The sequence below is a fragment of the Melitaea cinxia genome, chromosome 6 (genome assembly GCF_905220565.1).
Source record: "Melitaea cinxia chromosome 6, ilMelCinx1.1, whole genome shotgun sequence".
In the NCBI taxonomy this organism is placed as follows: Eukaryota; Metazoa; Arthropoda; class Insecta; order Lepidoptera; family Nymphalidae; genus Melitaea; species Melitaea cinxia.
In genome coordinates, this window is record NC_059399.1 from 10,467,082 (window position 1) to 10,522,858 (window position 55,777).

Below are 55,777 nucleotides of genomic sequence, written 5' to 3' on the forward strand. Positions count from 1 at the left end.
TACTTATCTATACCGTTACTGTTAATTGCTACTGTTAACGTTATAGGTAACGAAATTATTACGCTCGTACAATGTAAGAAAGAGACAGATTAGATTTGTAATTTTCTTTATTGGTTTTTGAATTATTACAGAATACGCCGTTTGTTTAGTGTACACATATGTGATCTATTTTTAAAACAATAATGGAATATGAAATAAGCCGTTCGTTGTGTATTATTATTTTTAATAGACTTGAAAAAAAAAGAAGAAATTCTCAATTCGATTGAATTCTTTGTAATGTGTGTTACGTCTTAATTTATTTTTATTGGGTTGACCGATTTCGATAATTCTTTTTTTATTCAAAAGGTGGTGCTTATCATTATAGTCCCATTTGAATTTGATCAAGTACTTTTCGAGTTATATCTAATAATGCGTATTTTACTATGTTTTCGTCTATAAACGTTATTTTACTCGTCGATGTAATTGAAGTTGGTTTTTTCTTTCGTTTGCGAGTAAACACAATTTTATTTATTTTATTATCTTTGAATCAGTTGTTTTTATTACCAACTGAATTCTAGTACTACAATAATTTATTGATGAAAAAACGATACAAGTAGTTTTTCTCATTAGGTGTTCTATCCTATATTCGGTCCCGTCAAATACGTTTGCAATTATATGGGGAAGGGGATTATCGCAATCACGGAAATAGAATAGCACCCGCTGAGAGCGTCCTTTAAACTAATATGTATTTATTTAAATAAATAGAGACACCTATACTTTCGAAATAAAAATATTCTAGGAGGATGGGTGGGCTGTGGTTGTTACAGAGTAATGTCTGTTAGGGGATCATTGAACGTGTGACTTAGCGTGACAAAGGGGGAGGGAGAGGTCCCAAATGATACAAATTTGCGTGTTATATTTTATTTTAAAATTAATAAAATTAATTAACTAACAAGAAGGTACCGCGTACTTGATGTCACTGATTTTGTTGTATATTTCGCTATCGACGCTAGCGTCCTTTTTCAGCTTTGCACGTGTAACTAGCTACCTAGTATAATAATAATATTTATCTCAGCAACAACGGGGGACGCGAAGCGAAGGTCGAGCGGGTGGTGTCGCGTCGTCGGTATCTGAACCCGTCATCTATTCAGATAAATAAAATTGGTGTCTGTTTGTAATATTAAAATAACCTCTTTTTACTGAATGGGCGTATACAGGGTACAATTACTAAAATAATATTTTTTGCAATTTTTGCCTGTCTGTCTATTTGTTCCGGCTAATCTCTGAAACGGCTGGGCAGATATAAGGAGTAACTTAGGCTACTTATATTTTAGAAATTTATTTATTTTGTGTTTCTGCGAACTGAACAATAATTTTTTATAAGTTCCACGCGGACGAAGTCGCGGGTACTGCTAATTGAATAATATTTTCGCTTGCTTTTTTTAGTCTATTTAAATTAATTGAGCGCTAACTTTTTAGCTACTTACCTATTTGTTCAAACGTATATACACACAAACGTATATACACACAAACGTATATACACACAAACGTATATAATAAATATGTATAATGTATAACAATAAAGTATCAAATTTTACATAATATGTTTAAATTATTGACGTATTTTAGTCAATTATCTAATTAATTAACGTATTTAGTAAATATCATAAATATTTAATCAATTAACAAAATTAATTAAGGTTTTTGTAATTAATACTGTATCCGTATAGCTTTAGAATTAGTGCAATATAAATTTAGAAGTTAATTACACATGCATTATTTAGAAGTTAAGTATGAATAGCTTTCTTAAAAGTCAACACGGACTGTTTTTGTAGACCAATGAAAGAAGAATAATTCTACCATACATTATTTGTTACATCTCAAAGTGTTTAAGCAGTGTTTTCGATAAAACTTTTTTTTTTATACAACTAGGTCGGCAAACAAGCACTAGCTACATATTTACCACATATGTACTAATCTTCGAATAAGCGCACGGCTCACCCGATGGTGACCCTGTTGGATATATTTATTTGGAAAAAGTATTAAAATATCTTAAGAAATCATCATACCACCTTTTAAGACAATAAGTCTTTATAACTCTGTAAAACTGAAAAGATCAAATATTCTCTAAAATTTCAGACTTTCGGACTTATAATTTTTAAGCTCTTATTAAGACATGAAGATTTTTTTTCAACAAATATTGAGACCAGGTAATCGATTTCCGTAGATTACAGCCCTGCAACACTAGCAGCATCACAAGCGTTTTGTCTACCATATGTTGTCTATTGCTTAATTTATGCATTTAAAAGTTCGCAAAATAGAACAAATCCAGTCAAGGTCAGATAGTATAAAACTTGCGTAAACATTAAAAATCAATATGTGAATTAGATAGTAGGTATAATTAAAAATTGTTATGCAAACTAAACGTTATAAACTTTTTCTTAAATAATAGATCTAATAATTCCAATAATTGCTTTTAAAAGTTCAATGTTTATTTTTTGTATAAACTTATAAAGTCTGATCGTCTCTTTTTAACCGACTTCCAAAAAAGGAGGAGGTTCTCAATTCGACTGTATTTTTTTTTTTTTTTTTTTTTTTTTTTTTATGTATGTTACATCAGAACTTTTGCCCGTGTGGACCGATTTCGACAAATTTTATTTTAATCGAAAGGTGGTGTGTGCCAATTGGTCCCATTTAAATTTATTTGAGATCTAACAACTACTTTTCGAGTTATATCTAATAATGTGTTTTTACTTGACGCTTTTTTCGTCGACCTACGTTGTATTATACCGCATAACTTTCTACTGGATATACCGATTTTGATAATTCTTTTTTTGTTGGAAAGGGGATATCCCTAGTTTGGTACCGTGGAAAAACTAGGAAAAAAGGAAACTAGGATCTGATGATGGGATCCCAGAGGAATCGAGGGAAACTCTCGAAAATCCGTAATAACTTTTTACTGGGTGTACCGATTTTGATAATTTTTAATTTAATCGAAAGCTGATGTTTATCACGTGGTCACATATAAATTTTATCGAGATCTGATAACTACTTTTTGAGTAATCTTTAATAACGCGTAGTTGCTTGACTATTTTTTCGTCGATCTACGTTGTATTACTTGTCGATGTAATTGAAGTCGGTTTTTTTTTTCGTTTGCGAGCAAACACAATTATTGAATATCATATATATTAATACCTACGCTAAGGTTTAAGATGTTTGCCTCCCTTTTTAGAAAAAAATCTCACAATTACTCAGCATAAATTATATATCATTTTATTACAGATAATTGCTTGCTCTACTGACATCAGCAACTAAAAAGTCGTTATTGCTTTTGTTTTTGTAAATTAATTAATTATTAAAATTATGTAGGTATATGATGGCTTTAATTCTGAAACAGCGTCAACATGATTGAGGGTCCGTAATTTTTTTATTGTTTAATTTCAAATCAACTCACCTATAATAATACTTTTTTTTGTAATTTTGTAAAGTGATAATTATTATACTTATTGAATGCGAATTATTCGCACGGGTATAGCTAGTAAAGGGTATAATACTACAACGATAAAATTTACGAGGTGACTGTAGGTACTCGAACCGAAGCAGAAATTAGTAACCAAGAGCGGATCCAGCTTTGGCGCCGGGGGAGGGGATCACATAGCCGTCACAAGAAGTTATAATTTAACTATTAATTTTAATAATAATAGATACACTTAAAAAATAGATATTTTATTAATGTAGGTATCTAAGTACTGCACTTAAAAATTAAAATAAATCCTAAAAAAAAATTAAAATAACCCTTAAAATATCTGGATCCGCCCTTGTGGCTTGTATGTAACCATGTAATTGCAAAAGGAGCAAATATTTTAGAAGGTATCCCGGAAAACAGCTTATCAAAATTTCTAAATGATAGTAATCGAATCTTATATGCGTTAATCTATAAAAAAACCCTTATATGAGTATATGTCACAGCTATGAATATACATATACATAAAGAAATTAACAAGCTAAATCTAAAATATTTATTATAAATATATCTTAATATATAATTTGGATATATTATCTATGTCTGATGATGATGATGATGACTGATGATATAATTTGGATATATTATTAATATATCCGCCAACCCGCAGTGGAGCAGCGTGGTGGATTAAGCTCCAATCCTTCTCGTACGTATAGAAAGAGGCCTTATGCCCGGCAGTGGGGTGATACAGGCTGAATGCATGCGACATGCGAATGCATGTAAATGTAGTAATTATCTAATAAATTTACCTGTAAATATTATTTTGCTTAGTAATGCTTTGTTTTAACGGCAAATTGATTTAATACGGTCTTTTTTATTTGTCTTAATTTTGATTAAATTTGTTTTTGTTTGTTTTGATGTTTGTCTCATTTTAATTTTATGGTATTTAAACTATTGTATTTTAATTATTTTGTTTGATATTTGTGTTTCAATTTATGAAAATTTAATTATATGTATTTACTGACTGAATTTTGATTAACTTAATTTAACTTGATTGGATTTTATACGACATAATAGGTTTTTATTATTTTAAATGTAATGTAAATTGATGTCATTTAATTTGTTTTGTTTGATTTATAACAACTTGTTGGTTTTACTAGTTAATTCAAATTGATGTATCTCGTCTGGGCTTAGTTTAGTTTAATTTGAGTTCATTTTATGAATTACTGGCGACCCGCCCCGGCTTCGATCAAAACAAAAGATAAACAACAATCTACTAGCCCGCTGGCGCAGTTTGTAGTGGCCCTGCTTTCTGTTCCACGGGTTGCGGGTTCGATTCCCGCCTGAGTCTGGGTGTAATATTTGTATTTTATATTTATATATGTATTATTTCTATGAATATTTATAAAATGTATTTTATGTATTTTATATTTATATATGTATTATTTCTATGAATATTTATAAAAAAAAACAATTATCAACAACAAAAGATATGTACCTACTCTATTAAGTTCTTTTTTTGAACTTAAATACTTAACCTTAATGTACGATTTTCGATAATTAAAAATACTTGCCCTAATGATAAATTGCTTTAACTCTAAATTCAAACTAGAAGAAATACAATTGATAAATTATGGTTTTAATCTAATCCTATCCAACCTAAGTGGGTGACCGATCTTACCTCAGTATTTTTAGTATATCCTGTTTTTTGGAAATCATATTTAAATACGAATTACATATTAATAAAATATGAATAATATTTTCCGATTTTACCGAAATAATAATAAAAATATGAACTGGTTATTTAAATAAAAAATCATGAATGAAATTAGAAATAAAAAGAAAAAACAAACAATCCTGGAGACATGGGGATTTGAACTCTGGTCTTCTAAATCACTTCCGACCGGCCGACTTCCCACCGAGCTATTACAACTTTATTAACAATTTCGAAATTTACCTTCATATTATAACGATATTGTAGCTATTTTTTCAGAGCCTAAAAACCGGGATAAAACGATATTTTCTAAAAATGAATCTTAGCTATATCAATTTATCGCTCCCGAAATCCCCTGCATACATTTCATGAAAACCGTTGGAGCCGTTTACGAGTATCAGTATTAGTAGTATTAAAATAATTGCTCGTTTAATAGTATTAGATGTACTATAACTGAGGTTTAAAAATTAACGTCATACAATTGCGAGAAAACTTGTTGCGCTGAAAACTCTTGTCTTTAAAAAAGAATTCACTTTAGTATTTAAATACTATCATACCATTTAGAATATATATTTTTTATTTTATCTATTCTCTATCTATATATTATTATTAATTTTTTTTTTATTTTGAGTATTTGCTATTGTATAATCAAGTTTTCTTATAAGTATTGTTACACTACTTGTGCCGCGACTTTGTCCGCGTGGAATTAAAAAAAAATGTTTAGTTCGCAGAGTTACAAAATAAATAAATTTCTAAAATAAAAGGAGCCTAAGTTACTCCTTATTACATCAGCTATCTGCCATTGAAAGTCCCGTCAAAATTGGTGCAGCCGTTCCAAATATTAACCAGAACAAATAGACAGATAGACACACAGACAGACAGACCGACAAAAATTGTAAAAAAATGTAATTTTGGTATATGTATTATATATATTTGGTATACATCCATATGAATTTAGTAAAAAGCGGTTATTTTAATATTACAAACAGACACTCCAAATTTATTTATTTGTAAAGAGTATAGATGTATAGATTAACAGCATAACTCTGCATGTCGCGTTTGCTTCAATAGGTATGGTTATTCATTTAGAAATGTAGTCTAATAAAATAACATTAAATTTTCTATGTATCGTAACATATAAAAACTGCTAGCAATTCTTAATAAATAAATTACTTGCAAGAGAAGAGTCATATACTAAGCATCATATTTTATCATTAAAACCCACATTAAATTTTGACTATTGAAAAAAAAGTAGCAGTTAGAAATTGTCAAGAGATCAAAAAAAAAAAAAATACATATTTTAAAGACGAGAGCGTTTAAATTCAGAGTGGAACAAGAATCAAAATACTTATTACTAAACTAGCTGTGCTTGCTTGACTTTGTCCGTGTGGAATAGTGACTGTCGTGTTCAACGTGATTCTTTAAATTAGTATAACTTTTTTATGAATGTTAAGCTAAGCTTGCCACAATATATTAGTTAAACCGCATCTAAATCGGATAAGCCGTTTCTGAGATTAGCGTGCACGAACGCACAGACAAACAGACAAAAGTTCTGACAATGATTGTTTTGGGTGCTATTTGCGTCGATGAAGATCCAAATAATATTTTTTTCTCTTATATACCTATTAAATGTTCAGACAGCGATCCACAGTCCAGCGATTACATTTTTATTATAATTATGTATTAATTAATCATTTATTTATTTAACGTTAACACCAACAAGACATACACTAACAAGAACAGAAAAAGAATGAATTTTTACAAAAATATTAATCATTGGAAAAATACTTAGCAATTAATGACAAATTTACTATAATTGAAATTTATTATTGGAGTGATAATTTATTGAAAACATTGCTTTTAGGTAGTACCACAATTTCCTGACAGAAAAAAAAACAAGACATAAGCTGCTATACACACATTACGCTGACGTATACGTAATTATCTATTATTACATATCTACGTGCTAATTAATACAAATGTGAATGTAATTTTATGTACGTTCGGCTAAGTTCGGACTATTTTTCGATGATTTACAAGTTTATTAGAATATTTTTTTGAGTGATGATTCGAAAGGTAATTTTTCAATAAATTTTGTTACGTTTTTATCTTATTTCTTAACACGAAATAAATATTGTTTAATGGAAACTTAAAGCTAAGGTATGAAATAGAAAGATGTCTATGTGTGTAATATGTCACATTAAAAAAATAGTAGGTACCTCTATTATGCACAAACAGCTAAATTGAGGTAGGACACAGCAAATAACTCCAGTTAAATTATAATTGTAATATAGGTATCCTCATTCCTTAGGTAAAAAATTATAAAACATAATATATGTATTATGAATAAATGAAATAAACAAAAACTTATTCAATAATTGTGTTATAAAAAATTCAAAGCTCTGTGGAGAAATATTGTGTTATTTATTGTGTACTGTACACAAAAATATGAAACGGTACATGGATAACACAATATTTCCCGTACAAAATAAATTAATCCATTCATACACAGTATAAGATAATAATTATTACTTTTAGAAACAGTGGCGTAGCTAGGGGGACAAGGGCCCTGGTGCATAGGGAAAGAATCGGGCCCTCCTCCCCTCTTTCCGCGTTGTTTGAACTTGTATTGGCCTTTAAAATTATTGATAGGAATAAGAATAGGAAGCAGTGAGTTGAACTTATCCCTAGTAGGCTAAATCCATACCCCGTCTCTATTAGAATATCCATGTGTTTAATAGAAGAAAAAGGGAATTTTTTTTTTTTTTTCAAAGCTGAGGTTAGAGGGCCCCCTGAGCTCCGGGGCCCTGGTGCACTGCACCACCTGGCCCTATGATAGCTACGCCACTGTTTAGAAACTGATTCGCTAGCCCGGATTAATTATTTGCAATGTAATTTGATATATCGCAGAATAATTATTCCAGCGGGATTGTGAAGAAATAAGCTAGTTGGTCTTCGTGGTGTTTGTAGTGTCGGCAGTCAATATATTTTATACGTGTTCTAACAAATAGTAACATCCGATACAATGTATTAATGAATGATTAAAAAATATATACAAAATAAATCCTTTAAACGAGAAAATAATATCTTTAAACGAGCAATTTTTGTATATATATAATATCAATCTTGGCTGACGGCTCCAACTAGTTAGCTAGGATTCATTTTTAGAAAATGTCGTTTTAACATTGTTTTCTTGCAATGAAAAACTGCTACAATATCATTACAATACTAAGGTAAATTTTGCCATCCCTTATAAGGTTATAGTTCCCTTATAGCTCAGGTGGGAAATCGGGCTATTCAGAATTTAAATGACCAAGGTTCGAGTTCAGATGTGTCCAGTCAGATTACTTGCTACTTTTTTATTTCTTACTTTTATCTAACATATCGAGCAAACCTCGCTCATCCAGGTACCTACTATATAATTAGGTAATAAAACAAAATTCTGTTTTAGTTTATGTAGTCTCATACAGTTTAATTTAAAAATAAAAACAATTGCAAGTTCTGAAAAAGAAAACCACGAATCATTATGTACCTAAATACAAAATGAATATCTAGAAACACATATAATATGCGAAACATAAATTTTGTTTGATATATAGGCGCATATATTATTTTATTTCTTATATGTATAACATACTAAAATATTATTTTATGAATTTCAACAATAATGAAATAAAATTAAATAATAAAATGAGAGAGATATAAATCGGTCACTCGGACAGTACTCTTTTGAGTTCGCCATTATAATTTCGGAATACATTATACCTACCTAATGTTCGAATTAAGAATACGTAAACGATTGAAGTACATTGATGTTCGTACCTACAGCGTTATAATCCAATGACACGCGCTGTTGCCGCTTTTATCAATCTTAGCGCGTCGAATTGAAGGTCACTTGCACGGAGCGGCAACGTCGTAGAAGTATCGATAAAAATTTCGTTAATTCTTGATATTAGAGGTAACGTTATCAGTATCGTTAAAATTCTATTTAACGGTAAAATTTAACGTTAAAAAACGTTTTCGTTACCGAATTACCGTTAAAAGTTTTAACGGTAAAACAGGTATCTGTTAAAATTAACGCTATTTACCGGTACTTTATAATGGTAATTGGTAACGGTAACAAGCCCTGACTACCACTTGCTACTACCACTTTATCTGTCAAATGTTTCTATTGGCAATTTGTAAATACAAAGATTGTAGTCTTACTATATGTAGTCGATTATCAGTACCATATGTGCTATACAATACTTTATTAGCAAATGGTTAAACGTGACCTAATTTAAATTTAATTTATTATTAAATTAATTATTAAATATTCACAAATGAAAGGTTGTAGTATATCTTGTACATCATTTCCTGATCTGATTGCAGATTAATTACTGAACGAAAATCAATTATCAGATACCGAAAAAATTATCAGATACCGGATAAATTTACCCTAAATCTTGTAAAACCAAACTTTCATCTTACTTTTCTTTTCACAGCTGGAAAAGTTTTAACTAACGGTTAGCGATCAAATAAACAGCAATATACCAAATAATCGACATTTACAACGAGATGTTAATAAGATAAGAACGCCTGAACAGACAGAATGTCGAGATAATTATTACCTTGAATTAGTCCATTATTAACTGATGGCTAAAAAAAATACATTTTTTTTATAATTAACTTTTTTGATAATATATTCACTACCTGATATTTTTTTCTTTTGAATTTACTATGATAAAATACACAGTATAATTGTATTTGCTGTGCAAACGAAAAAAAACCGACTTCAATTACATCGACAAGTAATATAACGTAGGTAGACGAAAAAATAGTCAAGTAAATACGCATTATCAAAGATTACTCCAAAAGTTGTAATCAGGTCTCGATGTAATTTAAATGTGAGCACAAGATAAACATCGGTTTTCGATTAAATTAAAAATCATCAAAATCGGTATACCCAGTAAAAAGTTTCGAGGATTCCCCTCGATTTCTCAGGGATACCATCATCAGATCCTGGTTTCCTTATACATGGTACCACACTTAGAATATCTCCTTTCCAACAAAAAAAGAATTATCAAAATTGGCTCATAACAACGAATTTATCCCCAAACATACATAAAATATATATATACGGTCAGTTAAAAAAGTATCTTAGAATATTGAAACATGAATTTAATAAATGAAGGTAATAAATACAAACATACATTAAAGCTAAAAGTTCTTATCACGATACGTAAAAGAAACCTCTTTATTTAGTATGGCTTTGTGAATGACAACCGGAAAACTGTCGATTTCCCTTTCATATCTGAAGCCGTAAAATCAATATGATATAAAAAATGTAGCACATTTTAAAATACTGCAAAAAAGTTAACATTTTATAAATCTCCTGTTTAATGTTTTTCCAATTAAACACTTCCGATTAACATTCAATAACAAATATTACTACAATATTTTTAATAGAAATGTGGGAGAGATAATATTACCTTATAGTTAGAATTATTTATGTTTTACGCGATAATTTGAAATTTAAAACCAACTAATGCCTAAGACCCTATTTATTATTTACTCCCTATACTGTCGGCCTGAATGGGCTTTTATAAAAGATCGTCGGATGTTCACAGATCAGAAAATGTCTAGTCATAGACACGGCACGAAGGTTCTCTAAAATGTTACAACTTAATGCTAGGTTGGAATCCATTTTCTAAGTGTTTTATATTTGGTTTACGACTAACAATTCTGACAAGTGTTACATTTTTTTTTATTAAGTATGAACAGTACAAACAGTTAAAACAGTATTATTTAGCTTTGATCTACTCTAAGGTCGAGCGAGGTACTTCCCCAGTCGGCCTGCTCCATATTTTGAGCAGGAAATTTCTTGCTGTGCCTTACATCTGTCATTTGATTTGTAATTTGTATTTTAATGGTATCAGATCAATCAATATGTTCTAAACGTATAATGTAATTAGTTTTGCGGGTCTCTGTTTACACGTAGAGGAAGGAAACATATTTTTTTACCTTTTTTTAATGGATGAAACTGAATATAATATAAATATGAAACATGATTTTTTTTTGATCCATAACAAATTGATTAACCGTTTACTCGTGAAGTTATCGCTCAATAAAGAGTAAATAAGTAAGTATTGCACAATAAATAGTACGGAGTCAACAGTAAAAGCTAGTAATTATTAGTAATTTAATTTATGAATAATACTTTTTCAATGGTTCTGTAATTGTCAAGTAGCTAAGCTATTGTTATTCACTTGTTTGTAGGTAGCCATTTGAGAATTAGAGAATTATGAATTGTTAGCAATAATTTGTATGCTAACAAAATCTGTATTAATGAACAGTAGATTGTTTTAAAAAAATTTATATCAAAATAATGTCGAGAAAATGTCAACCCTTATCCATTAAGAGGTCGCCCCTGAATTTGTAAGTCTTTTACCCTGGGGTCTGTTTTCATATATCAAACGAGGATACGATGTAGACGCAATTAAAAACCTCTGGTAATGTTTTAAACAGGTTTTTATGAATTTTATTTTTACTTATATTTAAAAACGTGTATGCGATTTTACTAGTAGTTTATATTGTTGTGAGACGTTTACATTATTATTTATATATTATTATTATTTTTTTTAAATTATTAACTTTGGTTCCAATTTATAAAAAATCAATATAACTAAATTTTAAATAAATGATTAATTATGAAAACTAATTTATATACTTTAGAAAGTAATATATTCATTTGTTCGTAATGTAATTCTAATAACTAGTGGTCGCCCAGAGGTAGAAATTCGAACATAATTAAAAATTTAAATTTAAGAAAACCAAAAAAATAAAGAACCTTCATTTAATTTTTCAATATGAATACAGACTGATAATCAACAAAAGAGTATAATATGCGTGTGTGTGTCAAATACATGGTAGTGTGTGTAATGTTTTTTTTACTCATTTAATATATTATTATGCATAATTAAAAAAAATATTAGTATTCTGTACTCCTTCTCTATATAAACTATGAGTGTGCGAAATTTCATACTCTTCAGTCCGCGCAATTTTCGTAAAAAGGTGTACAAAGTTTTTGCTTCACGTATTAATATATAGAAGATGTCTATTTCTACTATCGTCTCGAAACAGATAGACTTTATTGTTTGATCAATTCCTGTTAAAGATCCGTTTCTCAATCATGTCATTGTCACGGTGGCTGTCAAAACGTCAGTTGTTAAAAGGATGGGAGATGATTGTTCAAAGCTATCGCTATCGCTAAACAATTTTCCTGCAGTTACAACGATAGTTAAAGTATTGCGAAATAAACTTTGTTACTGTTTTTTAGATTAAAATTAATATTCTTAAAGAAATTTGGATGACGCAAACTAAAACTGCATCCCTAGATTTTTAAGTAATTTAATAAAATTTATGTTTTAAAATCTTATAAATGCTATTTTACTATTATTTTATATAAATTACTCTAGAGAAATGTTTTATAAGAAGCATCCTTCGCTTGCACTCGCTCCATATAGAAACCACTTTTTGGCACTTCATACGGAATGATATTACGATTACTTTTGTATAAAGATGGAGTCGTTCATTCCATGCCTCCGTTTGCTTCCAAATTTTCTGTAATCTATTGTCTTAATATGTCAATATACATATATATTGTCAAATAAGAACTTTCAAGTAGCGTATTATGTAAACACTAGCTGTACCCGCGACTTCGTCCGCGTTGAATTTACAAAAAAAAAATATTGTTTAGTTCGCAGAGTTGCAAAATAATATCCTGTGTCTTAGATAATAATAGCCAGCCAATACAGGCGCTTTATTTTTATAACAGTAAAATATAATACAAATAATACACATCTCGCAGAAAACAAAATCACTGCAAAATGAAACCCTAAAACCCATATTAAACGCTTAAAATATAAAATATTAAGAGTGAATATTTGAAGCATAAAGTAACGTTCTACTTTACAAAGATTTTTCAGAGTTTTTAATGAGAAGAGTGAAATTGCAAAGAACCAGTTGTCGGGGATCGAACCTGCAACCGCCAGCGCAACAGGTACAATCCATGGCTGTGACCGTTGCGCCAACGCGGCGGCAAGGAGGTTCTCAATCGGACTATATTTTTTATGTGTTTACCTTATAACATTTTAGTGAATTCACCGATTTTGATGATTTTCTTTTAAATTGAAAACTGGTACTTTTGTTATATATAATAGATTAATTTTAGCTTGATTGAAATCTGCCGAGAATTTTTAATGATATCTTTAATCAATATTTGCTTGACTATTTTCGGTAGCTACGTTGTATTACTTACTTATCGACGTAATTGAAGTCGGTTTTTTAACAGAATATAATTTTCTATATTTCTTGGCCTTCATTGTTGGCTTACGCATTAATGAACATATTAATTAACTTACACAGTAAAATATTATAAAAAATGTCAATATGTGTGAATTTAAAGTATTTCAAATGGTTGATTTCTATATATAAAGATGTTTTAATGTAAAAATAAATAAAACAATTAGGTACTATTCAATAGAAGTGATGACGCGTTGGTGCAACGGTCACAGCACTGGTTTGATGACAAACATTTGTATTGGCCATACAGATGTTTGCCGTGGTCTGGATGTTTGTACAGTCCTTGTGTGTCTCCCCGCCGTGCCTCGGAGAGCACGTTAAGCTGTCGGACCCGATTGTTATAATGTACACCTGATAGCGATCGTTACTCATAGTAGGGAATATATCCGACAACCCGCATTGGAGCAACTTGGTGGATTAAGCTCTGATCCTTCTTCTACATAGGAAAGAGGCCTATGCCCAGTAGTGGGATATTACAGTCTGAAGCGATTCAGTAAAAAATCAATTACAGCAGTCTTTACTCTAACCACACTTGTACTCAACACTGGAATACATAAACATCATTGTTACAGATATATGTACACAGTATAGTTAATCCTGTATTCGATATTCGATTTCCGAGTCTATGCAAACATTAGACATATTGAAATATTTCATAATATACACATTTTGTAACGTTAACAAAATCTGGTAACTGAAAACCAAATTTACTGGAATACCTTATGAAACAAAGCACGTAAACCTCACGTACGGATTTCGAATATAAATAAACCATCGTTATATAGTTTTTACTTATATTTACATTCGGTAACTGTATTGATATAATTGGAAGTTAATTTTATTAACAAAATTTAAGTTTACCTAAAACCAACATTGTAATTTTGTAATGAGCTGGCATATAAGGAACTGTTATCTTTGTGTTGTCTACAGGAACAAGAAAGTTAGGCTACTTTTGTCTGTGTGTGACGTGCCGCCAAAGTTGATTCCGCGTGGACGGAGTTGCGATAATTAAATTATAAATTAAGTTAAACTAGAATTTATCAGCATTTTTGTTTAAAATTTTTCTTTAAAATATTAATCAAAAAATTGCTTTAATGATTTATCATTATTCATAATTTACTAAATTGATTATTCATTGACAATATCGCTCCTTCCGTGATTTTCTCAACCGCAATGAATAATACTTAAGATTGAATATTTACTTGTTATAGGTGTATGGGAAGATGTCATCAGAATGTAGTAGTTATCGATTGACAGAAATTTTAGTTTCAAGTTTTACATGTAAAATAAAAAATCTAAAAATCTAATTATTTACTGGTTTTTGTTTCTTTAATTATTTTCCATGAATCTAGGTCGCATATAGAACCAGATATATTTTTTTCAGATTATGACACACTTATGACACTGTGTCACATATTTGTATATTTTATAAACGTAAAAAAAAGTACGACAAGATTAAAGAAGAATATCTGGTCTACAGTTGTAAACAGCTCAGACACCTTTTTGTCTAATTTAAATTCTAACGGAGTTCTGTCCGGACCAGTTCTAACTGGAGTCTCTGTTTCAAGCAGATGTCTGACGTTTTCATGACACGATGTAGCGCAGGAGACAACAAAATAGGAATGTACTAAAAATTGAATTTGGACCCAAGAACGCTATGCATATATCGTCAAGGCCTTTATTTAAAACAAATTAGGTATTTCAAAATGCTGTCTATTACGTTAAGTCAACAAAATTCTACTAATGCTAGTGATAGTGCAGTTATAATATCTTCATATTTTTTTCTTGACCAGCCAACAACGCAGTGTCTAAAATTTGTATAATAAATGAGTTAATATGAGTCACACAATCACTTCAGCCTATCGCAGTCCACTGCTGGTCATAGGCCTCCCAAGTTCGCGCCAAAAATGGCATGAACTCATCTATGTTGCCCATAGTCACCACGCTGGGCAGACGGGTTGGTCAAAGCCAGCAGTTGGATGGGTATCCCGCCATCGGTCGGCTTTATAAGTTCCAAAGTAATAGTGGAACTTTGTTATCCCTTAGTCGCCTCTTAGGACACCCACGGGAGGAGAGGGGTGGCTATATTCTTTACTACCGCAACCACACATCATAGAGTTAATATGAGTACATAGATCAAAATACAAACGACAAAAAATCCATGTTACATCGACTCTTGTGTGAACAAGCTTTTGGAGAAAATAGAAGGCTGTGTCTTTCATATACGGCTACTTGTTACATTTATAAAGGGCTTCATCTCTAACGCCGTAGTAATTAAGTTCATTCAGAAGGGTTTCATGCAGGATACAATCATGTGGTTTTGACATACGACGTAGAACCCTGATAGCCTACTGAAAAAATATTTGCATCTCAAATATTTTTAAAAAGAAGTACTCTACAATCTATTCTATTTATACTTTTGATATTTGCAAATTAAATAGCTCCTCTTAACTATTTTTCACAATATTTGAGTAATTGTTATTATTGTTTTACACTTTAGAATTCTTTGATAGCATCAAAGGCCCCTGACGCGATACAAATCTTGATTGAAATCCGAAGAGTAACGAAAACTCGAGACTTTTCATTCTAAAGTCTGATTTGAATGTTATTGCTAAGATGTGTTAATTAAGTTTTTGTTAAAAATAATATTTCTTTTCATTTATCACTAGCTCTCTTCTTGTGACTTCGTTCGTGTGAAGTGTGAGTTACTCAGGTTCAGAGTGGCGTATTTAGATAAAACATGCACAAGTTTTAAGCTAAATCTCCAGCAACGTTCAGTAGGTAGTTTTTGCGTGATATGTTGCGGCGTTCTGTCTGTGTGTATGTACACGTCGACAAACAAAATTTAAAAATATATAATTTTTTATTTATATGAAGACCCACGGAGACCTTCACCCTTCCTTTACCCGACCACCCGACCATCCGACCTTCACTTTATTTTCATAGTATAAACTTCATACGTAAAGTACAAACTTTAAAACAAAACATATTTGATATAATGAGCTTTTAGTAGTCAAATATACACATAATCTGTTTAATTCTCTACAATAAATTACAATAAAGAGATAATTGCTGTTATTTTTGCTGTGAGGGATATAAGGGAACACAACTACATCTTACTCTCCCATTTGACTCCACTTGCTTGTGGTGCTTCCTGCCAATTGCAAAAAAAACTCAAGCTTTGACTCGAAGAACATGTAGTTAAAACTGAAAAAAAAACACAAGAAAAAGCTTTAAGTAGCCTGTCTTTTTGGGTCTATAATTAAAAATAATTTAGAGTACCGAAAAGTATGTTTTTACACTTTCGTGTCTGCCCGCTCACTACACCCCGGCTATATAAAACTTTTAAAAAGTAGCAGGATACCTTACTCTTAAAATCTATAAATTTTATAGAGGAATATAAGCTATACCAAGATAGTATCGGAATCTTTGTCCATAAATCCTTATCTGACAATATTTTAGAAATTTTAAGAGTATCTGCAAGGGCCCTAAACAAATTTGCTCGAAGCCATAGTGAAGATTTCAAAACGTTGACGATGGTTTTGACCAAAAATACGACCAACTTATGGGTCCTTCATATATAGCGTTATTGAAGGCTAAAACTTTCGGAAGGATATCTAAAACTAATGCGGAAACGACGTAAAAATTTAGTAGTCATGTTACCTGAAAATAAAACTGAAAACAAATTAGGCTAAAACCTGACTAATCATAGAACAGTTGTTCAGATAAAACAAACTACATGTAAATCAGGTTAACACGAGCTTAGAAATCGAACTTCCACCATGCTTGTACGTACAAGATGTACCTGATTTTTGATGAATTTTTAATTAATTAGTTTAACTTTATATTTGAAATAGACAAAATTTTGATCACAAAATCCGAAAGTTCTCAAAGCCAATTATATTTTACAATCTCTATTACAATTCTTTTATATAAAAAATGCCTAAATATGACAAAAATAATCCATAAATGTTCAAAACATATTTTACAAATTATAAAACCATTACTGGAGGATTAAAGGTCTCCCGGTGGAAACGTGAGTCTTCCTTTAAAAGCGGTGATTAGGATACACGTACAAGAGAAATTACGATAACACGCGGAAACTCACGGGTATTTATTTAAAGTAGAATCACAAGAGTACGCTTTAAAATCTTATCGCACGAGGTACCGACTTTACCAAATATTATATAATTTTTACATTTGAACGTTTAAAACCTTTTGCGATGTTAAATTATTTGAATATTATGTATGTACCTAATATGATATTCGTCAGGGGAATATATAATCTTATACTTTACAATGAAGAAATATGTGATCTATTTGTCTGTTCAATAGATGTATGAAACAAAGCAGTAAATATTATCTTCACATATTGTTTAATTTCTAACTTTGAAATTACTAGTGTATTAATACCTTGATAATAGTACCGTGTAAAATGCCAAAAATCAAAACAAATATAACCTATAATATAACCATGGAACCTACAATATAGTAACAATGACTCAGAGAAATGATTATAGCTTTGAGTCTTCTTTAAGCTTTTTGATTTTAGGTGACCAGTGTAAAAGTACAGTGGTCACGGCAAAACACATGTTTTGAACAAAATAAATACCTTCTACATTTGTGAAATTTTTAAATAAAAAAAGAGGGTGCTTTAGACCACACAACTGAAGTAAAACTTATGAGATGTAACTATCTCACGTTCTATCTTCACTAACTCATATCTCGCATATAACGTTCTCATCGCGCATTCACCAGCTTACTCCTCAAGTCAAGTGTACGTAAAAAGTTTCACTTCAAAAATGCATCATATAGCCGGAAATATAACAAATTTTGTAAAAAAATCGTCTCGGTACCTACCTAAAGAAAAAATCGCAAAAACTGACTTTTTTGTAACCCCTTCAAAAGTCCTATTGAAAAAATGCCTTTAAATTTAAGTGTATGTTACAATTCTAAGTTTAAAGGGCTTACTCTATATAAGAATAAACAGTCTACTAGAAGTAAGGATATAAAACAACGTTATATACGTATCAAAATTAAATGATGTTATAAACACAAAATTTCATTTTCATATATAAAAATCTCGTGTCACAATGAAACTGAACAACTGAACTCCATCGAAACGGCTTGATCAATTTTCATGATTTTTTTTTATAGCTGGTAGGTTTGAGAATAGGTCGTTAGCCTATTTTTTATATCCCTAGGCGATAATGGTGCTCGTATCCATATGGCCGAACAACGTTTGCCTGGTCAGCAAGTAAATTAATAAAAGTTTGTATTCAAATAAACAAACACAAATTCTGACGTTTTCCAAAATTGTTTCTTATGGGGGATGATTGACGAATGAAAATTTCTTCACAGATAAAACTGAAAGCAACAGTACGTAAGTTCAAATTTTGAAAATTTAAAAAAAAAACTTCAAATAGATTAATTGTTCATGGCTGAATAACATGAAATAACTTAGGTCAAAAGATTTTTAACATGGTACCTACACAGTCATACTAATTCACAAAAATGTTTCAAGATGTGAATCTCCCTCAAAAGCCTCGCCCTAGTTTGGCACAGAGCCAAAACGAACAAAGATGATAATTGTAATGACGATACCTGCATATTCAACGACGAATTTAATTCTTCACGAGCAGTGGTTGCAGGGTATGATGAAATCATATTTAATATTTTATGAATCATGAATGTGTACGATTTCTATAAAAACATATTACATAATCTTTTTTATGTCATAGTGCAGACGATGACTGTGATTATACATTATTGAATTGCAGCTCTCGTCAGATTTAATTACGACCTTCCTCAAATAACATCTTTTCTAAATAAATATTTATTAAATATAAAGTGTACTTACAGTAATTCTTTAGTTTTTTATTATTTCTTATTATTAGATAAACAAAATTTTATTTATTATAGTTTTAAAGTATAATAGTTAAAATTGTATACATTTGTACACTCCTACAAGATGTTTACCGTGACCTAATTACATTTATAAAACAATAAACTACTTGAAAACTTAAATGCTACTTGTTATCGGCCACTGGACAAATTTGCAAAAATGTTGACAGTTTCTGTTATAATTATCTACGAATTTTACGAAAATATCCAAAAGAAGTATTTTTATCGTCGGAAAAAAGTAAATTCGTAAATAGGTCAATTGTTAGCTAGTCGCCTCGACTTAACGACATTGGGGCTGTAATGTGAGTCATTCGCAACGTTTAAGACGAAGACATTATAACGCTATTATCCATATATTTCTATTATATCTATATTATATTATATTGGATTATATTATATTTATCATTAATTTGAAAAAGCCGATGTTTATTTACTTTTAAAAATCGTATTAGTTCACTACTTTTTACGTATACATGTGACGAATGACTCTACAGAGTGTACCACGCTTTTGATTGTGAATACGAATAGGTCACGAGTGAACGTTCAAGGTCACATAGACTACATTTTTAGACGTACTATGACTACAAAGTTTTGTAATAGGTCAAGTACGTTGTTTATGTATACCAGAAGCATCCAGCAGATAGTAAAAATTTAAGGTTTAGAACTGCAATCGGGTTTTTCATTTCGTTAAGTCATATTTTTTTTTGTATTTCATCATTTAATTGATTTCTAAAGATGACAGAATTGTCTGCATATCTAACTGTGTATTAACGATGCAAATATAAGAAAAAATGTTTTGTTTATTGCGATTTGTGGTTTCAATTTACTCTTGATCAATGTTCTATACATTTCTTATACAATATTATATTATTATATTATCTATATACATTTTTATGACTAACCCATTGGCGCAGTTTGTAGTGTCTGTGTATGATTTGTTCTCCAGGGTACGATTCATACTCAAAGTCTGAGTGAAACTGTGGGTGCATATATATATAGTGACGGTGTGCGCGCGCATCGTAAAAATTTACTTACATCATTTTTCCCTAACGCGCCAAAAGAAGTATGTCCTCAAAAAAATTACAATTTATATTTTATGTTATTATTTACTATTTACATAAGCAATAAAAACCTTTCAGCGGGAAGAAAAATTGAGGTTTGCTTAAGTATCTTAGTACTAACATTGATAAATTAATTAAATAAAAAGGGTTTGAAGCGAGAGCCTTGGGGCACAATCAATCAAATCAATCAAAACGAACTTTATTCAAGTAGCCTTGTAAAGGAACTTTTGAATAGTAATTTTAAACACCCGAAGTAATAGGAACGAACGTAGAGCAGCCATCTTTAACAATTGAAACTGCCTCTAAGGCATATAAACAAGTATTGTATTATTTTGATATGATGTAAAATTGGACAAGAGATCACCAAGTATACCAATGTTCAAAATTTTTGGTGAAAAAAAATTATAACATAATTTTAGTTCTAATTTGAGCAAATTAAAAATTTAGTAACAATCGTTGACATTGCTCTGGTGTATACTGGTGTGTGTGCTAAACACCGGATGTTAGGGGTTCGATTCTCAATCAGGCCGGATATTTGTATTTGTAAAAATATTTCTTGTCGGTCTGGATGTCCGTCCTTGTGGGTCTTCTCATCGTTCCTCGGATAGCACGTTAGCTATCGGTTCCAGTTTTTGTTATAGACACCTGACAGCAATCGTTACTCACAGTAGTTATTAATACATATCAATGGGGAAAGGCATAGGCATGCACAGCAGTGGAATATTACAGGCGTTCATCCCTTAATTTACCCATTTAAAGTTAGAATTTCTACAAAAGCTGAAATACATCTTTACTAATTTTTACTTAGTAGTCCAGAATAGAAATTTGGTGTTTCTGTCAACTGTGTCTGTTACAATTATTCCTAAATATAGGCTGTACAGCAGCACTACCAACTTATTCCTTCCTTCTTTTGTTAAAATAATTCCTTTATTGAAGTAATAATCTAATGTATCTTTTTAATCTTAAAAAATTTCTTTCATCAAATTTTAATTTATTTCTAAAATAAGACACGTCTTTGATAACATCCCAATAACTTTAGAAAGCCTAGCTAGCTGGTTTAGTTGATTTGATGATAAAAATTAGGATTTTTTGCTCCACTGTGCGTCGTGTATATCTAAGTAACTTTCGAGATTGCAGACATCTTCTTGAGTTACAACTTCGTTTTCTAGAGTAATCGTAACCACTTAAGATTTTCTAAATATCAAGCACAGTAAATGTGAAATAGAATTTTTTTATGAATATAAAATAAGTTTTTTTTTTTTCTGAGAGCGTAGTATTTAATTAAAATGTCAGTTGGACGTAGATTATGTTTGATTCAATGATCGATAGAACTCCTGTTTGACGCTATGAAAGGAAAACTTCTGAAAGTAGTATTGGCAAAACGGTGTTGAAAACAATAAATTTGAATAATAAAGTACTCAAAATTTTCAGATATTTATAAATTTAACCTTGTTTATGATAAGCTTCATATGAAATACAAGTCTGGTAATTTTTCTTTGTTTGAATTTATATTGTGGCATTTTTCATTTGCATTTAAAAAATAATTAACTTTTCATGTGTTTCATAACATGAAATAATTAAATGAAGATTTAAAAAATGTTATCTTAGCTAAGTTCAAAAGAACCACTACAGCCAATTGAAGAATATTCAAGAGCTCTCGTCCTTCTTACGAGTAAACCTTAAAAGTTTGCTTGAAAAGGGATATGAAGTGCAGTTATGTTTAAGTAAGTTTACAAACGAAATCAAATTTTGTCAAGTATTCTTCTGAACGCCTCAAATATGGCGTGATTTACGTGCTTCGTACAAATTTATTATTCATTTGGACGCTCATTGAAATAAATTGAAGCTTATTTACTAAAAGGAAAACTTTATGGAGTTTTTTAGTTCGTTTTATACGTATACGTTTTATACAGCTTTCTAAGAACATTACCTAATATTTTCGCTACATTTTTCAACTTTTTGTATAATGTCCACCGAATGATAACTAAACTTTTTTCGAAGCTAAGTTGATCTGCGTACAGTTCCTAATAATAAATATAAGTGAGGCTTTATATCAGTGCACTACAAATCATAACAGACAACAGATGCCAACTAATCCCGTAACAGGCCTTATACTTTATGACCCTCACCCTTAATCCTCATATCCTACTAGAAACGTGTGTACGACAGGATTTGTACGCGAAAACATAATTTATAACACGATCAATAAAATAAGTTGAAACCGAGAGTGGACTGTATACCAATCGCTTTATATTCAAGAACACAAACAGAAGTCCCCGCAACCGCCGGTGTGAGAGCGGTCGTCTTTTTTTAATGCCATTTATTAATTACTAGTCATGCATACGTATCCGTAAACGATTTATCGATCTATATATTTGTTTGCTAAAAGAAAATGGAATACTGTTTTCTCAGGTTTTTTTTTTGTCGTAATCATAGAACAGCATATAATTTTGTGTGTTGACATTATACTTCAAAAAATTAAAAACGAATTATTTCTATCCACATTATAATTATCGCTTTAGCCTGTAATATCCCTCTGCTGGGCATAGGCCTCTTTCCTGCTCCAATGCGGGTTGGCGGATATGTATATTCCCTACTATGAGTAACGATCGCTATCAGGTATACATGATCGCAACCAGGATCGATAGCTTAACGTGCTCTCCGAGGCACGGTGGGGAGCCTCACAAGGACTGCACAAACACACAAACCACGGCAAACATCTGTATGGCCTATACAAATATTTGTCATGTGCGGGTATCGAACCCGCAACCAGAGCAACAGCCACAAACCAGTGCTGTGATCGTTGCGCCAATGCGTCGTAAGTCTCATTATAATCATACATGTAATAAAATCTTATCTTACCTTAAAGGTGAATAAAAGACATCTGAGACAAACGAACATTATTGGCCTATACAATTTTCAAAATGAGTTCATAATTTATATTTAATTATTTATCATTTGGTATTTTAATAAAAGCAATGACAATAATTGTGTTTGCTCGCAAACGAAAAAAAACCGACTTCAATTAGATCGACAAGTAACACAACGTAAGTAGACGAAATAAAATTAACAAACGCACTAGTCGTCACTACGATTTTCGAAGGATTCACTTGATTTCTCTGTTTTCTTTCGCCTTATCGTGGTACCATCCTTGGGATATCTTCATTCTAACAAAAAAAGAATTATCAAAATCGGTTCATAACCGACGTAGTTATCCTCGAACATACATTAAATATATATATAATATGTTATAATACTTATTAAATAATGTAAAATTAAATTTCACAATAAACGAATCATTGGTATCTTTAAGATAATCATATCCAACAACGTTGAACTATGCAATCCAAACGAAGTACAACTGCTTTAAGAAACGATCTACGGCTTTTGTCGTGTACGAAAAACAAAAGTTACTTGTTTATGTAAAAATATAAGACATCTTTCGCAATCTTTCGCAAACATGTTACACGCATTGCAGTACCGCAGGAGATTCAACAACATCTTGAAAACATATTTCGTACGTAGTGTACTAATTCTAAGTATCGTTTCTTATTTCAAGCGCCAAATAAAACATTACAATTCCATATTGTTCCAGACTGCTACAATTCCTTGATATATATTTATACTCTCGTTATCACTTCACTTACTTTTTTTAATCTGCTTTTTTGTTAAAAGTGATTCTACTATTAATAGATCACAATAAAATAATGTGTATTTTTTTATTTCACTTGCAGGAAAATATATATTCAAAGTACTTGGTATTACAGTCATACATATCTTGCAAAGAAGAGGTGGCATAGTTTTTGCATGTTGAAACAAAACTGCATAGCTTAAATTTTGTTAACGTAACTAGCGACTTGGTTGCTGGTATAAAACTCTTTAGTAAATAAATGTATGTTCACGCTGTACAAACTTAAAGAGCTTAACCTATCGTGTCCTTCTAATGAAGCAAGACGCCAAACTATCCCATTTTTTTTGAGCAAATACAGCAGAAAATATCATGCTTAAATATGGGTAAGTACCTTAATCTTATGGAAGATCACAGCGAACTAACAATTCTTTCAAGTGTGTTGGGCTCCTGTGTCACTACACAGGAGCCCAACACACTTGAAATAGTGGTATGTGGGGAGAGTTAGGGGTGGTGTCTTTATACCATCATAGTCGTTATTAGAGTACTTAAGGTTCAGAGTTGAACTGTCAATAGCTATCAAACTTACCAAACTGAGAATCGTGTATCTTAGGTAGGTTTTAAAGTTGATTTCACAAGCTGATTAATTACATTGTCGAGTATTGAGAATCAGAACAGCCTTTCCGAAGGAAGTAAAAAAATCGTATTCATAAAATGGTAACTATTTTTTCCAATTACTTAATTAAAATAATTGAAATACTAATGTTGTTGTTTTAATACAAAAACTCAGTTCAAAAACATAAAAAATGTAATGAACACTTTCCATTATCAGATGGCACTTTCTTTTGAAGGAATTAAACATTATTTTTTTATCTCTCTAACAAGGGAGATGTTCAAGTGGAATTAAAATAAATTAGGCTACCCTTTAAGAGGTACAGAAAACCCCGTTATAAGAAACAATTATTTTTTACTAAATAATTCAACATTTCTAGTAAAATCTTATTAAAATAATACAATATTTTTTGTTATTTATTTAAATAAATGAATTACATTATACGAGTAGTAATATAGCACACGAAGAAGAAATCAAATAATAAAAAATAAGAAAAATCGTTTTGTAATAATATTCAAGATTCTTTTTTTTTTCATATATCAAAATATTATGTCAAAGAAACGTCAACCCATATCTTGACAAAAACGTATCTTGTATGGAGAAATAAAGCTCCAAGGAACGAATCTACTCAAAGATCATCTATAACAAAATACCTGATGTCACTTTTCTTTCCAATGTGGTCAAGGCTTTAGAGAAATCATAAATTTAAAAAGTAGAAATATTTAAATAGTCCAAAATAATTAAATTAAGAAAATAATAAAATCATTCCGTTTATTTTACAACGCGAAAATTTAAAATGGAAATAGAAGTCGGTGCTGGCATCGCTAGGTTTGTTCAAAGATGAGTGCTTCCTGCATGTCTGACGTCAAAACAAGGTTAACGAAACCTACGTGGATTTTCTAAATGTAAATTTAAGGTAATCTTGATGATTACTTATCGATTTCAAACTTAATATTAAATTAAAATTGTATAGTCTTATATACGCTACAACACACCAATTTTCAATTTTGGTTCTTCCATTAACTTATAAAATTAAACATCCTATTGAACGTCCATTACATTCGAGTTTTAAAAGCTTTTTCAAATATTAATTTGATTTCCGCTTTGAAATAATAAATTGAATTTACACAAAAGCTCTAAAGAGCATTTACAAACAACAAAAAAGATTTAGACGGCTATTTATAGAAAAAATATATACATTCAGTTTTGCTATATCTACTAAAAATATTGTACTAGGATTTATTCAATTCTTAATTTATATAGAAATTTTATTATCAGTTTGAATATTATTATTTATGAATTATTATATTACTTATTTATTACATCGACATATGTATTAACATTTAATATACCTAAGTAGGATGACGTAACATAATCTTCTAAGCTGTTTATCTTCTTTTTTCTTTCCTAATGTTGTAATATTTTTAACTGTTAAATTACTACTGAAATTAATAAACCGTTTTTATTTATTTATTTTGAGTTTTTACCCATTGATATAATACTTCTGAATTATGAATCTAATGCATTCTGCAATTTATGAGTTCAAGCTTATTTCTTACTAGTTTATAATATATATTGTTACCCAAAAATACATGTTTTTTTTTTAACTCAACACTACTACATACCTATATGTATGTGTACAAAAAATATAGAGCTTTAACGCCAAAGTCTAACGTCAATCAACGTGAAAGCCCATTTAACTTTTCATTATGTATCGGCTATCAGTGCATATTCGACGTAAGCTAAATTATTTCAATTTAGTCATCGCCTTTAAAAAAAATCATAACTGATTAAAACTAATTAGTGGTTCTTAAAACTATTACATATCCTGGTTCTGCTTTTTCTTGCCGTATACATTACAATTACAGTACATTACAATTTTATTAAATATTCGACAATATGAGATGACGTGGAGGCGCAGTTGTCCAGCAATGACTATTGCGCTGTCAGTCGCGTTTTCGATCTCCATTCATAACACATATTTGTATAGGGTATACATACGTCAGTCGTATTATTTTTGACCAACTTCAAAAAAAGGAAGATGTTCTCAATTCGATTGTATTTTTTATGTACCCTACCTCAGAACTTTTGACTGGGTGGACCGACTTCGATGATGTTTGTTTTAATCGAAAAGTGGGTGTCATGTAGTTTCCATTTAAAAAAAAATTGATGATATGACGACTTAATAATGCATATTTAAGTAAATAGTCAAGTGACTACGACAAGTGTATACTACGTTGTATTATACGATATAACTTTTCACTGAGTATACTGTTTTAATGATTCTTATTATATTAAAAATCTTGTTTCGTATTTCAATCTAAATTTTATTAAGATCTGTTCACTACTTTTTGAGTAATTTTCGATAACGTGTATTTACTTGACTATTTTTTTCGCTACTTACGTTATATTACTTGACGAAAAGAAGTCGTCTTTTTTCTTTTGCGAGAAAATACAATTATATGATTTGGACTTTGTGATTGTACCTACTATCTGCGTACTTTTATGATTGTGCGTACTATACTTGTAATCAAATAACAAAAAAAACAATTAAAAAAGACATACTTTTGTATATCATTTATAATTATAAATATAAATTTGTAGATATATAATATATTATTCGTAGAGATCTTCTAAAAATTACATCAATCGATAAATCACAAACCTATTTAAATCTTAAATCATTTATATATGGCAACATCATTTGTATCATAAATAAATATACCTACAAGTAACGTCTTCGGTGCGACAAAGCCAGCTCTGTGATCACCAACCCGCCTGCCCAGCGTGGTGGCTATGGGCAAAACACATGAGTTCACGTTATTTTTGGCGTACACTTGTGGAGGCCTATGTCTAGCAGTGGACTGAGATAGACTGAAGTGATACCTATAAGTATTCTCTCCGTCTAAACGCATACACCTGCTTCACTACGTCGCTTATAGGTATAAGCATAAATATTGTAAGTAACTTATAAAATGGATGCATAATATGTTACGGTAAACTTGCATGCATATAATACGGGAAATCGGTTTTCAAACTAATGATCTTACTTATTTTAAGATTTGTGGTTTTTTTTATATAAAAGTTCGTTTATTTAATATCCAAGCGGATGGATACCGTAATGCCAGGAAACAGAGCAACGTAAAACTCTATGTAACCTAGCTTAAGATAACAAGATAGGCGAAACTCATTAAAGTTTTGTTCAGAGCTGGTCTGCAGTTCGCGAGCTGTTGATTTTATCTTGTTCTCTTCGCCAAAGTGATTATATTGAGTGTTATTAGGTTAATAGGGTCGTTTCTTAAGGCTTATATGGCAATTTTCTACTATTAGTAATACTGTAAGGAGACATTGTTATATCTTGCAAAAAGTACTTAAATATTTTTAGTAAAAAGCAAACCGGTTTTGTGAATATAAAACGTACAACTTACCTGAAACATTTCTGACTTCAATTCAAACCAATGAATATTCAAGTGCTAAATTATCAATAAGTAATTGAGACATTTCAAACTTGTGGTACACCGAACGCATTATTATATAACGTTAATATACGTTTTTCTAATGTACTTAATTATCAAGTAAATTTCCCTAAGCAATTCATATATATATATTCTTTATTGCACTTTAAAAAAAAAAATCATAATTACAAGTTTACAAAAAATGTTGGCAAGGGCGAACTTATCTCTGTAAGAGATCTCTACCAGTCTACCCATGGTGGTGAGAGAAAATGTTATCGCGGGACTCATAAGCGCATTTGTGATATAAAATACATATATACTTAAATACTTACACAGTTACATGCACATATGCATGTGTACATGCCCACATACATATCTACACATATACATACATAAATACATACATACACACATACATACATACACATATACATACATAAATACATACACATATACATATATAGCAAGTGGTTATACAAGGTAAGAAGTGTTTATAAAACAACCAGAATCGTTTAACACCTCGTTTATACATAAAGTACATAATTATAAAAAGTAACTAAACCATACAATTTGTTCCTCTGAATGTTGACGTAACATGCTTGATATACGAAACAACAAAACAGGTAATTCACATGTAAAATCAAATGTTATAAAAAACATTAAATTTTACGATAAAAAAAATTGTGTGTCAGCTGCACAAAAAAGGTTTACTAGTCTAAGAAAAAGATTAATACCATATCAAATGGTAATATGGCGTTATTAGAAAACATCGTCGTCTACCGGAACCCTATTGAGTTCCGATAGATGGCGTTACGAGAAACGTAACGAGGTCATTCGTTCAGATTTTACTCCTCATATTTTTTTCATACCGGGGGCCTTATATGAAAATTGATTCTTTAGGACTATACTTCAAAAATAGAGCAAAAACTAAACTTTGAACTTTGACACATGCCTATTGTTGGGGCCAGAACGCATAGATTCTTTGTTTTTTTTTTAATATCTATTTTTTTTAATATATATCTTATTCGAAACGCATTTACTTCCCATATCTTCCTGTCCTGTACGTTCGCCTGAGAAAAGAAGAAAAGGACAACGCTTAACGGTGAGTCGACGGCGCTCACGTTGACATCGTGAACTATTGTGTGTCAGTGTGTATTGAAAAACATATAAAAAAGACTCCGCGAGCGAATGGCATGCTTAGTTGTGTAATAAACCGTTATAAAAGTGAAAAATCAAACCTCTGGAAACGTTTTATCCACCGGGTTTGAAAAAATCATCTTCCCCGTAGAACAAAGGTACGCCACGAAACGATCTTATTAAAATTCTTCACCTTCCTCACATTTTATTCACACACTCAAAACTTATCTTTAATGGTAAGTGTACCATTATAGGACATATCTATAGCATCACCTTTCTTATTAGCAAAGAACTTTATTCTATGTGAATTAATGTTTTTATTGAGCTATACTACTCAAATGCTCAAAAAAAAATTTTGAGCATCAATAAAATCAATTGTAAATTTAGATAATAAAGGATATCGGCGATTCTAATATCATACCACCATTTTAAAGTAAGGAAGTTGAGGGTTTTCACCTACGAAATTTTAATACTTGAAGTCTAGGTAAGGTAAGGTAAGGTAGGTAAGGTAGGTAGGTAAGCTGATTGGAAACAGAATCGTTTTGGAATTGTTTCTACGTGTGAATAAACTTGGTTACCTGGGCTAGTAACAAATTTGCTAAGGCGTAAATAGAAAGTTTTAGTTTGTCTTTCATGTTACCACGTTGCGTATAGTAAACAAAGGCTTTGGTTTTGTTTTTAAGGGATAATATGGGGTATGTAACAAAATCATTACGCAAAATAAACTACTGACACTCTTACCACTGGGAGATCTTGTCCATTTTAAACTAAATATAATTATTTTTAGCCAACAAAAGTCATCTGAGTGCTATAATAGTACCTAACTGTTTGAAACATACTAATTGTGTAATTTATAATTAATCTTTTCACACTGTTTAGACAACTAATTATTTTATGAAGTAGGTATATGTTTAGCTTGTTGATGTGTGGTTAGGGCATTAAAGAATATAGCCACACCCTCTCTTCTCGTGGGTGTCGTAAGGGGCGACTAAGGGATAACACAGTTCCACTACAACCTTGGAACTTGAAAAGGCCACTGATGGCGGGATAACAATCTAACTGCTGGCTTTGAAATATACAAGCCGAAAACAGGCAGCAGCGTCTTCGGCGCGACAAAGCCAGCCCTGCGGTCACCAACCCGCCTGCCCAGCGTGGTGACTATGGGTAAAACATATTATGAGTTTTTGGCGCGAACTTGTGGAGGCCTATGTCCAGCAGTAGACTGCAGTAGGCTGAAGTGTGTATATTTAGCTTATTTTACATACCAATTGATAAAAGTTCTAAGGTACCGGTGACAAATGCGTTCGATTCTTGATGCGAAAATAGCCCCAAAGAGATATTCTGCATTAGTTGCTATATGCATTGTAATTTAGTTGCTATATGATGTTATTTATTATAGGTAGCGTAATTTTCCGCTTAATCAATCGAAGTAATTCAGATGGTACTATTTAATGAGTCCTTTCATCAGTATTTTGTTGTTATATAAGGAGTAAGAGACTTGTGCATTAAAAAAGTATTTTTTTTACATATAAATCTACTCTTAGAAAAATATAATCTTTGGAATAAGAAACAATATTTAAAAAACAGTAATTTTCTTTAGTTTTGACACGGACAGTTTCACTATACATATAAGGAAATTACAACTACGACTATTGAATTGTAACTCGAAAAAAACGATAAATTACTTTTGAATTAAACTTCAACGTCGAATAACTTTGAAAGGAGTGAATTTAATTAGATTATTAAATTTTCTTTGAAAAAAAGTATTTTGAAACATAAAAATATTGATATTAGATTTAATGTTTTCTTATTGTACGTCCACCTGCTTTAATTTCTGTCTGTAACCGTACATTTTCGGGTGTGCTGGAAGAAATCTCATCTTAGAGATAAACACACCCATTACACGTGAGTCTCAATGACAAATTGTACTATATAATTCTGTATATATATAATAAATTATTAAATAAACAAAATATAATTTAATGAACGTGGAGAGCAAATATTGATCTAAAATATACATATAAAAATACCATCGTGACAAATTGTTGTTTAAAACAACTAACAACTCGGAAAAGTTATACAACTTCGACAATGCTATTACTAAGCGGCTTAAACAAGTCACTTTCACAAAATATATGTTATACTTAAGAGAATTGTTACAAGTTAAAATTGGATAAATATGTATTAAATATTATCATATTCAAAATGACGTTCGTATTTCAATCAGCCAGATGATTTTATATAGAAATGTTCCGCTGATGATAACTAAAACCCCGCTACGTTAAACATTTGTCACCTTAAAAATGTAATTCAATTTATAACAAAAATTGCTTACAAGGACACGTAACGTAGCGTACAACGAATATGACATTTCTCTGCATAATTTATAATTGATAGCAACGGGATACAATACGTAGTAATAACTTCTTATTGTGGTTCATTTGTATTCTACTGACTGTAAATAATACTGTAGGATATAAAAAAATCACATGTTAATACCTTTAGGACATAATTTTTTATTTTAACGTGTGTTTCAAACATTCAACGTAGTGTGATTTTTCAATTTTATCTCATTATTATAGATACTGTTTGTGTTATATAACGTATGGAGCTTAGAAGGAAATACTATGACTGAGGCTTGTGAATGAAGCATGGAAGTTTTTTAAAACATTAAACCTTCACATTATATTTATTACCAAAACAATTTTATTCCATATTCTTAGAATTTCCATTGTGTCCTCCTGACAGCGCAGGATGTGTGATTTTCCCAGGGGAAAGTACAACATAAACCTGAGCTCCCCTGGGCTGAATGGTTTCCATAATGGATTTATATATATACTTATGGATTATATCATTGACACATAACTTTTTATTAAATTATGTAATTAATTACAATTAACCTTATATCACTAATTAATGGGTTCCAAAAATAATCACATCCAGCTAAATACGCAGATAATCCCCAAAACTTTGTTAACAAAGCCTTTTCTAATTTGATTGTTAATTTACGACGTTACTTCCAAAGCCCGCCCTGGTTTGGAAGTTTACTTGAAACTATTGTTTCCAAGCCAGCTTCCGGAGTTACGGATGAGTTCACCTAATGACCTTTTTGTACAGAAAAACATAACTGCGTACTTGTATATAAAATAGCCGTAGAGACGTGAAAACAATTTTCTTAATTGAATAAAGATGCAATTAAGGAGCGATTATAATATTAACTCTCGCTCTCGGTCGCTTTGAATATCTCAAAAGATCTAAATCAACGTTCAGAAAGCTTCAACGCCATTCATTAACTTTAAATTGAGATAGAGATAGACAAAAGTCAAAATTATGGCAATTTCAATCATTTAGTTTGTGATATTTTCTTCAAATAATATTTTTTTTATTCGTAATTTAAAGTTATATGCCGATCGATGAAATAAATACATTTAAACATCAGTACCAAAAAAATTAAAACAAATATATCTAGTGTCTTATTATACAAATAAAGCTTTTTTTATTGAACTATATATATTTATTTCAATATATAATTTAAACTTTTGATTTTAATTCAATTTAATTTTAATTGCATAATTATTTATTATTACAGTCAATTCGCACTGTAAATGAGAGGAGTAGCGCAATTAGCATAAATATCAACTAATATACCAAGCATTGGAACTCAATACGGATGATAATTACGCTTATATTAGAATACTTACGAATTTACATAAATAGTCATGTTAAACGTTTTATTTTTCATTTTTATACGCACGTATATTAATTGTCGTTGTGTTCTTATCAAATATGTTTCACTGCGAGTAATCGAGTCGTTCCGAGTACTAGTTTAAACTATTTGTCTATACTTCACTCTTACTTTATACTACTTATACATTACTAGCGACCCACCCGACTTGCACGGTTGCAAAAACTGTCAGTGTTCCTCTACTATGTATTATACATACATATGAACCTTCCTCTGAAATCACTCTATTCACTAAAGAAAACCACATCAAAATCCGTTGCGTAGTTTTAAAGATCTAAGCATACAGACACTGGGAAGCGACTTTGTTTAATACTATGTAATGATATACGGTATATTCGTGATGAGGGACAGCTAACAAAATATACTACGAAATTTTATCATCCAAAGTCACGTAAATACTTTATAAAACTTGCAAGTTGTTGTAAGACTTGATATTTTATTTAATTACGAGCTTTTACACTCGACATCGGCTGTATAATATAATTAGTACTATGAAGAAGTAAGTTATTTAGAGTCCTTCTCAATCTAACTATTTCGCTTCAGCCTGTAATATCCCACTACTATAGGCCTCTTTCCCCATGTAGGAGAAGGATCAGAGCTTAATCCACCACGCTGATTCAATGCGGGTTGGCGGAAACACAACATACTTCCCTACTATAAGTAACGATCGCTATCAGGCGTAGATGATAACAACCGGGACCGACAGCTTAACGTGCTCTCCGAGGCGCGGTGGGGAGACCCACAAGGACTGCACAAACACCCAGACCACGGCAAACACCTGTATGGCCAATACAAATGTTTGTCATGTGCGGGGATCGAACCCGCAACCGCCAGCGAAACAGGCACAATCCATGGCTGTAACCGTTGCGCCAACGCGACGTAATCTATCTATACTAAATTGTAAAGGCTATTTTAATTTTAAATTGTGGCTCTTATTGTATTAATTTTGTATTGTTGAATTAATTAAATTTGGTTATTATATTTTAATCATAATTTTTATTGTAATTGTATTCATTTTAATCTTAATTTTTTTATGGCATTGATTTTAATGTTGAATTTATTAATAATTTTATAATTGATTGTTTTATTGTTAATCTTGCGTATTAATTTTAATTTTTTAGTATTAATTTTAATTCTATCGTATAATTATTAATTTTGTTAATTAATTTAAATTGGATTATTTCATTCCTAAATTTATTGTAATAATTTAATTTCATTCATTTCATTGATCTAATTCTATATATTTTTGTAATGAAACACTCTCATGTAAGCTGTACGTGCCTATATATGAGGTTAACACTCAATTGTTTGTACCTTGTGCTGATGATTATAGTGAATTCGTTAGTGTCTACCTTGTTGGCACATTATAATAAATAAATAAATAAATTATAACTGAATGAATTTATTTGTTTTATATTTTTAACCGTTTTCTTATTTTTTCTACATATGAAAATTTTGTCGCTTTATGACTTGTGAACAGACAGACCACATTCAGCTGCTAATTTGAAACAAAGTTTTTTTTTCTTACTTTAACTTTGATCCCTGTTTAAGCTGAGGTAAATTTTATCAAAACTGAACCAGGGGCTAAAATACGAAAAAGAAAGAAAAAATAAATAAATAGACAGAGTTCGTTGGCTTTTCTAATACTAGTATAGGTATTGAAACAGCCTCTAATTTGCTAATGTATTCAGTTTTATTGAACTCCGTTAAACGCTTTCTGTATACACACAAAGGGACCGCAAACCGACAAACTTTTTTTATTGTGATTTAGTATTAATTGTATTTAAGGTCGATGATAGTAAAAAAATAAGAGAATATAATAATAAATAATGTCGTTTACGTAAAAAAATAATGCATAAATATAATTGTTTTCTTATTGGCAATATTAAACAAACATGTTACATTTTAAGATGATTCAGGAATAAAATATAAATATAAATCTTAATCGCATAGTCGTGGTTGCTAACGATGATTGTCTCCGCTAGATTTAAAAATATACATTTAACAAAAAATGAGTCTACTCCATCTCCGTCCATTAAATTAATTCATTATGATAAAAACCAAGATTACTCTGACTTAGAAGAGAGTACAAACAAATTAGTAAGAATTTATATAAGCTAAAATTATAGTGAAGTAGCGTAGCGAATTAAAAATTCGATTTCCTTAATTCAAAAATAACATTATTTTAGCAGCGTGGTAGTAAACATAATGTTACAGAATAGTAAAGAATTTATTTGAGATCATTATTATCAGTGCGATTAACCTTTCAAAAATAAATATTGATGTATGCACTAAAAATTTTTAAACAGTATTTCAGTTGAGTCCTTAATAACATTTTTCACAGCGTCGTCACCTTTTAATATATTTAAACAGCTGAGTAATTGGAAATCTAGTATGATCAAACAGTACCAAGGGCAGTGTTATTTGTTTGTTGAAATGTCTATTTTAAAGCAGATTATAATGATAATTCTTGTTTTCAATGTTTTTTTTTTCTTATTTCGATTTGTTGACGCATATTTTCTAACATTTGATCATCGCAGCTATTCAATTCATCGTTATCTGTCGTTCTAGTATGTCAAACATCACGTCACAGATGTAAAAAAATTCCAACACACAAATTAACAATATGTTATTTAACAAAAGTGCAAAAGACACTGCCCGTACACTTTGTCGCTATCATGTTCCGAATTTTAGGAATCATCTTTACTGTACACTATCAATTCGATATTATCCTCTCCCCACTAGAACATATTGAACGAAATACTAATGCCGTAGCTGCTCAATATGAACACTGAAAGAAGCAGATATACTCTGGTTAGTGGGAGCCAATGTAAAAGCACTCCTTAAGGCATTAGGGACACGCTCGTGTTTTAAGTGTTTTAAGTAGCGTTAAACTTGACACAGTTGGCGTCATTCTATTTAAACACTCCTTAAGTTAATGCGTTTTGCCTAGACGTTTTTTGCTGTAGATTTTCACTGACTTGAGAATATATGTAGGTATATAAAAACGTATTTTAATATCGGCACGTTAAAAGAAATGTTTTTTCAATTCCCGCTCAGGATGAATATTTGTATTTGTATAAATATTTGTTTCCGGTTTAGATGTCTGTTCTTGTGGGTCGTGCCACCGTGCCTCGTAGAGCACGTTTGCTACCACTCTCGGTCGTTATTACACCTGTCAGCGAACGTTACTCATAGTATGTGATATATCCGCCAACCCGCAATGGTGCAGTGTGGTGGATTAGGCTCCGATCCTTCTCCAACATTGAGAAAGAGGCCCCCAACAGTGAAATGTTACAGGCTGAATTGGGATCGTGTGATCGTACAAATTTCAATGATCAATTAAATTTATAATGTGATGTAAAAACTATTTCACAATTTGAACATCATACTCATCACACCCAGTTTAACAAATAACAAAAACATCCAGCAAACAAATTATGTCTGTAATAACATGGAACTAAATAGCCTGTGTAGAATTAATTAAACCTTTTAGAATAAAATCGCTTACATAAGTTTTGATAATAATCAGACTGATTCAGTTATTTGTTTTCGTAGTTTAAATTAGTTTGTTATACGCCTATTGAAATTTATTTAAATAGAAAACACAAAAGGATTGATAAATTTTAAATTGAGGATTACCTTTATGCTCCATTAAGTATTAAATAAAAAATGTTGCTAACAAATGAAGTTTTATTTTTCATAATTTATTACTTAAATTGTAATAACCAACTTGCATTGCGGTAAAAAAGTTGTACCTATTTACTCTAAACTATTACTAAAAGTAATTACTGATTATTTGATGTTACGTACACCTCTTTGTACCGTCGATAATAATAACAACAATAATTTCAATGTTTTGATTAACTGCATATACTTTAATCACACAATTATATTATAAAATAGAAATGTTTATGTAATAAGGTGTATATTTGACTTAAATTTACATTTTTTTGCAGCACATATTACAAGGATTAAGAGTTAACCTAACCTTTTGTGACCGACGCAACTATATTATAGATTGCAAATATCGTTTATAACGCGCATATTAAAAAACCGTCAGCGTCGGACCACACCCTAGTTTCAATCACAGGACTGTTGATTTGTAGTTTTAATGATAAATCACCTGCGGTATTATAATTCATATTTAACAAAGGGCATGGGCATTTTGGGCACGTGGATGTTTATTTTAAATATAAAAAAATAACGCGATGAAAGGTATGGAGTAAGTTATCTTTAAAATTTTATACAGACTTGTAATCCAATACTTAGGAAGTTTATAGTTTCGCCAATTTCGTTCACTGTCTGTCTATCCGCTTCTTAGCACAGACACTCTCATTACTACTGGCGATTGTGTTGGAAACTTGCGTTTTATCGTAAGTACCTATTATTAATTACGAAGACGAAGCGGTAAATAAATCTTTATATTGTAGTTGTATTATATTTTTTTCTTTTTTTTTTTGTAATTGTATTTTTATTATGAGATTTAAATTTATTCTATAGATTGTAAAGTCTACTCTAAGCTATTAATATAATATAGCTATTTCTATTAAGATTTTGAAGTTCTTGACACGCAACGTCGTCGTAGCAACTCGGTAATGAGAAATGAGAATTTGTACTCACAGAAAACCAATACTTTTAAACATATAAAGTTCCCTATGTATTTTCCTACTTAAGTATACTGAGCATGGTTGTTTATCTGATATTACATCGTTTTTATTAATAAATAAATAATAAATATCTACAACACACACGGTCATCTGTTCCTACAGTAGGCAACTAAATGCTTGTGTTATAGGTTGCACAGCCGATTGCTAATTTTTTTTTTTGTTATATAAACATATATATAAATAATAGGTAAATAATATATATTACACCCAGACTCGATGAAACCCACAACCCCCGGAGCAGAAAGCAAGGTAACTGCATCAACAGGCTAGTCAAATATATCAATTACACGTATTTATTTTTGATTTTAATAAATACGAAATATTTTTTTACCTTATTTACTATGTTATCATAGTTCAGTGGTGCAATCTGTACTCGTATTTAAACTAAACGTTAACTTTCAACTTCTTGTCTTCGACCTTTTCAAGTTTCGAAGACTTGCTTAACAAAGTTCTTAGTTTGTTCGTTAGCGTGACCACGAATGTTACCAACATAGATTTATAGTCATTAACAATGTATCGCGATACCACAATGGTATTAAAATCATGATTATAATAATGTAAATTAAATGTACAAAATAGATTTGATTTTTTTTTTTGCATTGAGTGGTGTACAAAATCTTTACAGCGAAGAAAGATGTAAAATATAAGGCAAGGGCTATCTTTGTTAATCTTGTTAAGGATTAGTATAATTTTCGTTTGTTTATTTCTACGTGATAATCTCAGTTTATCGAAATTGGTTTTCTTTTAAAATTTTATCTTTGCTATTAATTAAAAAAAGACCGAAGCTCGCGTATTCACTCGCCAAAATACCAAAAGGATACCAAATTTATTAATATACCAAGGATACCAAAATTATGGTGGCTTAATAACATTTTTTGCGGCTTACTGCATAAAATATTAAATAAGATCCGTAGTATGAAAAAAATATGGAGAGTAAATTCGTTTGAAACGATTGATGTGTAACAGTGACACTGGAAGTAACGCTTTATATAGTATACAACACTTGTGTGTCAATTTATTTTCACTTTAGAGTTTATTGTTTTAATTAATTATTATTTGATTTATATAATATACGTTTTTGATTTTTAAATGTCACTGTAATCTTATCTTATACTATTAAACGAGCAATTCTTGTATATATATATATATATAATCTGGATCTCGGAAACGGCTCCAACGATTTTCATAAAATTTAGTATATAGGGGGTTTCGGGAGAGTAAATCTATCTAGCTAGGATTCATTTTCAAAAAATGTCGTATTATCCCTGTTTTTAGGGAGTGAAACAAATATCGTTAGAATACGAAGGTAAATTTCGCATATATCAAGTTAGTTGCAATAGCTCGGTGGGAAATCGGCCGGTCGGGATCAACCGAGAAGATCATGGTTCAAATCCCCATGTCCCTGATCAATTATTTTTTCTTTTTTTTTCAAATTGCACTCGTTATTTTTTATTTAAATAGGCAGTTCTTATTTCCTACTATTATGACAGTAAAATCGAAAAATACTATTCATATTTTATCATTATTATTTTTTAATTATTTTTGATTTTTGATTTTTTATTTTTATTTATATTTTTTATTATTGTCGGTAAAAAAAATATTATTCATATTTTATAAATATGTAATTCGTAAATATGATTTTCAAAAAAACACGATTTGTTGTAGCGCCTATCAATTTTGAGAAGCAATTACTCTCAATCTTGTAATTGTGTGTGACACGCGTTGGCGCAACGGTTACGCCATGGATTGTACCTGTTGCACTGGCGGTTGCGGGTTCAATCCCCGCACGTGACAAACATTTGTATTGGCCATACAGGTGTTTGCCGTGGTCTAGGTATTTGTGCAGTCCTTGTGGGTCTCCCCACCGTGCCTCGAAGAGCACGTTATAGCGATCGTTACTCGCTTAGTAGGGAATATATCCGCCAACCCGCATTGGAGCAGCGTGGTGGATTAAGCTCTGATCCTCCTCCTATATGGAGAAAGAGGCCTATGCCCAGTAGTGGGATATTACAGGCTGAAGCGTTGTAATTGTGTATTTTGTATCAATTTTTAATTTATCGTTATTTTTTATTTTTATTTTGCGTTAATTCATTATTAATAATTGTGTTTGCAGGCAAACGAAAAAAAATCGACTTCAATTACATCGACAAGTCATACAATGTAGGTACACGAAAAAATAGTAAAAAAATACGCATTATCAAAGATTACTCCAAAAGTTGTAATCAGATCTCGATGAAATATGACCACATGATAAACATCGGCTTTCGATTAAGTTAAAAATCATCAAAATCAGTACACTCAGTAGTATGTTAAGTATTATGTAGTTAATGTAAAGTTATGCGGATTTTCGAGAGTTTCCCTCGATTTCTCTAGGATCCCATCATCAGATCTTGGTTTCCTTATCATGCTACCACACCAGGGATATCTCCTTTCCAACAAAAAAAGAGTTATCAAAAACTTTTCATAAACGACAATGTTATCCCCGAACATACATTAAAATATATATATACTACCCACTCCGGCTTTGCACGGGTATAAAATATAATTATAGCCTATGTCATTCACTGAAAAATGATTAAAATCGATCCAGTAGTTTTGATTTATTCATTACTGCCTGTGGCCCGCACGCGTTAACTTTAGAGTAAAAGCCAGACGGAACTGCCGCAAACGCTACGTATCGCAATTCTTAAATCTATAATATCTTCAAAAATATTCATTTAAATCATATGCTGTAAAGAGCCATAGAGATCTATATTAAATCAACAATGTATTTAAGGTATTTAATTAGATAAGGATTAATGCTGTATTGGTTAAAATCGCTTTGAAAATTATCCATTATTTGTCGTAAAAAGTAAATGACAAAAAAATGTTATTGTGGGACATCCATAAGAGATAGACATATACCATAGCGGAGTTTTCTGTAGAACTTTTCAATGTGTATAATACTTAGTACATTATTTTAATAAATCTCGTAGGGTTCAGGCTGCGTTTGCAATGTAAGCGGAAAAAATGTAATTATTTACGACATCACATTAGAGACCTCAAAAATAACAGTATTTCCCCACTATTTAATGGATGTTACTATACACATAAACATTCCTCTTCAATCACTTTATCTAATAAAAAAAACCGCATCAAAATCCGTTGCGTAGTTTTAAAGATTTAAGCATACATAGGGACATAGGGACAGAGAAAGCGACTTTGTTTTATACTATGTAGTGATATATATATATCGCACATTCGGTGCAACAAAGTCAAAACAGCTTATTTCTTAATTTACAGGAGAGGACTTTTAATTTTTTTTTTCGCTTTTACATCCACGTTTCTGGATTACTATTTATGGTAGGTTTGAAATCTTTATAAAATTAATAGTTTACTTTTTTTGCTATAGTTTAAAAATCTTATATTGAACTAGCGACCCGCCACGGCTTCGCATGGGTGCAATGCTGATACTAAATATATTACAGAATGTCTTTATTTATAGTATGAAGCTAGCTTATGACATGGTTATTAACATAATAATAATTTTCAAATATGCGTCGTTAGATTACACGTTGTTACAAAATGCGTTGAAGAAATAAAGGTTCACTGCTCGTTCCCCGTAGGTGATAGCCTGATAATTTGTAGCTTATATGTTGACCCGACTTCTTAATAATATTCGTGCCAAATTTGAAGTATATCCATGCAGTACTTTTTGAGTTTATCCCGGACATACATACAGACAAACAGACAAACAGACAAAAATTCTAAAAACTATATTTTTGGCTTCGGTATCGATCACACCCCAAGTATTCTTTTAAAAAAATATTCAATGTACAGTTTTGACTTTCCTACCATTTTATTATATGTATTGATTATCAAAAAGTCCTAATAAAAGACATAACAAAAAAGTGTCCTGAATTGTGACTTTGTTGCACCGAAGGTGCGGTATATATATATTGAGTTTCCTTCAGGTGAATTGAGTAACCTCCTCCTTTTTTGAAGTCGGTTAAAAAAGACTTCATCCAAACCGGCAGAGAATCATTTTAACTCTCTCTTCTACTACCAATCCTTCACGATTTACTAAAAATACCGAGCTTAGCTCAGTCACCCAGCTACTTATTTTAATATATTCCTATCACGTGTCGGAGATGATACACACACTTTTTTATTTAAAAAATTAATTCACCCCTATTACCTTAAATAAGTTTTGTACAAAAAAAAAAACAATCACAAATTTTATTCTAATTACATGTAAAAAAAATTTGGAATAATTGACGCTTTTAAAAACATTGCAGAAATTTCTGTCTATAGTTTCTATAGTTTTATACATTTTCTAAAATGGGTTTACGTTTTATAAAATTCTAGTTCACTTTGAAAAAAAAAACAAGTTACAAAAACAAGCGTGTTTATTATTTTCGACTATGTTGATAATAGAGTACAAAAGTTTCCTTTGGTAATGAAAACTAAAGTAAAAATGTACTACTAGAGAACATATAAAAAAAACCTAAAGCACTAAAGCTATTTCTACGAACTATTTACAATTAAGTACCTTTTATTTTAGTTAGTATGGGTAGAATATCGTTTATCCATTCCCAAGGCCTTGAAGATGAGTGAAAATAGCATTGTAATAATAGTGGATTTAGAAATACTTATTATATATTGACAAATGATGGTAGTAATAAATCCTTTTTTAACCGACTTCAAAAAAAGGAGGAGGTTACTCAATTCGACCCTATATATATGTATGTATGTATGTTCGGGGATAACTCCGTCGTTTATGAACCGATTTTGATAATTCTTTTTTTTTTTTGTTGGAAAGGAGATATCCCTAGTTTGGTACCATGATAAGGAAACCATGATCTGATGATGGGATCCAGAGAAATCGAGGGAAACTTTCGAAAATCCGCATAACTTTTTACTGGGTGTACCGATTTTGATGATTTTTAATTTAATCGAAAGCCGATGTTTATCATGTGGTCATATTTAAATTTTATCGTGATCCGATTACAACTTTTGGAGTAATCATTGATATTGCGTATTTACTTGACTATTTTTTCGTCTACTTACGTTATATTACTTGTCGATATAATTGAAGTCGGTTTTTTTCGTTTGCCTGCAAACACAATTATTATATAAAGATTTTTTACAATGCCTTACATGAAATGAAATTTGTGTCAAGATATCAATCTCTGAAATTAAATGTTTCAATGTCTCTATTAATTAAAAACAGGAAGTTGAACATGAAATATCAGAAGCAAACTTACTCAAGTTTTAACATTTTTCATAAAAGAAATATCAAGTCACACTAGAAGCTGAGTTGTTCAGATCTTTACATAATTCGCCGTCTCTGTGAAAATAGAAAGCCATGGCCTAGATAAGTGTAAACCGAAAAAAGCACAAAGGTCATGATTATTATGACGACTGTACACATATTCTACTTTATATTTACGTAGTTTGACTTTCTTTTGTTTTATAAGAAAATAGTAAAACTTTTTTATCTTGTATTCATTTAAATCAACTTTATTACAATATAACCTGAAAATTGCATAGTTATGAAAAAAATAATTCAAGACCTCACACTTCAGCGTATCGCAGTCTGCTGCTGGACATCTCCTCAAGTTCGCGAATGAACAACTGAAAAACTGATTTTCGTGACCTTTTGACCTTTATACCTTAACTTGTTTAGCCGGCACGATATCAATGTCGATTTTTCACATCTTCATTACAACGCTGTAATAAAGGTATATACAAAAATTCAACTCACTCAGAATTTTTCTGTACATAAAACCTAAAATGACTGTACTATAGTCCCCTCGTCAGTGTCCACGCCTCGGCACCGTATGTTAAAACAGGCAGGACGCATTGGTCGAACACTTTTGTCTTCAAGGATTGCGGAATCTACGAAGTGAAACACAAGATCTCACGTATATATATAAATATGCCATGACATTTTTTATTAAACACAGTATTTTTGTTTAGTTGCGGATATTTAAACTTCAAAGTACTTTGATTTCATTTTCTAACATACTACAAAGACTAAAAACTATATAGGGATATCCTGTTAAGCTATATAGCTTAACACTAGCTTAGCATTAATTTCTGAAATATTTTGCGACGCGTCATTTATTGTAGGCAACAAAAATACATATTTAGTAGAACTTTTAAGATCTTTATTGTCATTTCAAATATTTAAAACTAACATTTAAACCTCTGTATTAGAAATATCCAACTGTTATTTAACTATATTTTATAAGCGTAATAACTAAGTTTTTAAGTTTACTCTCTTTCTGTAGCTGCTACAATCTTATCTTAAGAACCGGAGGACAACAACGTACAAAAATCAACATGCGAAGCTATTTTGATTCCACCTATAGTCGGTTTTATTTAAAATTAAAATACAATAAAAATTAAGCCCTCAGATAGCAATACACATATAGATATCTATCCTCTGAACACTAATGTTTTTCCTCGAATCTTGATCCTAGAAACAAAGAAGAGTTTATTTCGAAATACATTTTAAAATATATGCGATTTCATTTGAAACAAAGTTACCACCTAAAGTAAGAATGTCTTAGAGAGTTAGTATAATGCAAAACATATTTTATTATAGGATTCGTTTTAATGCGAACCCGAGGCTCAGTTAAAATATAGTCTAATAGAAATATAAATTTCAAACTCGGGGAGACTAACAATTTACTGAACGAGCGTATCCACTCTTTTTATAAGTCACGTTTAGAGCATGTAATATTTTCACTTCAGCACCTGTAAAGAGTACTGTGTGAATGTAATCGTAACACTGCTACATTACTTAAAAAACATAGCTTTATTACCTTGTTTGGTGTGGTTTGCGGTTTTACTTACAAAGTTCCGATAACGTTCGAGATAAAATTAACTAGATTATTATAGCTTAGTACTTTTCTGCAGATTTAACATTATGGTGAGATTTTAAATTGGATAAATCAATCAATCGTTAACAACAGTTTGGAAATAAAATTTGAAAAAATATGTCTTGTAAGTCAGTTAATTTAATGAAATACTTTTGTAAGCGCTTACGGTTATATATACCATAAAAATGTTCACTTTGCATAAAAATTTGAATTTACCAGGAGGTGGCGAACATTATTAAGCTTTTTACGGATCCGGGCGGATATTTTGCATTTATATGCGTCTGTTATTAAACATAATATACGTAAAATATGTATATTAAAGTGTATGGTATATTGACTTAACAAAAATGATAATAAATATTTGAAAAGCTGATTTATTTTAAAGTTTTCCAAAAACAATTTAGATTATAATGATAATAAAACTTAAAAACTCGTTCCGTTTGATCAAAACTTAGTTCTTGTTGTTTTGTGTTAGATAGGAATATAACATTCACATATACCTACTTTGTTTCGCGAAAGGTTGTTTCATTTAGATCAAAGTTTGCTTGCACACATTTTACTGACGTCTAACAGTTGTTGATGTTTGAAGTTCAACATATAACTTGTTGACTACTTGTCGGTAGTTATTGGTTTTTTTGTAGGAATGAAACATTCATGATATTTTGAATTGTACCGTACTGTACATTCTTCATGTTTCTGTCAGTCTGGCGTCGTATACTCCAGTGACTCGATGGCCGTAACTATATGTCACTAGATGCTAGTCATTTTGGGCATTTTAAGCCTCAATCCACTGAAAAATTCCCCAAACGCTGTAATAAAATTTAGCTTACTACAAATTTTTTCGTAGATAAAACCTAAAATGACTGGACTAATAGGTGACTAGCCCACTGCCACTTCAACTTGCTTAGTCTACAAGCTATATCGTTTACTTTCGTTCTTTCGTGGATAGTCTCATTTCTGATCCTATCTTTGAGAGAGGTCCTAAGCATAAACCAATTTTTAATATTTTAAAACTTGGTCATTATTCATATATATTTATTACAAAATTATTGATGACAAGAGACCATTTTCTTTGCCCTAAGGTTGCCTGGAGGAGATCGCTTTTTAGCGATAAGGCTACCCTTCCTACCTAATTATACTTTGTTATTCGTTGACGTAGGTTAGATGAACTATTTTTTAAATATTATAAATCAAAATCAAGGTGAAATAACAATTAACTTATAGCGAAAATTATAATAATTTTCTGTTCAATTGAGAAACATGCAATTTAAAAAAAATCTAGATTAGATAATAGTAATTGCTACCAGCAAAGAAAAAAATACATTTATTTTTACGTTTAATTTTATATAATATTTAAACCTTAAGTAACTCCTTTTCAAATAGTTATTGTAAAGCATTTATTGTCATGAATTTTTTTGGTATATTATATATATATATATTATATTCAATTATTAAACTTATACATACGATCTTTATTCCTAAGGTAGGCAACTTAATGCCTGTGTTGTGGGTATCAACCGGCTCTTATACATAATTATATACTTTTTAAAATCAATGGAAATTACAAATGCGTATGCCTGTTTTTTGAAAGAAAAAGGTATGAACACTTACTTATTTGTAAAAATATTTATATTCTAAATATAAAAAAAATTAACAAGATATAAAACAATAAAAAGGCATAAAAAATTGTGGCCTATAAAAACACTACGACTCGTTGAAGTGAAGTAATAAACTAAAATATCAACCTGTCTTACAAATATCAAAATGCGACGCAGGTGAAACATGATATTTTTATTATGTACCTAACGTAAACGATATCCATATTACAGACGACGTATTTACCCAATATATATTTTTGATATATAATTATAATACATTAAACGAGTAGCTTTAAGTTTTATTTTTAGATACTTACCCCAATATACACGTAAAGAAAAAATATAACTAAGAATACAAATATGCAGTTTTTCAATTGATGCATACAAAAGATGCCATACTCAATAATTATGCTTGACTAAGATATAGATTAACCTGATTTTAGGCGTTATGTGTAAAGTCACGGAATAAAATATTGTATTTCCTGCTATCACAGCATTTAAAGTATATCACATCAGATCTATCAGATCTCACACACGCTAGCTAAAGCGTTTTAACTAATGGTTTTAGGAAATGTTTCTTTGGTATTATGGATTGTAAAAATATTATTGTAATATTTTTAATTAATAAAAATATTTTAAAATGCTAATTCTTTCATCATCACTCATCGCTTCAGCCTAATATAGTCCATTACTGTAAATAGACCTCCACAAGTTTGTGCCAAAAATGACGTGAACTCATGTGTTTTGCCCAAAGTCACTACGCACCGAAGACGCTGCTGCCCGTCTTCGGCCTGTGTATTTCAAAGCGAGCAGTTGGATGGTTATCCCACCATCGGTCGGCTTTTTAAGTCCCAAGGTGGTAGTGGAACTGTTTTATCCCTTGGTCGCCTCTTAGGACACCCACAGGAAGAGAGTGAGTGGCTATATTCTCACTGCCGTAGCCACACAGCAATTCTTTAAGAATAACCAAATATAATTTTTGACTATATGTGCTTATACTTAAAGTAAATAATAAAAACTTATTCAAAAACCAAATTTCTAAGATTCTGATCGTTAATTTATCGTCCTAAAAATTTAGGTAAATAAATCAATAAATAACTTAAACAGAAACTTTCTGTGTTTATAAGCTTTATACGTATGACCTTATAAATGATGTTTTACAGTATATTTTCCGATAGGGAGGTAAATTTTGTTATATCAGGTCAGGAAAAATGTTTTTTCGTATTTTATATAGAAATTCAAGGAAAGATTTTACAAAGTTCATTAATATTAATTATAATATATACTGCCGCCGCTATTTCGTAGGTTACAGGATTCCGCTGTAGAATGTTGTACTTCTCAATAAAAAACCGTGATAATAGTTTTGATAGGCCTCTCTTGATGTTAACTTGACACTACCTAAATAATTCTGTAGAGCTCCAAACTGATGGAAATCTGAGGGGGCAAGATTGGGACTATATGGTGGATACACTAAGATTTCGCATTCAAACTCTCTCAATTTTTGTTGACTGGCTAAAGATGTTTGTGATCGGGCGTTGTCGTGATGTAAAACCACAGCTTTTCTGTTAATTTATTCTAGCTGCTTATTCTCAATTTCTTGCTTAATTCTCATCAGCTGTTGACAGTAAAAATCCGTATCGATTGTTCAGCCCGACTGTAAAAGCTCATAATGAATGATGCCTTTCCAATCTCACCATACACTCAACATCCCCTTGCGTGTCTACCCGGGTTTCGCGATAGTCTGTGCAGCTTGACAGACCTTTGACAACGATCTTTTTCATACAGTCTTATCGTAGGTGATCCACTTTTGATCAATCTATTTAAAAATTCAGTCATTACATCTTAAGAAGAAATCGCAAATATAGTACACGGTCCATTGGGTTTCTTTCAGTGAGTTCATGTGACAGCCATATATCGAGCTTTTTTGTATAGCCAGCATTTTCAAAAAGTTCAAAACTCTTTTATGGTTAATTCTGATCTTCAGTATATTACCTAACTACTCGAAGTCGACCTAGCTCCATTTTTTTTTAATGGCGTCACCTATTTTGGCCAACAGAAATACAAATGAAAAGTGACGCAAAACTGTTTTTACTTTTTAATTTCATTTTTAAAATATCACCTTTTCATGGTATCAAAAAACCAGCTAGCTACAAACAATACAACAAAAAAATTTAATTACAACTTTTTACAAGAAAATACGAAAATATTTTTTTCCCTACCTATTATTACAAATGACACGCTATTGCTATTTAGACGAGCTGGCCACTATGATTTTAAAATATCTGGCGTTTAGTCAAGAATTACAAATTGAAACTTATTTCAAAATTGGAATTCTATACGGACTGACTTTTTTAAAAATCCGATGTAAAACTTATAATAATGTGGCTGTAATTGATATATATGGCTTAATATATATTATGCCCTTCGGCCTGAGCTTTTACAGAATATTGTTTAAAAGGGGATTTGGGCAATTTTGCAAAGAAATCAGACAATCAGTCAAAAATAGCTTTATTCAAATAGGCTCCAAGAGCACTTTCGAATCGTCATTTTACAAATTAAAACTTTAAAAATAAATTATTATTTTTGTAAAAGTGAAGCTACCACCGATTCGGAATGTAGATTCTGCAGAGAAGAATCGGCAAGAAACTCCGCAGTTACTCTTTTGAAAATAATATATAAACTGTGTTTTAGTACAAAATTAGAAACATGTTGCATGAAATACAGCGTCACTAAGTCCACACATCTTTATCAACTATGATTAACTTTATATACTATAAATTTAATTCCGATGATGGAGTCAAATCCGACTTAAGACATTACATTGAATCTCGCCCCCACAATTTTCTTCGGCAAATGCCATGTTTAAAGACCTATTAGATATTGCTGTTGCTGTTTAAACTTCTGTATACATTTTTGTATTTATCAATAATACGCTAACTTGTTCTTAATAACATTAAGGGATTTGCCCTAATAATTGTTGGATAGGAATATGTACACCATTATTTTAAAACATAAAGCTCCTTGAGCATTGCTTTAAAATACATTTATGCAGACTTCCCTAGTTTAGTTAATGCCACGTGTAATTAAAACGTTAAAATTAAAACGTTTTATTTTAAATCTTTTATGTAGCTCTATTCATATATATATTCGAGGTTTTTGCGGATTTCAATGGTCTTTGAAAACCTAGGATTCTGCTTAATATAGAATTTAAACAGCGTTCATTCTAAATTAAGTACAGAAGATTAACATATACATGTGTATAATGGAGTATAATTGAAACATTTAATGGCATTTATATAAAATAAGTAATCCAAAAATATAATGAACTCCTTGTGAAAACCGATGTCTTAAAAATTTGAATTTTAACTTAAAGATACCTAACTAAGTTAAATTTTTATTTTTTAATAATAATACTCTTTTAATAATAATACATAATTTTAATAACTATATTGGGCAACTTTGTTAAATTAACCAACCAAAAATATAAATATCTATTTAAAACTCTGTACATACATATTCTGAACTATGTATAAAATCTGCTAAAACGATTTTGTTATTTTATATCTTCAATTTTATATGATTTACATTATTATTAATTATACCAGAGTCAAAATTCTTACTATAAAATTACCTGTCTCACTACTTAAGGTAACAATCAGAGTATAAATATTTAAGAGATATACTTTGAAAATGGCTGGCAAGTTTTAAAGTGTAGCTACGTGACCGAGTACTGGCCAAAGTTTGCTGCATTTACGTTAATTTCTGTTTAACGTGACTCTTATTAAGAAAGTTTCTTCGCACATTAGCTGAAATCCACAGTACCGATGACGTAAGTTGAACATTTATCACTACGCTTAAGTTTAAGAAAATAAAATTTAGTTTTAATTTATATGAAGTATATATAAAATATATATATATATATATATATATATATATATATATATATATATATATATATAAAACTGTACCGGTCGCGACCGACCGTAAAGACCATGGTTCAAATCCTCAAATTTTAAGGTCGATTATTATTATTTTTTTTTTCTAATTGCACTCGTTTATTACTCGTTATTTCTAATTGCACTCGTTATATCGGTAAAATCGAGAAATATTTTTCATATTTTATCTTTATTATTTTTTAATTATTTTTGATTTTTTATATTTGTTTATATTTTTTTATTATTGTCGGTAAAAAAATATTATTCATATTTCATAAAGATGTAATTCCTATTTAAATATGATTTCCAAAATTTACTAAAAATACCGAGCTAAGCTTTGTCACCCAGGTAACTTCTATATTAAACGTAATAATGTGTATAATTTAGTAAAATCTTTGTAATAAGTAAAAAAATATTTAAAAATATTTTTATATTATAGTAATTTTGCACTGAAAATTAAATGATTCAAATTCACGTATTTTAGCACTAAGCACGAGTGCCTAACTTATGTCTAACTTATGACGTCATTTGAGTCGACCGACATTGTCGGACCACAAATAACTTAATAGTTCCTAAGTCACACCAGCCTCGCGCTCTTTGCAGATTCTTAACATATTGCCACCTACTTTTTATTTTTAGTTTGAGTTGTTTTTACTTTACTTATTCACGATGCTTAGTGAGCCGAGTATTTCAAATTTATTTTATTTTTGGAACGAAGTTCGGCAGGCTTGATATTTGGCTGGGCGACCAAACTGAAAAAATTACGATACTAAAACCGTAAGAAAAATATATAACGGAAGTGACGTAATATCAGTCACACGACTGTATAATATGACGTTTTTAAAACTAAAATGTTACTAGTAAACTTTTTTTTTTAATTATTTGTGTAATTTTATACTGTCGACAAAAATAAATAAAGACATGTGTTTTTTTATTCCACTTAATAGTTTGAATTGTTATTATTATTATTTTGTTTGATTTATTTTATTTTACGGTATTTTTACGGTATGTTTATTTTTTTTTATTTTCTAAAATACTAAATTTCCTAAATACTTTTATGTACTTAATTAAAAAGCAATCAACACAATTTTAAAAAATCAAGAACTAGAAAATATGTATAAAATTCAAAATTTTTATTTTTCAAATTGTGTTGCTTCTGTACTATCCGAAAGAACTTCGTTCCTACCTGGTGTCCTATGACACCACATAATTTTTATCTATTTTTAATACTACAGTAGAAAAGATCTTGATCCTAATTTTAGATACATTTTTTTTAGTTCAACGAGATAAATAATTATTAATAGTACCTAGTAAATTATTTATAATTTCTGTTACGATTCAAATTTGTATTTTTTTTTTCGATTTCTAGCAAATAATTGACGATTTTAAGCCAATAAAAAATCTATTCATTCATTGTATTTACCTTCTAAGGTTTTTAAACTTAAAAGACTATGGTACTAATTTCATAAATTATTAGATTTTTGAAGCTACACATTTAAATATTGGCCACAGTAAACGCTTATATAGAAATTTGAAATAATATGCTTAGGATATATGAAAAAAAAAAATCGATTTACATATAAAATTGGAGATGTACCACAGATTATTTTTTTTTTTATTATGTTATATTTCACTTTTAAACTCCTTGTTCGTTTATTTATTTTTAAGTCTTTTTCTTTAGTGCAAAAATAATGTTTCTTTAAAAATATGCTACCAATAAGTTCACTGAAAACATATTTCCTTCAAGGCCTGAAATCTATATCCTTTTAATACCCTCGATATTTGCTGGAAATATATATTTTGAAACGAAGTTCTTATACCACTGAAATAATGTTTTAGTCGTTCAGCATATTACACGCTGCAAAACATCAACGGAATCGGAACTAACGCGAGTATCATCGTGCTTATAGCTTATAGGTAAATAGATAGAAATAAGAATTTTTTATACTTTATAGTTTATCAACCTTATTGCAGTTAATTTATTATATTTAATTACATTTAAAATGATTTTTAATATGAACATGATTACATGCGTGTAGAATAAAACAAAATTATCGTTTGATTTTAAATTTAAAAATAAACATACAATGCAAATTCTAATTCAATATGAGTGATATATTAATTTGCTTTTCATCAGCATTTACTTACCCACTCTAATTAACTTGTTCATATATGTGATCGTGAACATACATTATTTCAAAATATTGCTGTTTAATTCACTTAAAAGCAAATATAATATAAATTAAGTAAGCATGTTAAAATAAATTACATTATTATAGATTAACAAACTATTTTGATTTAATAAATCCAACCAAACAGCGTAAAATTAATTATTACGAATTATTACACGTAACTAGACAACGCTTTTTTTTTTCGGAACCGCCAAAAACAGTAGGTAACCATCTATAACGGATTGTGTGTCAAAAATATTCATTTATTTGTGAATACAAATGTAAGATTTTGCTACAAACGAAAGCGGTATATGTACTAGAAAGTCCTATGATTTAAGCAATATTCTTAGGATATATAATATTACGGCTATGTTTAGAAAAAGAAAGAAAATTCACGTAAATAGCGTTTTTACTTTTTGAATAATAAATATTATATGAAATACAAAATTTTTAGTGACTCTTAAATAATTTAAACTATTAACTTTTTGCGAAATTGAGCTATTTATTGAAGAAGTAGGGCACAGCAGAAAATATCGAGCTAAAAATTTGGAGGACCTACTCCTAGTGTTGCAAGTGTCTACAGACTACAGTATCCGCTTACCGCCAGTCGAACCGTGTGCTTGTTTGACAACCTAATATTGTAAAAAATATATTATATTTAAAAATATATTTATAATTTAACTTTTTAGTTTGCTACCTACAAATAAATAACATTGGAGCGTCTGTTTTCTAATATTAAAATAACCGCTTTTTACTAAATACATATGAATGTATACATGATACATATACCAAAATAACATTTTTTACAATTTTTGTCTGTCTGTTTGTTCCGGCTAATCTCTAAAACGGCTGGACCGATTTTGACGGGACTTTCACTGACAGATAGCTGATGTAATAAGAAGTAGCTTAGAAAGTACTTTTATTTTAGAAATTTATTTATTTTGTAACTACGAACTGAAAATATTTTTTTAAATTCCATGCGGACGAATTCCCCGCGACTTGACACAGCACACACAGTGACACAGCTATATATATATATATATATATATATATATATATATATATATATATATATATATATATATATATATATATATATACTAGCTGTGCCCGCACCTTCGCCCGCGTTGAAATCGGTGTTTTACAAAGCTTTTCCGGCAAACTTACAGTGAAACTCTCATCAAAATCGGCTAAACCGTTCCATAAACCTTCCTCTTGAAGCCTTCTCTCCATTGGTGAAACCGCATGAAAATCCGTTCAGTACATTTTGAGGGAATCGATCACATACACTTTTGGGGACTTTGTTCTATAATATACTAACTGTTGCCCGCGACTACGTCCGGGTGGTTATGAAGAAATGCATTACTATCAAGATGTTTAACGCAAATTATTTTTTTTATTTCAGTCACTTGAAATGCTTATCACACTGAGTAACTTTTTAAAAGGCACAATTTAGTATAATTTAATAGTGATTTCTATAAAACCTCTCTATAACCACATTTTTAGTTTTATTTTCAGGCTGCAGTATAAATAACCTATCAGGCAAACTTATAGCTGCTGTATATGTTTCATACAAACTATCAACCCCAATAAAACCCCCTTAGCGGTGGAATATCGCAAAATCCGTTCTTAGCGGACGTCTACTAACTATATTCTACCTCCCTGCCAAATTTCATCTTTGTCCATCCTGGATGGATGGACCATCCAGCGGTTTTTGCGTTCTCGTAATGAGTGAGTCAGTGACCTTTCTCTTTTATATATTAATATAGATTACGATGCATGATTTGGACATCTTGTCACCATCTATAGAGCATACATTTTAAATTTCAAGTCTCTTCAAAAACATAGGATTTTCATAAAACTTCCAACCCCCGTTTTATTCCTTAGGGATCGAGTATCATAAAATTCGTTCTTAGCGAATGTCTACGCCCTATAAGGAACCTACCTGCCAAATTTCAAGTTTATAGCTGTTATAGTTTCGGAGATTTTGTGATGAGTGAGTCAACCTACCATCCCACGTTTTTACTCCAAAAGGGAGTTGATTCCTAAAGATACATTATTTGTACACCTTCTCACCATCTATAGAGCTTACATTTTAAATTTCAAGTCTCTTACTTCAAAAACATAGGACTTTCATACAAACTTCCAACCGCCGTTTTACTCCCTTAGGGGTCGAGTTTCGTAAAATCCTTTCTTAGCGGATGTCTACGTCTCTCTTTTGCTATGAACTTTAAATATACAAAATGGCTAAATGTAAAATAATGTATCAATTTCACTTTGTACAAAGTTTGAATTTATCAAACGCTGCAGCCGCCTTTGGCTACGTATAAAGTTATACCAATTTCAATTAATAATTTAATCGCTTAAAGTATAAAACTTATGATTGTTGAATAATATCCCTTTAAAGTTTTTATAACAAAATTAAAAATATATATATTTTGAAAATCCAAATCTTTTTTACGACCTTTACAAATGGTAAAGCAGAAAAAGGTTTTACTCACTCAACCAATCTTATTGAACCAAACCAATGGTATCGTAATTCGAATTGGACTCAATAAATCATGAATATATCTGTAGTTCAATAGTAATTACAAGTATGCAGTTGTAACAGGACAACCTTATTGAATGTGACACTGGAAATAATGTCTGTGATTGTGCAACTAACGAGGAAAGCGAGTCACACGATACAGTTTAAGTCGTCTATTTTGCCACTTACGAGTTAATGCTTAATTTTTCAATTTTTATACTATCGTTAATATTAAACGTTTTTGCCCTCTTATAAAAAATTACATACTAAAAGCTAACAGGTTGGTAAAGTTCAGCTGCATCGTGAATAAATAAATTCGTTTTAGCAGTGTTGATACCACTAGCCACGTTCGTATATAAATAGTTTTGACGGTATTTCAAAATAGATTTGTTAATTAATACCTTACTTACTTTAACTTGCATGATTAATTAGCTTACATTTAAAACATAAGTTTTAATTTAACAAAAAAAAAAAAATAACAAAATGTTGAATATAGAAGTATCACGTAAGATAATATACATAGGCTTTATTTTTATTTATGCAAATATTTCTTTTCGATCTGGGAGCCTGTCCTTATGGTCTCCCCACCGGGCCTTGAAAAGAATATTAAGCTGTCGGTCCCGGTTGTTATCATAGATATCTGATACTGATCGTTTTACATAGTAAGGAATGTATCCGCTAGCCTGCAGTGGATCAGCGTGGTGGATTAAGCTCCGAATCTTCTCCTACACGGGAAAAAACCTATTCTCAGCAGTGGGATGTCACAGGCATTGTCTTGTTCATGACAAAAGATAATTTTTTGGGACTCGAATTAAATTGTTTTATTGAAAAAGTGTAGTATAATTTGTATTGATAAACAGTTACGAAACAAAACATAAATTATTATAATGTAATTATTTATACTCTAAGAATCACCCAACCTAACAGGAATTTAAAAATACAAATTACTATAATATACCTAGCTG

The 55,777-nt window shown here is 30.5% G+C and overlaps 1 long non-coding RNA gene across 1 annotated transcript; it reads right to left on the reverse strand.

The window, feature by feature from the left end:
* Window positions 1-7,901: 7,901 nt before the first annotated feature.
* On the reverse strand, window positions 7,902-21,187 carry LOC123654646. Its single transcript, XR_006743259.1, has 4 exons — window positions 21,176-21,187; window positions 17,888-17,897; window positions 14,407-14,412; window positions 7,902-8,014 (listed from the first exon to the last, which is right to left on the reverse strand). It is a non-coding gene; the product is annotated as an uncharacterized LOC123654646 (long non-coding RNA).
* Between the last annotated feature and the right edge of the window lie 34,590 nt (window positions 21,188-55,777).